The following is a 72089-nucleotide window of genomic DNA, read 5'->3' on the forward strand; positions in this document are numbered from 1 at the left end:
AGAGTTTATGATGATTAACTTACCCTGGAAGTGGTAATTGTTTTGGAGGATTTAAAAACAGAAATATAAAGAATGATCTCATAAAAGCAGGTATATTAACTCTTCTGTGAAAACATGTAAACAAAGTTGTAAAATTGGACTTTATGCAGAAAAGGTTAGTAAGCTTGCTTGCTTTGTTTGTTTATTTATTTATTTTGTAAATTAAAACCTGGAAATATTCCTTTAAGAGGTAAACAAGCTTTAGTCAAGACAAGTTTATTAATATAGCATACTGGTGTTTTAAAATATTAAATAATAATAATGATAAAACTTATAAAAATGTTCATAAGATATAACAAATAAAACACACAAGTAGATATGCAAAAGAAATCTCTCCTGTCTCTTGCTCTGGCTACTGTGTATAGACCGCCAGGGCCATATACAGATTTCCTAAAAGAATTTGCAGATTTCCTCTCAGATCTATTGGTTAATGTTGACAGTGCTAATTGTCTGAGATTTTAACATTCACGTTGATAATACAAATGATGCGTTAGGACTTGCATTTACTGACCTAATAAACTCTAGTCAAGCAAAACGTCACCGGGCCCACTCATCGTTTTAATCATACGCTAGATTTAATTATATCACATGGAATTGATCTTACCGATATAGATATCGTACCTCAAAGTGATGATGTTACTGATCATTTCCTTGTATCGTGCATGCTGCGTATTACTGATATTAATGATATGGCTCTGCGTTATCGTCCAGGCAGAACTATTGTTCCAGCCACCAAAGACAGATTCACAAATAACCTGCCTGATTTATCTCAACTGCTCTGTGTACCCATAAATACACATGAACTAGACGAAATGACTAGCAACATGGGCACTATCTTCTCTAATACATTAGAAGCTGTTGCCCCCCTCAAACTGAAAAAGGTTAGAGAAAAACGTACTGCGCCATGGTACAACAGTTATACCCATTCTCTCAAGAAAGAAACTCGTAATCTTGAGCGCAAATTGAGAAAAACTAACTTGGAAGTTTGTAGAATTGCGTGGTATGTCCAGCTATAGACAGGCTCTAAAAGCTGCCAGGGCAGAGCATATCCGCAAACTCATAGATAATAACCAAAACAATCCAAGGTTCTTATTTAGCACAGTGGCTAGATTAACAAATAAACAGACACCACCCGATCTAAATATTCCCTCACAGTTTAATAGTAATGACTTTATGAATTTCTTTACTGATAAAATAGATAACATCAGAAATACAATATCAAATGTAGATTCTACAGCGTCTAGTATTTCAGCTTCATTCATCGCACCCAAAGAAAAACTGCAGTGCTTTACAACTAACTATAGGACAGGAAGAGCTAAATAAACTTATCAGTGCATCTAAACCAACAACATGTTTATTAGATCCTGTACCCACTAAACTACTGAAAGAGTTGTTACCCGTAGCAGAAGAACCGCTTCTCAATATTATTAACTCATCGTTATCTTTAGGTCACGTCCCAAAACCATTCAAGCTGGCGGTTATTAAGCCTCTTATTAAGAAACCACAACTAGATTCTAATGAGCTGGCAAATTACAGACCCATTTCAAATCTTCTGTTTATGTCTAAAATTTTAGAAAAAGTTGTGTCTGCTCAATTGTGCTCCTTCTTGCAAAAAAACTGATCTCTATGAAGAATTTCAGTCAGGTCTCAGGCCTCACCATAGCACAGAAACTGCACTTATTAAAATTACAAATGACTTGCTTCTTCAGACCAAGGTCGCAAAACTCTGGACTTTTGGTAGTACCTAGGATAGCAAAGTCCACTAAAGGAGGTAGAGCTTTTTCACATTTGGCTCCCAAACTCTGAAATAGCCTTCCTGATAACGTTCGGGGTTCAGAAACACTCTCTCTGTTTAAATCTAGACTAAAGACATCTCTTTAGCCAAGCATTCACATAATGCATTTTATAATCTTGTACTGCAGTTATATCTGATCAAATGTACATTATTATTATTATTCTTTAGCTTGGGTTGAACAAATAATTTTTGCTTAGATGGAACAGCAGCTACGCTAATTATGTCTCTATTTGTTTCTCTGTTTCTGATTAACATCCCGTGGTAACTAAGAATGACAGAAGCTTCAGTCTGGATCCAACCCTTAAATGATCTGAGATGACCGAACACCTGAGAAAAGATAACGCCAACCCCTCAGAGGACCTCAGAGGATGCCAACGCTCAGACAACATACAGAATTACCAAATTTTGCCATAACTTAAATATATTAAGGTTCTGCAATATATAAATATATTGTGGAAACTTAATTTCCTGTAGAGCTGCTTTGCAACGATTTGTATCGTAAAAAGCGCTATACAAATAAACTTGAACTTGAACAAGTAAAATTTGGAAAAAAAAAAAAAAAGAGTTATAATAAAATAAGATTCTACATTAAAATTAATATGAACATTTATTGAGGCATTAATTAGCTTCCCAGTGTTGATTACACACATCTTTGATCAGTCCCATTGAATGGGAAGCTGAATTTGTTGGCAGTCGAATTTTTTTAGTAATTTTTCAATTGGAAATCAAAATTCTGTTCATTTATCAGACGGTTTTATCCAAGGTGACTTAAAATAATTAACTGTACAAATTGATTTACACAATGATATGGCTCTGTTAATAATAGAAAGTCTTTTTAGTAACAACAAACTGGCTATATGATTATTTATTTTTGAGTATAGAAATTATTCTAAAAACTGAATATCATTGAAGAAGTAAAAAGACAGCGCATCAACGAATTGCACGCGCAGGCTGTCATATGCGAGAGCGGTGCCAGTGTTGTTTATGCTGGGTGGCACTCTGCACTCTAGGGGTCCTTGTCACAGAGAGTTTAGGCGTCCGCAGCAGTGCCTGCACTGGCAGTATGACTGGTGGGCAGACACCAGGGCAGATGGGCCTTTCACAAGACATCCTCGTCTCACACACACAGAGGGGGAGAGAGAGTTTCTCACAAACACTTACACACACACACACACACATGCTGTCCACACTGCTGAGCATCTTGTTCCATGAAGCAATGTCTCAACCAATCAGTGTTCAGGACCACCGTCGCCAAAGATATACATCTGCTGGACATCAGCACTGCTGAGAACCACACACACACACACACACATTACAGTACAATTACAGTTCTACTTCCTCACTACTCATTAAAAATCACAATTCCAGTGACCATATTTTATTAACATGTTAAATACATAGCTGTTGAAATGAGCACTTTTGAAAGAAGTCTCTTCTGCTCACCAAGGCTGAGTTTATTTGATTAAAAATACAGTAAAAATAGCACTATTGTGAAATATTACAATTCAAAATAACTTTTTTATATTTGAATATATGTTAAAATGTAATTTATTCCTGTGATGAAAAGCTCCTCAAAGTCTTCAGTGTCACATGATCCTTCAGAAATCATTCTAAAATGCTGATTTACTGCTCAAGAAACATTTATGATTATTATCAATGTTGAAAACCATTGAGCGGCTTCATTTCTTGAGGAAACTTTTTTTTTCCATGATTTGTTGAGTAGAAAGTTCAAAAGAAATTTTTTTTTTTTTTTAAGTAATCTTTTGTAACATTATAAATGTGTATACTGGCACCTTTGATCAATTTAATGCATCCTTGCTGAATAAAAGTATGAAGTGATTTCTTTATAATAAAAAAAACCTATACATTATAAATGATAATGCATTATATTGAGTAAATCCTTTATTTTATTTATTTTTTTAAAGATGTTCACAGATGTCCGGAAGGATTTTTGTCAGATTTAACTAATTTTGGGAGACAGTTTTGTATATGGTTAAGTAAACTAGTAAACAATAAATAAAATAAATAAATACAAATTTGTATTGTCATTTGTGTATGTGTATATATATAATTGGCAACTATAAAGAAACATTTTGATAGATTTATTTAACTTTTGGAGACATTTTTGTACATACAGCTCTTGACCCAAGACGCACACACACACACACACACACCAGTATCTTTTGATCATTATAGTTTGTGTGTCAAATGGCCGTTCTACCTGCATATGTGCATTCACACATAACAGCACATATTCAACCAACCAGACTTCCAAAAAGTGCCTTGGTTTGTGTGTGTATGTGTGCGTTCGTCCATGTGTAAATAACAGTAGCCAAGGGCATGGATTTAGTCAGCATACAAGGTCACAGTAGCAAAGCCAAAAGAAAGAGAGAGAGAGAAAGAGAGAGAGGTTTGCTCCTCTCATCAGAGTTTATAATTGTAATTGTATGTTCAACAGACTGTTCCAGACAAACACTGTAAAGCTCATCATAAGCACAAGGATAATATTTTACTTATTCAAACAGTGGCCTACATTATATTGTGAGCTATTTCCCCCCCACCACCCACAGAGGCCATTAAATCCTGAGCAGAATGTGTGTGTGTGGGACATTATAGAGAGAGATCACCAATGCATTAGCTAGTTAGACCTGGAGGCACTCGCACACAATACAACACACACACACACACACACACACACAGAGAGAGAGCAGTCTATGTTTCAGAGGATGGAGAAAGTCCAATGGTACAGTGTGGGAAATGAAGTACTACATGCCTGAAGAGAAATGAAGCAAACTCAGAGACAGCTGAAGCAAAGGTGGGACATGAAACACACTGGTGCATTTTCCGCACACAAATGTTTCTCTTTTGGTTTCAAGATTAAGAGAAAAATTCACCTGACACTGTAAAAAATGTTACCAACAAAAAGCTGTAAAAATCCTAAAAACATTAGTAACAGTAAAAGTAGTGAAAACAGTGAAAAATTGACATCCCAGAATTTCTTGTATGACACATTTCTCGTTTCTTATCACATTAGTTTTTTTTTTTTTTCTTTTTTTTTTTTTTTTTACATCTCATGTCGTTTATTGCATTTTTCAATTTAAAATCAATCTGTAAAACTTGTAGCTAACATTTTTTTTTATGGTAAAGTTTTTGTTTGTTTGTGTTTTTTACCATAAATTTCACGGAATTTCAATCTACCAACAGTTAATTCAGTAAACTTATTCAGTAAATTCATAATGTTTCATTATTATGCTATTATGCTCTGAATGAAAGCATAAAGTGACCAATTGTGTCAAACTCAAAAGAGGGGAAAATGTATAAAAAAATAAATATATAACACTATAAAAATAGTTCATACGACTTATGCACTATACTGTTTTCCAAGTCTTCTGGAGTTATATGATAGTTGTGCATGACAAGCAGACAGAAAAGTCATTATTCATTGATTATCTTTTAGTGTTTTTATCCTTTTGAAAGCTTGACAGCCCCTGGTGACACATTTCTCTGTATTTTTGTATGGTATTATATTTGCTGTGTAATTTATGTCTTCTGTAACGCCTCAGTTTTTCTTCAGGGATTAAATAAAGAACCATTCTATCTGATCCTATATGCCTTCTTTGTATGGAACAGAGCGGGAGTTTGGAGGATGCCATGAAAGTGAGTAAATGATGACAGAATTTTCATTGTTCCCAAATTAATCCTTTGTGATGCGGTAGAATGTCTCTGTGTGTTACTGAAGAATGGATTCTGGATTCATAACCTTGACCTGTTTTTCTCTTGTCTCAACATCACCAGCAGCTGCTAACTCACAAACTTACACATAAGTACACACACACACCTGATTCACTGTACATTTAGTCAAATCAGCAGCATCCTTTACGGTCATTTAATTACTAAAGATGTTAGAGCATTGCAGAAGTTCATTTGAGAAATAAAATCAAGTGGAGATGTGTATTTCTCTCAATTATTCTTTATGCACAATATTTCAAAAATAATTCAAAGGCCTATATTGGAAATTCGGTGCCATGAGTGTTTCAGGATCCATAACTGCAAAAAGAAAAAAGAAAAAAAAGGACACCTTAAGGGTTCAGGGTAATATGATCATATTTTCTTGACCTGGTAAGAACTCTAGCCGCTGCATTTTGGACTATCTGTAGCTTGTTTATTGAAGATGCAGGACAACCACCTAGCAGTGCATTACAATAGTCCAGTCTAGAGGTCATGAATGCATTAAGCTTTTCTGCATCAGAAACAGGTAGCATGTTTCGAAGCTTGGCAATGTTTCTAAGATGGAAGAATGCTGTTTTTGTAACATGGGAAATATGATTTTCAAAGGATAAGTTGCGGTCTAATATAACACCCAGATTTTTTACTTTAGAGGACGTAACAGTACATCCGTCTAGTTGCAAATTGTAATCCAAGAGATTCTGTGTACTGTTTTTTGGTCCACTAAGTAATATCTCTGTCTTATCTGAATTTAATAGGAGGAAATTATTGGTCATCCAATCTTTTACATTTTTTACACAATCTATTAGCTTAGATAGTTGAGAAGTTTCATCTGGTCTTGTTGAGATATATAGTTGAGTGTCATCAGCATAACAATGAAAACTAATCCTGTATTTAATAATATCACCAAGAGGCAACATGTATATTGAAAATAGCAGAGGACCTAGGACAGATCCTTGTGGTACTCCATACTTTACTGGTGATAATTGAGATGACTCCCCATTTAAATGAACAAAGTGGTAGCGATCGGACAGGTAGGATCTAAACCATCTTAAAGCCTGCCCTTGAATACCAGTATAGTTTTGTAATCGATCTATAAGTATGTTATGGTCTATAATGTCAAACGCAGCACTAAGATCAAGTAAAACTAGCAATGAGATGCAGCCTTGGTCTGAAGAAGCAAGAAGCAAGTCATTTGTAATTTTAACAAGTGCAGTTTCTGTGCTATGGTGAGGCCTGAGACCTGACTGAAATTCTTCATAAAGATAATTTTTTTGCAAGAAGGAGCACAATTGAGCAGACACAACTTTTTCTAAATTTTTAGACATAAACAGAAGATTTGAAATGGGTCTGTAATTTGCCAGCTCATTAGAATCTAGTTGTGGTTTCTTAATAAGAGGCTTAATAACCGCCAGCTTGAATGGTTTTGGGACGTGACCTAAAGATAACGATGAGTTAATAATATTGAGAAGCGGTTCTTCTGCAACAGGTAACAACTCTTTCAGTAGTTTAGTGGATACAGGATCTAATAAACATGTTGTTGGTTTAGATGCACTGATAAGTTTATTTAGCTCTTCCTGTCCTATAGTTAGTTGTAAAGCACTGCAGTTTTTCTTTGGGTGCGATGAATGAAGCTGAGATACTAGACGCAGTAGAATCTACATTTGATATTGTATTTCTGATGTTATCTATTTTATCAATGAAGAAATTAAAAATAAGAATAATAAAAAAGACCATCAACTCTACCGTGCGACTCCTAACTAACCCTAACATAGAAGTATCGCTTTTTATTTTAGTTTTTTTCATTGATATGTTTATTATTGAAATGTTGTTATATGCATGTGTCAATTTGATTTAATTTCTTTATTTTCTTAAATATGTGGGTATATAGTATTTATAGAGTTGTAACTTTTAGTTTTAGTTACTTTTTCTTATTTGTAAGTCGCTTTGGACAAAAGCGTCTGCTAAATGACAAAAGTAAAAGTAAGTAAAGTAAGAAATTCATAAATTAATTACTATTAAACTGTGAGAGAATACTTAGATCGGGTGGCGTTAATCTAGCACTGTACTAAATAATAACCTTGGATTGTTTTGTTATTATCTATGATTTTGCGGATATGCTCTGCCCTGGCAGCTTTTAGATTCAAGATTTTTTCAAGATTTTTATTTGTCACATACACAATTATTTTAGAGCCTGTCTATAGCTGGACATACTGTTTTTCCACGCAGTTCTACAAACTTCCAAGTTAGTTTTTCTCAATTTGCGCTCAAGATTACGAGTTTCTTTCTTGAGAGAATGGGTATAACTGTTGTACCATAGCGCAGTACATTTTTCTCTAACCTTTTTCAATTTGAGGGGGACAACAGCTTCTAATGTATTAGAGAAGATAGTGCCCATGTTGCTAGTCATTTCGTCTAGTTCATGTGTATTTATGGGTACACAGAGCAGTTGAGATAAATCAGGCAGGTTATTTGTAAATCTGTCTTTGGTGGCTGGAACAATAGTTCTGCCCGGACGATAACGCGGAGCCATATAGTTAATATCAATAAATGCACAAAGTTATGACAATAAAGAGAGGAACATTTGTTGACTGTGTGTGTATTTTTCAGTTGAGATGCTGAATAGGATGACAAGTGAAAGAAAGAGTCAGAGCAAGTTCGAGGTGAAAAAGACTGTAAGCTTGTTTTTGTGTTTGTGTGTGTGTGTGTGTGTGTGTGTGTATTAGAGGAAACATCAAAGCCAAACATAATCAATCATTTACTCGCACAAACCCAATGAGCCAAAACCACAAGCACACATCAAATAAAATCAGTCCTGCTTTGGTAGGCATTATACCGTGTGTATATTTATGAGTGTTTGCTACCTGGAGAGGAGCTGAAATCTTGTACATTTATAGCCTGTTCTCTCTTTCTGCTTACAGACAAACTTTAATGCAAAACAAAGAAAAACAAAGGTAAGTAACGCTTGAAGAATCTTAAATCAAATACATTACCTGGAGTGATCACTTCAGTATGTTCATGTTCTTTGTTTTGAAACTCTCAGTGAACCTCAGTGTGGAAGGAGGCGCTCCAGTGCAGAGCTGAGGTAAAAGCAGCAGTGAATGAGGAGGTCATGGGAGGTGTTTTGATTCAGTGAAGCATTAAACAGAACTGAAGTTATGCATACAGAGACTGTGCGCTACCACCAGTAACGACAGCATGCTCAGTTAATGAAAGATGACAATGATTAACCATTCACTACTGTAAGAGGTCTGCGTTTACATTTAATCATTTAGTAGATGTTGTTATCCAAAGCGACTTACAAATGAGGAAACTCACAAGCAATTTTTCATTCAGGAGCCACTGCAATATTTCAAAAGTAAATCAGTGCAGTGCAAAAGCTAGAGTAAAAAATTGCTGGCAAGGAGAGAAAAAATAGTCTGTTTTATTGTTATGGATATTATTAAGTGTTTGCAAATGAAGTATGTTTTCAACCATTTCTTAAGGGCTGTTATGGGCATTATTCGCTTATTAGTGTGATTCTTTGACATTTTGTAAATAATTTTATAAATACTTAATTTGTAGAAAGTTCATTTTATATTTTATTATGCTATGAACATTTAAATTTAAATAAATTACTATTAATTTTAATAATAAGAACATACAATCACAAGAACAAGTGTTCATTGCAAGAACGCTTGCAAAACTATTAACTGTATTGATGATCCAAACAAATTTACTGGTTTTCTTTTTTTTTTAGTTAGGCTATTTTTTACCTATTTTCTGTAATTTTGACAAGTTTACACAAGTATTTAATGTAACGCCCAGGCCATAAAAAGAGTTGGAAACTGAAAAGTAACTGAAACCAGTTTAGAGATTTTCAGTTTAGACCTGTTTGTGTCACATTAGACACTAAAGAGAAAATGTTAGCAAAAAGAAAGATGTCAAAACCTAACATTGTTTTTTACATTTACATTTAGTTATTTAGCAGACACTTTTATCCAAAGCGACTTAAAAATGAGGACAATAGAAGCAATCAAAACCAACAAAAGAGCAACAATATGCAAGCTTTTTTGTTGATAACTTACACCAGAAATCAACCAAACTCCCTCTCCTTAAATAACTACGTTCTCCAAATCAACTGAACTGAAGCAAACGGATTGATTGGCTACAGAAAGGCCTGGCCGAGTTTTAGTCGATTACAGAGCCTAGAGCTGTCGCACAGGTAGGCCTAGGTGTGATATCTCAGGACACTTATTTCGGTGCTATCTGTCAGGTAGCTGTTGCATATGTTTGGTATTGCAAACTAATCGCTTACACAACCTTTAAGCTGTCTGATGAGACACTTGTCCTTTCGTCCACTGCGGATGCGTGTCATTGCCGTAGTAATCGCATATTTCCGTTTGTTTATCAGCGTGTTTTGTCTTTTCCAAATAGTGACTGAAGTGAGGGGGTTATATTAAAATCGCCTCGATATTTCCACGGGCTGTGTCACGCTCAACGGGCTTTGACAAGCTCGCGCGCTGCTTATTATTCATGACGATCTCGAGCTGTTTCGGGATGTTGAATAGCCTGTAATAATAATAATAATACACACAGAGAGAAAAAAACAGCTCAGGATCAAATGGGCCAATTCTCCACGCCTGACACCGACCGAACGGTCGGATCCTGCCAGCCGCTCCCGCGATAATGAGCGTGATTTGTTAAACAGTAAATTAATGAATAATGAAATATCCAGGTTGATCAGTTAGGCTCGCGCTGCCTGCGGTCATCCCGCCTCGAGCAGGAATTACGCACGCCTGGCGCGTGTCTGGATGAACCATTTTTACAGTCCATTGCGTGACTGAGCTCAGACAAAGCTCTTCTCCGTCCTCTCATCCCAGAAAATAAATAAGATGATGGAAAAGAGACTTTCCACCAAAAGGGTTTAAATCTTTAGTCTTAGGACAAACCGGTTCAGCTGAAAGTCAGTCATGAAGCCGATCAAACCGATTTTTATTTGATATTTTAGTCCTTGTTTTTATATGGCCTTTGAGTTTTACTCCTCCCTCTTTTGATCATGAATTGACTGAATAAAATGGATTTTTAATGACCGATACTTAAACTTTTAGCTATGGGCCTATGTCCTAGGCTACTCCCGACCAATCATGGATGTTTGGTTACATCTTTGGATAAAAGAACTCAAAATGGTTTCAGTTGTTTGATAAAATCAGGGATTTGGGACTAATTAGCAGTATAGGCCATGGGGCTTTTTGTTGGTGCACATTTTATATTTATGCTTGGAAAAAAATAAAAATTGTCTACTTATTTTAGATCCTTACGATTTAATAAATAACAGTCAATAATTATCGAGTATAAAAGCAGGGATATTATTGGTTTGGTCTTATGGGTTTTTATTGTATCGTTAGAGGTAATGAGAACCGAGTTCGAGGGAAGGATGAAAGATCTCGGCTTGTGTTGTTTCAAGTCCCGTGGGTGAGAGCGAGGCTAGTCTTTTTTTCTGCTGAAGAGAAATCTCTGAATCTCGTAGAGATCCACGTCGCTCGCGGACATGCGGGTGCTGCACCTGGGTCACAATACTTCACGCATGACGAGTCACGCGACGGAACCCGCAGGCCACGCGCTCCTCCGCATTAAATACACCAGCGCGAGCGGATGCGCGCGGGGGTCTGACCTGCGGCCGGGATATGAGTTCACTTTACTGCCTCGACCGCGAATGCACGCCTTCAAGGGATTGTTTTCGATACATTTGGGCATTCTTTGCTTGCCTTAAAATGAGACAGAAAGATGCAGAATCACAATTCTCATTTCCGTTTTTTATTTCCGAGTTTTGTTGATTTCCGTTCTGCTGATTGCATTGTGATAATGAAAACATTACGAGATGTTTATATGGGCTAACACTGATAATATTCAGAACAATGTTAGATAAACATCGGTCTTTCAATTAAAGATTTTCACATTTTGACATTAGCTTAAATCATAATCTAGTCCTTGATGCTAATAAACGACGCTTTAATGCCTTGCTGGTCTACAAGTCTATATTGTTGTCAAATATTTTAATACTAACACCATTGACATAATTGACTGCAATTTATTATTATTTTTTTATATTATGGTTGCCTCTCTTGGTTCTGTCACAGCTGGATTTACAATGTTAACAAAAGAAATAGGCCATCAAAGGAACAAGATAGTCGTAGGCTATAAATGTGTTTTTATTTGGGGTAAAAACCTGTATTTTGGAGATTATGATTAAATTTATTTTCTAAAGTGAGTAATTATTGATTATTTAAAAACTAATGATATTAGGCTATTGTCTTTCTGAAGTAAAATATCTTTAGCAATTCCAATGTTAGCCTGTAAAAATAAACTTTTAATGCAAATGAAATAATTACATGGACTACTAGTAGGCTATATGATTACATAAACATTTTATTTATCTGATCATTTATTTTAGGTATTCGGAATTTAGGCACTTTTTAATTAAAACTGCTTTTTGAAACGTTGAAATGTTTCGTGCGTAAACCACGTTAATATGACACAGCAACAACTACAATAAAACACACTATTTATTCTTATTTCGAGATAAATGAAAATCACCAGACAAGAACCAACTTCTAGCCTTCACCACACAACACCGTATCTATGAAACAAAAAATACAAGATGCTATCTAAAACAAGCGTTCACCCACGCACAGAGACAGTCACAGATAGACGACCCAGTCTATTCCTATGTACAAACGCCCATTAAATTAAGCATAAATAAATATATACAAACATAAATAAAAGAACCTTCCTCACACAGTTAACCAAATATTAACCTTGACAGACAGGCTATAATCCAGCTTGCGGAACTGAGAGTGTGCGCACTCACGAGCGCGCAAAGGCTGCGCGTGGCCGTGTTCCAGCGCGCGCGGTCATCTCAGTTCTATGCAGCCTATAAGAAAGCGCACAAATCTGGGACCCTTTTTATGTCTATTTTCAAAAGTCTTTTTTTCGGTCAAAGCAAGCTTCCATTCAGCTGAAGTAGGGTTGTAAAACCAATGAACAATATTTAGGCCATAAAATGTGTTTTCTTTGTGTAAATGTTAGCATATATTAAAAAAAAACAAAACAAAAACAGAGGAGTTATCAGTGAAATAGTTGATTCAGTCGGTCAGCTAAGATGATTGCTATGTCAAAAGTAACTTAACTGAAAATGTCCTCACATTTTCACAACCAAATGGCCAAGACAGCACAAGCAATAGCAGTTTCAAATACAAAGAAATACAACCAAAAATACAAAAGAGTATACAAGCTATTCTGAATATTGCCAAAGGTGTTTTAAAGAATATGTTAGATCTCAGTGTTTTAAATCTTGGCTTGTAATGAATTGCTGTGTTTATGTAAAGTATATGTGTATTTTATGGGCTGTCAGATGGTGAATCTTTGTCATAAATCATACTGGATGTAACATCTATGATGACTGTAATGTAAATAGTATGATGCTTGTTGCAGCACAAATAGTTGCACATTTACAGCCTCTTTTTGGCAGACACTCAATTTCATTGTATTACTAAATGCAATAAAATGTCTTATATTTGAATATTCTGTCTCTTTCAAATCTATATGGAGCCAATTTTGTATTGACAACCACTTTTATGGACAGAAGATGATTGTTTTACTGTAGGTGTAGTTTTGGCGAAAGTTGCAAGGAATGTACTTAACATTGCAGAACTGTCCACCTATATTTTAATAAGTATTATTAAATATAGTAGTTAAAAATGTATCCACCAGTATCCCAAGCAAACCTGTCCTCCTGTATGCTGGCCATTACACTGATGAACACTCAAATATTAGGCATCAGATTCATGAGCATGTGTGTAAAGGACAGCCTGTGTCTAACATCATGTATGTCATACGTTGATACACAAAAACACACTCACAAACACTCCTCGAATATTTTCACACTCGCACACGAATGAGATGAAGATGGTGAGCGTGTCACAGCAGACTCGTGTCCTCCAGTCTCTTTTATCGTATCGTTCCTTTCGTTTTCCCATGATCTGTTGTCCACTCGCCACCTTCAACCCAGAATGTAAAACGCAATGTCATAAAACTAGAGTTTATAGAATCTCTGAACATCTCCAATGACTTGACTTCCTTGATATCGTATTTCCACAGTTCATTTCCTGTGTTTTTCCTCTTTCTCTCCAGCTCCTTTGGAGCCGTCTGCAGGTGTGTGTCGGTTGGGGGTGGGGTTGTTCAGGAACATCTTGTCGAGGCCTTTAAGGGCTTCAGTCAGGTAATTCTGTAAAGCCGTGAGGGCGGCGCAGATGGCTGGAGAACCAAAACCGTGTGTGATGAAGCTGAAGTGTGACAGGCAGCTCTGGATTCCTGGCTCCAGGATGTGTGTAGGCCGAGAGTTTCCTAATGGAGTGCGATCTTGAGCCAACAGGTCTGTGAACTCCTTACACAATTGCCTGAGAAGAGAAGAGAGACAGAGATGAAACCCAGAATTTTCCATTATCAATCCAAAAATTGCAAATGTGTTCTTTACTGGCATTGAGGGTTCCACAAAGAACATTTAAAATCCATGGAACCTTTCCATTGCACAAAAACATTGGCTCTCAGAAGCAGTCAAACTGACGTCATCAGAGAAGGAATGGCATTCCAGAGCAGAAGCAAATTATCAGATTTTAGATTAAAGATTTTCAGTGGATTAACTTGCATGGATTAATTGTTTACATTAAGACTAGTAATGTGCACTACCAAAATAAATATAGTAAATTTTTATTTCATGTGGACTTTAAATTCCGAATTAGAGGTTACCCAGCAGGCACAGGATGTCAATATAACTTAAAGTTGAGAATATAATTTCGATTGAGAATAAAAATCGGGTTGATGTCAGTATTTGACACTAATTTGACAATCACTTAACGTTGGATTTTTGGTTACACAACCTAAAAACAACAAATATCATTGGACATCAAATTAACATTGACATTAGACGTTGCATTGACATTGAATTTTGGTCACTCGACGTTGCAGCCGAGATTTAACCATGCATCTTATGATGATGTGTGCCTGCTGAGTAATTTAAAGCTAAATGTATATTCCTAACACTCAAGAACAAAAATGACATATGTCTCACAATTAATAATGATGTAAAAGTTAATGCTCCTTTCAACAATGTAATTTTGCACTAAATTTAATGTATGCTGTGTGATAAAAATTTGTACTATATACTGTTAATATTTTCTGTATGTATTGTGTTTATTGCTGCTGGTCTCAAGATGAGTGTTTGCACAAGGGGAATGAGGGAACTATATTTTATTACTTATTCTGTAGGAAACAACTTCGACTTAACATGCCAATAAATGCACAACATTCTGCTAATGGGACAGTGTGGGGTCCAGACATGCTCTGCCTACAGCAAGACTAGTCAAGTGGGTTTTAGGATCAATCCCACTAACTGTGTCCTATCCAATTCCTTTACCATCTACACAACTGTGATCCAATCAGAGAATGTCGTGACATTTTTTCATGGCGCATCAAGCATGACAAATTCTTCATTCACATTTATCCAGGGTTTCTGCAGGATTTTTAAGCTCAAATTTAAGACTTTTTAAGACCTGCACAAATAAAATTAATATGAGCGGGGTAGTGCAATGGCTATAGTACCATATTAAACTGTAAAATGACCGTAAAAAGCATAATTTACAATTCAGATACAAGTTTTCACAAAAACAAAAAGTTTTGTAAAATGATCAACTTTACATTTCAGCCTTTAAACCATTTTTAAGAAAATGGATAAGTCAAAAGTATTAATAATATTGATTTTAACAATTATTATCAATAATTTATTATATAAATTGGATAACATGAATTAGGGGTGTGCGAAATTGGCAAAAAATTATATTTTGATATTTTCTGGGATTTTATCGATAACGATAATTAGACGATATTTTGCTCAGTGTGTTATTGTGCTGGTATCTTAAAGATTACCATGGACAACTGACTCCTGGATTTTTTTGATATTCTTCATATTCTGTGTTCACAGCAGTAATAGAAAACGTTTTATGGGCATTTTTACCTTTAAGCCACTTTTTTGTAAAAGTGTGCATCATCTTTTGAGTCAAAAAAATTCTTGCATTTGGGCTTTTACCAAGCAAATTAAATCAGTATCAAGAAAATGTATCTTTGCAATGCATCTGAAGTGGCATTTAGATATATTTACACACTGTTTAATGCAGCTCAGAAGGACATAGAATGCTAACCTGCAGTTACAGATGCATAAATAATGTTTTGATCTTTGAAACAAAACGTTGAAAACTGATGTTTGAAATTATTTAAAATAAATTAAATTAAAACGGCCAGCAGGTGACAGTAAGTCAGCTTTAATAAGTGAGTCATTGCGATTGAACCGAATCATTTAAACGTTTGATTCATTCAGGAACGAAACCCATGTTGATCAGAGACGCAAAACAGTGCTGTGGTTGTGTTTGGAATCATTTTTGTTGTAGAAATAGAGCAAAAGCAGGAAATATGGTGTCTAAAACGTAAGTCTAATTAATATTAACTTCTCGTTTATTGAACTGTTGAATAAAATCAATATCACATTTGTAATCATGCTGATTTTTGGAGAAAAAAATGGCACTCTTTGTGTGATATTAACTATGAAATGATATAAATAGGCTATACATTTGCTGCGCACATATCTTAAATTATGTGATCATTCTAGATGTATTTTAATAGACAGAATCGTGCAGTGAAATAGTTTAACCTCTGTTAGATTCATTCATGTTTATTTAATGAAATCATAGCCTTTTGAAGTTTAATCGTCACATTCAGCCATATCGCCATTCTGGTCTTTCCGTCTCCAAATTTAAGACCACTTGAAATCATAATTAAGACTTTCTTGTACAATTTAAGACTTTTTAAGAATCCCTGTCATCAGAACATATATCAGAAGTGACGTGCTTGATCTTCTGTATCAGTTAAAGAAACGCGACCTGATCGCATCATACATTTTTCAAGAAATGAATTTAAGTCATAAGTTGAATTAAACAATCAAATGGAAAATACATCAAACATGATTCCATTAAAAAGGCCTTTCTGCCTCCCAAAGAAGCAGAAAAGAACTGTCATCTTACTGCCATGGATATTCCTACTTATTTCTTTATACATAAATCTACATATTCTTTTAACTGAGTGTGAAATATTGATTATAAAGGAGAACTCATACATAATATCAAAGCCACTGCATAGCAACACTGAAAACCCTCATCCATAAATTACAAACACTGTGACTTCAGCATTTGGACATTTATGATGAAATTGATCAAATTAAAAAATATGAAATAAAAACGTTGGCTATGTTAGGCTCACAGAGATCAAACAGTAAAACAATTACAGAATCCTTAGTTCATATCAGACCCATGTTTGTCGATCTCAATATCTCACATAATGGTGAGGTGATTGCTTGATGCTCATAATTATGTTGAGTAATAGAAAACACTTAGATAACAGGTGCTCTGACAGGTTCAAGCTTGCAATGGTTCAGTCGCTTTGTGGTGTCCCTGAGAATCATGGGTAAAAGGCATGTTTCTTATCCCCCTATCACACCGCGAGCAAATGGTCTCCAAAAATATTTTTTTTAAAGGATGACATCTACTTTAAATGAAACTCTCCAGTGTTCACTGTCCATAGATATGAAGAAAAGAGAGAACTTGAAATCCTCAGAGCAAAGCATGCATATTTCTGCTTCTGAGAGCAAAGCCCATCAATTAGAATAAAGCCATCAGTTTAACTTTCAGTCTACTGGGAGAGTGTCTTTATCTGTCATTACAGGGGAATATTCCGTCCTCAGCATATTTCACTTCCTGAAAGAGGCAGTGCTCTCAATATTCATGCTTTTCTTGCTTTGGGGAATCATATAGAAAAATACATTTTAGCCATGTGCCCAGATGGCCTGATACTAATGTCCTCCATGCTTCTCTGAAACTGCATGCTTGTGACCAATAAACATCCAATAATGATATGGCAAGCAATGTAATTCATATAATTATGATGTCTGAAATTTGTAAGGTTAATTTAAAATCAATTAAATTGATTATTTTCCAAATGAAGAAAAAAAAAATTATTGTCTTTTAAAAACTACTTGTGTCCTGTTCATAATAACAATGCTTTGAGGTGCAATGTAATCTCAAATAAGAATCTGAGCAAACGACCACACTTCAATCTTTAAAAGGTCATTTGTGACAAACAGTTCAAATGCCTCCAACTGGCAGCGTTGCAGAGCCCTGCTGCGGCATCTGCAGTTGTCTGGACTTGTCAGATTTTGACCCACATTCGCTTTCGCGTCTCAGAACCACAAACAGTCTTGTTGTCCAGTCGGGAGAGCGCAGCGCGCCTCTCTCTCTCATTCCAGAGCGACAGAACGCGAGTGCCCGAGGCGCGTGCAGGGGCGGGGGCGCGGGCTGACTGACGGGACTTTGACAGACAGACTGTGAAAGGAGAGGCGAGGGAGGAGGGATGACCTTAGGCAAAACTTCAAGGGGAAAGCTGGCACTTTAAGACTTGAAACATTTCACTTAAATATAATGAGTTTCTAGCTCTGTGCCAGGCTGAGATGGATAAGAGACGCGTGTTTCTGCTGGACCTGAACTGCCTCGTTAGAAACCAGCTAAACGTGTCAAAACGCACGGCGGACAGCTATCAAAGCGACAGTCCGTGATGGATTCAGCATTCACCTCGAAATGTGGCTACACATTTGTTCAGATGAGGGCGGTCATGTACCAGCTTCCAAAGAAAGCAACAAATGCATAAATCACAGTTAAACAATACACTGTGACACGTTATGTACATACTTTGTGGCGAGCAGCATGTTCTTTCGCGAGTGCAGTTCGTTTGGATCTGTGTGCTGTCTGTTCAGATATTCAGACACGGCCTTTGTGGGAAATTCAGTTTCACAAATATAGCCAAAGTCCCGAGCCAAATGAACAGCTTCTCCTGGAAATGAAAAATAAACACAGTATGGTGAAATGGAATTACTCCACATCTTCGCTTAAAATATTTTTATACTAAACTACAGCTGTAGCTGCAACTGAAAGATTGCGGTGCAGAAACAATCAGACAGTCACAACAATAATTATATGAAATTAAAATGACGTTTTACTGCTTCTGCATCTGTTAACTATTTGCACCGCCTAAGGAAAATAGCCTAAATCAGATTAGAGAAACTCCCAAGGCAATACAATTTAATTTAACATGTTCGTGGTTCGTTCGTAAATTCACATTTTCATTTTAGGCTTAAATTGTAAAATTATTCCAGATCCACGACTGAAACTAAGTGCGTTACAAAAAAAATATCCGATCTTGTTTTCCATTTCAGTTGGCTATTTTGTTCCTCATTGAAGGGCCTAAATTCCCAAACAGGTGAAAATAAAAATCTAAATAAGAAATAAGAATCAGATGTCCTGCTTTACCTTCTACTAGAGACGTCAGTAAAGTGACATTCGCTGCTTTGCGTCTCCCCGCGGGCAAATTCAAGCCGATTTTCTCCAGCTTTTCCCTCAGTGATCTACCACCATTTTTCGACTTCGCTCTGAGGACAGCGAAGGCATAATTAGAGACGTGTTTTATCACGGATTGACAGCAAAGATACACCATGAAAATGTAAAATCAGACGTGTTATTGGCAGGAGTAGCCTAGGCTAATTTAATAATCTCTCAAAAACAAACAAACATTTTTGTTCAGGGTCCAACGTAGGCTGTTCAACGTCTCGTCAGAAACTGCAGATGTGGTCACAACCCAGATGTTTTTCAAAGATTTTTGTCTTTAATCCATTGACCTCTGCTCTGCTAATAATGTGGATTCTGGCTGATTTATCGATGCTCTCACCTCCGTAGAACCCCGCCAAGCAGAGAGGCGTTGAGGCACTCAGGCGGAGAGAGGCGCCGCTGGACCTCGCCGACCGTCACTTTATATTTGGATGTGGAGCTAAGAAGAGACAGGCGGCCGGGAACCGAGCAGAAGACCTCGTTGACGTTCACGGCGATCCCGCCGATCAGACCGTCTTTGTTCATCATCAGAGAAGCGATGCTCTTGTGTGGAACTGGAACTGTGCGAGAGAAACAGACAGAAAACTGAGCTCCGTCGTATAATATAGATAGACTCACATTTATGATGCACTAGCTGTGTCTTCTCAAAATGACTCCAGGTGTTATTATTTTAAGATAATGTCTAAGACTAGTTACAGCCAGCCCAGGTTTGTGGGAAGGTTATGTAATGTGAAATCTTGGCACATGAAAGCGCCGTGAGGTCAAGCCCTCGGCTGGCCCGGGTCACCCCGCACGCGCCCGGAGCTGCCAGCGCGTGCTGCTGCTTTCTTACCCTACATGTTAGGCTACCAACTTTAGGCTATATATATAACAACAACTGCGTTAAAAAAATAAAGGCCTGTGCATGGTTCAATTTGTTTCCAACGTGATGAAAATGCTAGCATTAGGCTAGACTTGGAAATGTTGCCAGGCACTGAGGTTTAGTCCTTTCCTTTCGTTTATTCAGTTACACTTTCCTGTCAGCTTTTGTTTCCACAATGATATTTCAACACTATTTACTTCGCTCAATTATTATATTATCGATTGGCGATGGACACGTGCTAATAACATTAACTACCTACTTTTCAAATCACCCCCTCACCTCCACACACAAACTCACAAGCTGACCGTCAAACGACGTCTACTAACTTAAGCGCTAATGGAGTAACGAGCGCTCGAGCCCGCGGAGATCTCTGCAGGGGATAATAGAGGAAACGAGCTCACGAGATCCCCGCTCAGAAAACCATCCATCACAGCGGCCACTTAAAGGCCGTCTCTTCTGGGAGGCCCGTGCTCCGTTAACTAAATTACCGGCAAATGTCCCTCATAACGGACCAATATTAACACGAGCCCAGGGATTGTTGCTTGAGCTCTTACTGACTGCATGAAGGCCTTATCTCGGAGTAAACCTCCGTGGAGAAATTATATCAACAAAGTGGTGCTTAAATGTCGATTTTACACAGTCATGTTCCCAAATAAAATAGATAGGCATGCATAAATCTGGAATTTGCGCTACTGTTTTAATGAATAAAAGGAAAGAGAATAACTTAAGTCAATAATAAACGATAAATTGGTCGATTACTAGCTAAAACGACACTAAATTCTTTGTAGTGACACAAATAAAGAGTTCGATTATAACGGTGACGATATGATTCTAGAAATATGCAATGGCCTCCAATTCCTCTTGCTTTGGCTGGGCGTCCAAGGTTAAGAAAATAGGCAGGTGACATCATTTAAATACCAGATGTGGTTCAGCGCATGCGTAAAAAGGTGTGCCAAGGTGTATTCACCTGAAATGCTTTTTCCCCCTAAATCCATAGAACAGTGATTCCTTTTATCAGCACTTTTCCCCCAAAACCCAGTGATCGTTGAAAACTATGAAATTATCAAATAATTAAATACAGCACTGGCATAATTCTTCCAGCCATTTTCTAATTTACCTTTTTTAATGACTGACTGATCCAGGATGCTCATCCCGTTGTTTGCGTCCTCCATAGCCTAAAAAGGCAGAATAATAAGAAAACATTTAACTTTTGAACAAACGCTGCAGCAATTATAAAAATTCAGATAACTACAGAACAATGACCTTCTGTTTAGAATGAAAATACCAGTAGATTCATAATTTATTTATTTTTTATTTAATAAAATAAAATAACCTTTAGTTAGGTTATGTTTTATAATAATTTTGGGTAGAAAGGCAAATAATCATTGTCCAGTCAGCTGAACGCATAAACTTGTCAAATGACGAAAATTAGATATGATGTGTGCAGAGATATATTGATCAAAAAACAGATGGTTAGAAACGTGAACCGAGCAGACGATGTCTAAACAGATTTATGGTTGGTGAAGTTTTCATTTTTAGTCATGCAACAATCATTTTAAGTTAAACAGCAGTTTTCCTCAACAGAGGCCTAACGTTATTGCTTTTAAATATTATTGATAACGTACAAATATAGTTTCAAAAACCAAAATGTGTTTACAACCACAACAGAACATTGTTTTTGATAACAAGCAAGCCAGGGTATTTCTAATATCAAGCTCTACTACTATTAGCCTACTAAATACTTGTGCTAAAGATAGTTTGGATTCTGTTTATTGATAAAAATTCATTTAATAAAAATTTTTGTAACTTGTCACAGAAAATGTCAACAGATCAGAAAACACCCTGAAAATATACAGAATTATAGCACAAAGAGCTACTGCAATTATTTAAAATACAAGATAAAAAAAAAAATCAATGAAATCGTTAAACGTTGCTCATACACTAAAAAAAAAATGCTGGGCTGTTTAAACCTAATGTTGGGTCAAATATGGACCAGCCGTTGGGTTAAATTTTTAGGCTACATTAATGTTTTAACACAAAAGTTTGGTTAGTCCATATTTGACCCAAAGCTGGGTTGATACAACCCACCATTTTTTAAAATAGACATTCTAAATGATTTATTACACGTCTTTGTGCAATTTCTATCCGACAAAAGAGGTTATTTTCAAAGCCCCCCCACAAAAAAAAAAAAATCAAACCAACCTGCACATCCTCCATGCCGTGCGCCAGGCCATGAAGGGATAGACCATCTCCCATCCCCGCCTCGAGCCCGTGATGCGCGGAGTGGAGCAGCACGTCTGGTCGGCGCACGGTGGAGTAGTCCCGCCGGGGGTCCAGACCCGAGAGCTGCGGTAAAGAGGCTCGAGGCTGCGGCAGTAAACCTCCGCTCTCCGTGCCCACGTCCTGCCGCTGCCGGGAGCCCCACGGATGCTGCTGGGACTGGTGAAGAGCGTTCAGAGAGTAGGGGTCACTGACGTGTGAGTACGGGTCCTGACTCTGGTGATACGGCAGCGGCTGGTACGGCGGCGGAAAGTACGGTGGTTGGAAGTCCGAGGAAGGTGTGTGAGAGAGCGGCGGAGCGCTGGAGTATGGCCCCTGAGAGACCGATCCCAGCTGGGACAGTCTGGAACTGTGGCTCGGTACCCCATCGTGGCGGTCCTTCAAACGAAGAAAAGAATATAAATACTATTACAAACCAACCATTTGTTTTAATGTTCTAATAAAATTAAAAAAAAAACTTTTTGGATGTTTTGAATGGCTACTGGAACGAATCCAGCGACACTGAAAGAGTATTTACTAGAAGCTATAGGCTGTACCCTATATCGGCGCCCGCGGTGATCCGAGAAAGTACAAAAGCTTTCAAAATATTTGCATTTTCGGACTGATTCATGTGTAACTTAACAAAATATTTCTAAAACGAGGCATAAACGCAGGTTTTAAGTTACCACCCTTACGAAAATTAACCATGGGTTTACCACAAATAAAGCCAAAAAACGATGGTTTACTAATTAAACCACGGTAACCACAAAGTAACCATGGTTTTCCCACACTAACCATAGTTTAACCATGGTATTTGTAGTAAAACTGTGATTAGCTATACAAATGGTAATCGATACGCCAAAAAAAAAAACTATACTGCACTTTAACTACAATAAAACCATGGTTAGTTTTCGTAAGGGTAAGCTCGCAACATCATAAGCAAAACCCGCATGCTACCTTTTTACCACGCAGCTACAAAAAAGTATTTTCTTGGTGTTCTCAGACTCACCGTGGAGGAATACGCGTGCACTAACATCTGGACGAAAAAACGCGAGCTCGTTCAGAGCAGAAGGACACGCGACAACGCGACACAAGCTCGCCTGAAGAAAAACGCGCTCCTTTCTCAACTCCTCATGACCACACGGAGCAAAAACTTGATTTGTTTATTTCAGCTCAAATGGCTTCTCCTACACAGCCCCGTTCCTCCAGGTATCGGTTCTGTTCTTCCCGATCCGGTGCTCTGATCCAGAGTGCGGTGCTCCGTCCGTTCGCCTCGCTACACCTCCTCAGAATAATTGTTATTCATGCCTCCTCTAATATTGCAGGAATACTTAAAGCAGTGGGGAGCAGCGGAGCGTGAAGGCGCTGCTGCTGTAAGTGACGTTCATTCAGGAGGAGGAAACACTCGCGCGCTGTTTTATTCCCCTCTCTGTTTGAGGTCCTGCATGCACGGGTCTGGACCTCTTTCTTTTGCCATTGTTGTCTTTTATGTTATTGTTGTCTGTGCACAGTCCATTTATCTCCAGCCAGAACAAACGAATAGCCGGAATCAGCTGCTTTGAACAGGCAGATGGACAGAGGCCTTATTCACAAGCACTATATACTCACATACTTTAATACGCATTATAACCACTAAATCACACTCACCATAGCTATTCAGACTCACAATAGCAAAATTGGATTCCACCATATATTAATGTTAGATACTTCAGTTAGGCTCAATTATAAAAAGAAGCCATATTTCCACAGCTTATATATCTGATACAAAGCGTTATTTGGAGCTTATGTACCACAACTACGCCATTCCTATTCCAGACTCACCATAGTTTCACATGCACGTGTGTTTAACCAGGCCCAGGTCTCTGATAAACAAAAACATGAACTTCATAATAACAATATGATGACACTAATATGATAAAACACTCATCGCGGTTTAAACCTTCCCTAATAATACATTTTTGGTTTCTGCACCGGGTGACAGTTTAAAGTCCTCCACTAATGGTGCCCCATTAAACAGCTCGTATAATGGTCGATTTCACGGACTGGGGTCGAAGTGTTTAATTACACGCGTGACGGTGACTGTGAGAGAAAAGCCATGTGTGACTCTCTGGGTCGGCATCCCGCGAGGTTTTTCCAAAAACCACCACGAGTTTCTCCCACGAGCTCGAGCTCATTCAGGGGAATCCACGGGACTCCCGCGCGTGACACTGCGTCCTCTCCTCAGATGCGATTCTCTTATTAATGCATCGATGGCAGGCTCTCAAGAAAATAATGCGAGAAGTTTTTCAGTGCATATAAACATTTTCTTATATTTACGCTAACTCTTTTAGACTTTATAAAATATCACCTTACATAAATACAAACAATAGCTATTAACGTAAAAATAGAGAATTTAAACGTGCCTCTTTTTGACAATTAAAGCAATTACAGATTATTATTTTTTTTACAAATTTCAGAATTTGTAAAGTTATAATATTAAAAACTCTTCTGTAAACAAATGCAAAAATAACTACATTTACAGTAGTTATCACTACATTGTTAATACAAAAACAAACAAAAAGCAATTGGGTAAAAAATGAATAGGCCTATGACAAAATGCTTCTAAGTCAAACGTTTATCATTTGATTTTTTTCCTTATTTAAATAACCAGAATAACCCCCCTATATCAACAAGAGACCAAACATATTAGAAAAATATAAAAACACGACCAAATGCAATGTAATTTTTGTCGTTATATAAATAATACAGTGAAAAAGCAGATGCAGATACAGTTTGTCTTCTCGTTACCTCGTATATATCTTCATACTTGACATTTTCCACCAGTTTCCACAGCATGTTCGCGAGCTGATCCCTGTATAACGAGTGCATTCATGTGAAGAGTGAAGATCTCAACTCTCTCTCTCTCTCTCTCTCTCTCTCACTCACTCCCAGAAAACGTAAAGCTCACAGAAAAATCCACGATTCCCCTTTACGGTGTTTGTCTGCGTGTGTGCTGTACCGGCGTTGATACAGTGAATGTCTAATGTTAAGTGTGTTGACTTTGAGCTGCTGCGGGGGGATGCGCTCAGACTCCAGCTCCATCATCAACTGCAGATGAAGTGAACCTCGGTCTGCCATTTTACACGACAGAGTCAACGTGTGAGCACGGAATTCAAAGGAAACAGAATAAAAGTATTAAACCAAAACCACATAACCTAAAATAATCAATAGCTTTGATATATAATTTCAAAAGTCATTCTTGCAAAGTCCATAAACAGTTGGAAAAGGTGATGATGGGTTGATAAAAATTATAGGTGCATTTGTTTATTCACCGAGTAAGTGAAAAGACAGGGGTTTTGATAGCTACAAATCTGTCATTGCTGTAAGCAAACATTACCTCAAAGACACGCAAGAAAGCGAGGTGAGATGTCCACAGCTGCAGCGATGAGAGGCAGTCCAGTGCGCCCCCTGCTGGTCAGTCAAACATACACTTAAACACTGAAAAGAGAACAAGAGGCTCGTTTCAGGTTGACTGGAAATAGAATAACAAAACGTTTCAGCTTGTTTTGAGACGAGGTCAAACACTCACAGTTTCTGACATCCACATGAACCGCGGTGCTCAACCCAGCTCCTGCAGAGTTAGTCCCCAGCCCTGCTCGAACACACCTGTTTGCACCTGACCCTTCTCTAAGCTCCGCCCCTTGGTTACTATTGCTGCCTCAGAGAAGCTGTAAAGAAAGTTTCATAGGAACAAACTGTTTTCGAATTAAACGTGATCAGGTGGTAAAATGGAATGAATTGTGACGCTAAACATTTTTAATCTCTCGTTTTCGTAAAGGAATTATTAACTGAGAATCAGAACTGAGGCAAACACTATTCACAGTTATATAAAATAAAATAAAAATGAAAAATCAAGTGGTCACAGTGAAAGGCGATACTGTGAACTTAGTTTTATCAGCACCGCAGTGACCTGAATCAAAATGAAAACTAACAAACAGACATGAATTTACCTTAAAGCAAATGAAGGATATTTTTAAAAATTATTTTGAAGATGTATTTGGGAATGAGACCTGACGCATAGTTTAAAACGCAAGTTTATCAATTATTTCCACAAAAATGAGTTTAAAATTGTGCAAAAACACACAAATCCTCCAAAGACTGACATTTTAGGCAACAGAAAAGGCTTATCTAAAAACTAAAAGTCCTTGGAAAAAATACAGTTAAATAAATAAACAAACAAATGGAAACAATAAACTAAAATATGAATGAAGTAAAGTTATAAGCAGGGGATTATTATTACAGTTTTTACTCCAGCAAATATGTATTTCTTAAGGTAGGTTTATTTCTGAAGACACAAATCTTTAAAAAAAAAGAAAAAAGGCTACCAAACATTATTAATTGCTCAGGAAAAATAGGCCACAGGTCAGTGAGCACAAGTTGATCTTTTGTGACAACATGCCCCAGTAGCAGACACTTATAAGTTGTCACAAAAGGAGCCTGCCTACTGTCTGCAACATGTAAATAATAAAGCAATTATTCAAGGTAACAAACAAAAATATATTGTAATTAACTGTCATTAATAAATCAAATAAAATGTCAAACTAAAACATAAATCCAAAACTGAAATTTAGGCACACTGAATAATTATTAATAATTTAAGTTATTGTATTCCATTTAATGTAATTCATTTCAGTGGTTAAGTAAAAAAATTAACACAAGTACTTACAGTTTATCTTATAATCTTGCATCTAAAAATCGGAGACCAATATATTTAAATAGATAACATAAGTTGTTGCAGTATGACAGACAGTTGCAGTGATCCAGTGTTTCTGTTCATGTAGAGCTGTAACAATTCCCCCTTCCTGCACAAGAGGTCACTAGGTCACTAGAAATACACAGTTTTCCAATTTTGTTACTGAAATATGATTTGTATTGTCAACATTTTGCTGCATGCCCTAATATTTTCCAGAATGATTTAAATCATGTACTGAGGGACATTCTTGTTTGAGACTAACTGAGCTCACTGATCATGACCCAGTTTCATGCCAGTTTCTCAGATCTGTTTCATTGGCCATTAAGATGCTGCCTGACGTATGGAAGAGTGAAAATAATCTCTGATTAATGTTTCAGCAGCCCCGCTGCCACAGAGAAAGTGCCAGAGCCAAACACACACAAACACACACACGCTCACTCTGGGCATGTCTAGAGGCCGTGACAGATGTCCAAACAGTTTGAGAGAAAGTAGGCTCATTCTGCACAGACTTTGATTAGAATTCAACACAATCACATATTAAAATTCTCACAGAACACAAAAAACAGGAGCACACAGAGATTCTGACGCATACACGCATGCATGTGTGCATAAACACATCTCTGGCATTGCAAAAACATGTTTTGACACATTTTCATAAAAGCTTAGAATATTAAAAAAAGACAAAATAATTATTACATTGTTATAAGTGTGCACATTTTGTTAATTAAATAATTAAAATGTGCATAATAAAAAATATTTGAATACTTATTTGTACACTAAATTTATTATATAATTTTAACGTGTGTGTGCATGTTTATGTGGTTTATGAGGACACAAATTTGTATAATGACATGGGTATGACAGAATATTACAATATGAAGGTGGTTTATGAGGACACTGCCTATGTCCCTGTAATTCAAAAGGCTTCTAAAACATACTAAATGGTGTTTTTTTTGAAAATCTAAAAATGCACAAAGTCTCCTGTGAGGGCTAAGTTTAGGTGTAGGGTTGGTGTAGGGCAATAGCACACACAGTTTGTTCAGTATAAAAACCATTACGCCTATGGAGAGTCCCCATAAACCACAAAAACCAACGTGTGTGTGTGTGTGTGTGTGTGTGTGTGTGGGTTCAAGCATCGACTGCCATTGCACAAGATGGCCACAAGATGGCGCGCGAGTAACGTGATAAATATCCATTGAGTTCATGTCGAAGGCTTTCAGAAGAGGGAAGAAGTCTTCAGCTATGATAAACCAAGTCCAGATGCTTCAGATTCATCCAGATTGTATGATGACTTGTACAAATAATAATCTTTACAAACACGTTTCCCATTGGACTTTCAAAGTAGCCTACCCAGTAAAATCTGAGTGGCCTAAATCAAAAAGAAAATCCGGTGACATCCGGGCAAATCCTTATTTGTTTATATTTTAATGTGAATAGTTTTACTAATTATCGTTGTTGAAATACAATGAAAAATCGATGGCGTGGTCACTATAGGGAGCAAAGTAGGCCTAAATGTGCTTGGACTCATTTTGGTACTACAAAAGCAATTATTACAGCCTATAATATTAACATCCAGTGTAGCCTATGCGTGTAAGAATACATTTAGACCTTCGTTTTATCTGAATACAGTTGTTGTGTCTGTTATTTATGATCATTTAACTCAGAACCGCTGGGTTGAACAGTCTGACTTGATCGATTGAGAAATAATTTACTCTGAAAATGATTGTTTGTTAACAGAATAAGTGCCAATTGTTTGGTTGTGAGTAGCCTGGCTTTTCTGTATTTTCCTTTTCATTTGCATTTTACTTTATAAACTTGCAATTAATTACTCACCTCGTAAACTAGGTCGAGTCCACGTCGTAGCGTATTATATTAAAGCTGAACTTTATGCATTGAACATCACACATGCATTAGAACTGCCCAAGCTGATAAAACACACTCGTGATCAATAAATGCGCTAATTATGCGTCAAGGCTGTTTGGGTTTTCCTAAGATGGTGTTATTGGGATAGGCTATTTAGGCTACGTTCGTTAACGTTGACTAGTCGCTGATTATTGAAAGTACTGAGATCAGACAGCGGTTTCCTCCCAAAAAATATTTGAATATGAATGCGAATCGCTTTTATCTTGAGCAAAGCTTCGCATCGATCTGTCAGTCGGTTATTGACTTTGTAAAGCCTTCCGGTGCTGCATCGTGTTGGTCTTTCTGCAGTTAATGATCTGTTCTGCTTGGGTGTTTATTTATTCTACATCAACCTTTTTTTTCTCGTAATGTATTCAATAATAGTCCAAACAATCAAGTTTAGCTGCATTGTGATTGCTTTTAGAATGAATAAAATGCATGTATAAATAAGGCTGCTTTTTTGCTCTTCAGTGTTTTGTTGAATGAGGGTATTTTCATTCTTTGTGAATGAAATAAAAGTGTAAATGAGTGAGGTAAAGCAACTTTCCTGCAGCGTTTATTTACAAATCTATTAAACCTAAACCAGCTGATGAAGGTAAAAGCTGAAAAGCTGCTCTGGGAAGGTACTATAGATGTCCTGAAGCAGGATGGTGAAAAGCCAAAGAGTCTGGGTAAAAAACATTTCTTTAACATGTAGGACAGACCCAGGTGAGTGAGATTTTTTGGCTGCAGCAGTTTGTTAGGTTGAAGTATGTTTCTGATAAGGTGTTGTCTGTCGAATCCATTGCAAATGCACATAAAATATGATTCGTATTCAAGAAGAAGCACAAGAATTCAAGTCCTATCAGGTGAGTTAATATAAGACTTTGAGCAATATGCTTTATTGAACACCAGTAGTTTGCATGTAGGGTTATTTCATATATGTAGTTCAAAGCCTACAAGAAAAGATTGAATTTATATATTTATATATAACTTTTTTACAAATGCAGTCAAGAGTTCGTGTTCTGGAACAACAGTGGGGAAAGTCAGTTTCAGATGGTGTACAAAGTTTAACATGCACAATATACAGTAACTAACAGGGAAAGTTAGCTGTAATAATTTACAGTCTCAAACTGACCTCAAATGAGGTCTTGCCAGATATGGAATGTGAGTCTTTTAATAAAAGATATTGCATTTTTAAAATCATTATTTAAACTAATTACATACAGACAAACTTTAAGCAAAATAACTTCAATAACTTAGAAAACAAGGAAAATGGTTCACGTTCGTCAGGCAGTGAGAATGACGTGACTGGTTTGTACATACAGACAGACTCTTGTACAGGGAAAGCTGAGGTCATAGGAAGTTATGCCATTTATATAAATAAAATGCATATGGAATAAAAACCCTGTAACCCCGCCCCCAGTTGCCACGCCCTGAACGAGGCCCGCCCATCAGGGCTCGGATCAGGAAGTGGGAAAGCGGTCAATCCTGTGTCAGAGTCATTCCGTTTTCTCGATTTTACCGTCTTTCGTCTGTGCCTCGGTGGTTTTGCGCAGTGTTTTGTCCGAGTTGGAGTTGATCTGGTTGGTGTCTGGCGTTCCCGTGCTCTTATTGGCTGAGTGTTTCTCCAGGTAATTAAGCATTTCACTGAGAATCGTTTGAAAGGTGCTAAGAGCCGCACAAATCGCCGGCGTACCGAATCCATGCGTGATCAGACTAAAAAAGATAATAAAATGGTGATTACTAACAATACTTGCATTAGCATATTCACCTCATTAATAGTATTTTTTTCTGCTTGATATAGCAAACATATATAGTTTATAATTGTAATTATAAATGCAAATAGTTTTACAGTTTACTGCATTTTTGTTACCTGTACCGGCTCATGAATCTAAAGTCTTATGGTTATTTTTACACAAGACGGAAGTTTGCTCTATTTTTGCATGGATGTTTCGACTATATACCTGAAGTGTGTTAGATGTCTCTGAATGTCCAAGTCCAGAATAGGTGTTGGTCTAGAGGAACCGAGTGGAGATCGATCCTGACTTAACAAATCCTGAAATTCCTTACAGATTTGCCTGCAGAGACACACAGCCATTCGAACAGTTACAAGGACGCATTTCCAAAATGCAAAGCAAAGCAGCGTTTCTCATAATTAATGCATAGAGCAGATTTAATGAGATTTTAGTTTTCATATGTTACACGCATGCAAACACATATCCTTTCCTCCGATCCTCAATAATAAAAGCTCATTCTCTAAGGTGCATCTGTTTTTGAAGATGAGTCCTTATGTAGACAGACTGCACTAGATCATTCAGATTTGGTGCATATGAAGGTCTCCTTTACAAATGTATTATTTCATGTCTATCCAATTAAGTGGTATCTATAAACACATTTGGCTAAAAGTAGTAAAGAACTGCCGTCTTACTTGGTGGCCAGCACCATTTTCTTGCGTGCGTTCTGTTCCTTTGGTTCCGTATGCTGGCGGGCAAGATGCTCCCCGACCGCTTTGGTGGGAAACTCTGTCTCACAGGTGTAACCAAAGTCCCGAGCCAGATGTAGCGCTTCCCCTACACACACAGAGGAGGAAGATGAGGGATGAATGGAGCAGGGAAATCAGTTCAATCTCTAAATGCTGCCTAAAAAAATTGCATAGATGTTGCATCAATCTGTCTCGCACCATTCTAATTCTTAAACTCTTCCCTTGAGTAATAGAGATTTTGTCTGTAGACTAAAAATATTTCAGACTTTTTTTCTTATATGCCAGAATAGATTTGTTTCAATCTTAATAAGAGCTCATCCACAACCAATATATAGAGACTAAACCAGATGCATAAATATCACTCTTACAACCTGTTGAATTACAAAAATGCATTCAACAGGTCCTAAAAACTAAATAAAATAGAATGAAAATATAAACAAGTTGCTCACATTTTGCATCATATTTTATCTCTGCTTCCTTTAAACAACTTCAACAAACCAAATTCATTAAATCAGTCATTGCACAAGCATCCAGCATCAAATCAAATCAAGACAGTATTCAATATCAGAAACAAAAGCATGCATATGAAAACAACCATGAACTTGATAAACAAGAGTCGGCATTATTTAAAAAAAAAAAAAGCACAAATGACTCCATACCTTCCACTAAAGAGGTCAACAGCGTGACGTTCGCTGCTTTCCTACGGCCTGCTGGGAGATTGAGTCCCAACCTGTCCAGTTTCTCCCTGAGGCACCGACCGCCGTTCTTTGACTTGGCCCTGACCCACACAGATGGAGAAAGTCCATCAGCAACACGCTTACATGCAGCTAACATGTTACATTTCATATCCACTGTAATATCTTTTTTTTTTTTCAAAAATGCTTTTAAATTAATAAACCTAAACTAACTAAAATGAGTCCTTACATTTTTTCAAAGATGTAATTTTAAAAATAGTTAGGACTAAGGATCACAATGCCTATTTCGCCCATTCATCGGCTACATTCAGGGTATAATGTGTATAAAGAGTAATCAAATATTTATTCAACAACCAATATTCCATTTTTCCTTTACATAGACTAAATTTCTGAATGTTTCTCTATCGATTTTTTTGTTTCTGCAGGCGTTAATGAACCTGAGCCATACCAGCATGTGTTGTCCTGTGTTTAAAATGAGTGTGAGAGTGGAATGTGTGTGTGTGTTTCTCCTCTCTTCTCGTCACTGGCCTCATTTCTGCTCTCCAGTCTGTGTCCCTCATCAATAATGGAACCTCAGCTTCACTGTTCTCATTCCCTCTCCATCTCTCTCTCTCACACATCCAGCCACATTCTCTTCTTTATCTCTGGATTAAGTGTCCAGGACTCCATGTCCCATCTCTTTTTCCTCTTTCTGTCTTGTTTTTTGTTTTGCCAATGAACTAAATTTAAAGAGGGAATTTCCTTCATTTTCATTACTCATATTTCAATGCCTTGAGAAATTATTTTGAAGTACTAATTGTAAAAATGTGCTTCTCTTAGACGTGGTTTCCTAAAGTCAGAATTGGATGCTTCCAGGTGTATTTCAAAATTCCAAACATGTGCATGGGTTTCATTTGTCTAAAGTTCATCTCTTACCTTCTTAAAATCCCACCGAGTAGTGAGGCATTGAGACACTCTGGAGGAGACAGGCGACGTTTGACTTCAGCGATGGTGACTTTGTACTTTGAGGTAGAGCTGAGTAGAGAAAGTCTCCCCGGTACAGAGCAGAACAGGTCTGTAGGGTTCACTACACACGTGCCACCTGTGCACCGCAAATGAGAAAATCATCCATATGCAAGCTTTGGAAACTGAATAAAACTGCAAAGAAATCAATTTACTATGATGCATAATCATTCATAATGCTTTTTTAATTTGCAACTATTTCTAAAACCATGCATTGAAGCTGTGCAGTTGTATATGAGTTGTCGAAACAGAACGTGTCCATGAGCTTGAAATGCATATGAATGTACAAACAAGCTTATGTGTTGCAGGTAGTTTAAGTGTTGAAACATTTTTTGCTTTTTATAATTCATTTCAATAGATCATGTGCTGTGAAAAACAGTAGAAATATGCCATGTAGTTAAATATGAACAAGCATGCATACAATTCAAATAATGTTAAGTATTTTATGTCAGCCACCTGTGTGAATAATTATGTTTTGTACATTAGTTTTCTGCACATCTAATTGCATATTAAATAGTATGCATTTATTTACTAAGCTCTGCACATGTTAGATCAGATTGAGCTGCAATCAATGACTTGCTACCTTATTTAGCCACGTGTGTGTATTTGTGTTTGAGTGAGTGAAGGTGTGTGTTCCTGAAGGAGTTTTCTGGCTAGCGGGCCTCTAACCTGCTCCTCATCAGTCACCCTAAAGCGCTCTGACAAACCCAAGATCTCTGCTAGCATGCAAGTTCACTTCACATTAATTCCACCCAAAATGTTTTGATTCAAAGTAGTTTGTATTTTATGTTGCCAAGGGCAATTGAAAAAGAGCTATTGCCGGTAGTCTGGTCGCGCGCGCCGGGCCCAGAGGCGATAGCGGGTATTTAAGCGCGAGGGAGAGTAGCCCGAGGCAGAGCGCGAGCGATCACAAAGCGAATCAAGCGCTTTTTGCGAGTTTGCCACGAAAATTAAAGAAAAAAAAGACATAGGCCAAATGTCATTCTGTTTCTATTTCAACTGTAGCGGTGGTGTGTGTTTACGGCGCGCGCCTCACGCTCATCACCCGAAACACACACACACAGGCGCGTGCACCCGTGAGCGTGCACGCGCACAGCGAGAGATCGGTGCGGTGTGCGCGCGTGTAAAGGCGGGGTGAAGCTTGATCAAATTCCTGAAAGCTAAGAGGGATAATCATGATTAAAACACAGACGATTTTTCTAAGTAGGATCCTCATTTCTTGACTGATTTCTTTTGAAAAAGGTTATCTGAATATTCAACGAAGCCAAAGCTGCAGTCAGTGTGAACAACATTAATATGATCTCCACTGAATTTGGAGCCGCGCCGCATTAACATATCAAAGCGTGCGCCCGAGGCGCGAGAAGCTATCGATACCGGAGCGCGAGGTAAAGCAATGATTATTGGTTGTGATGGTTGGAGCGGCGGAGCTCGCGGCTAAATCCTGCACACCATTAACTGGAAGTGATGGCGAGCCCAACACCTAGACAGAGTTTATTAAAAATTAAGCGCCCGAGACACCGCTCGCTTCATGGCAAACTCCACACGTGTGTCGATCCGCTGCTGCTTTGAAGAGACAGACAAAGATGCGACTGATATTAAGAAAATATTAAGAAACGTGGAACACGATTCGATTCATCCGCGCAAGGTTTTACAAAATACCGCGTCTGGCAGACAGACACAGAATACTGAAATTCTTCTGAGATTGTCTTGAACGCCTCTCAGTGGAGAGAATGACCTTGAGAAATGTATGTTTTATCGGGGTTTGAACTTCTGAAAATATATAATTTGCAGTCTGTGACTAATTAATTCATATTCTTAATTACGACGTGAGCTATAGCCTAGTGAACATGCTTTGAGACAATAGATAACATTAATTTCAATGCAAGTAATACACATTTTTTAAAGAAACACGAACGTATAGGACAACAAAAACACCAATAATAATAATAATAATAATAATAATAAACATCCGAGATTTGCCTCTTCAGATATAATACGTTAAAAGATTGAGGAAATAAAAAAAATGGTTCCATCAAATATGTAAATACAATATGCATTTTATTAAGCTTAATTCATTGATTTTTTTTCCCTGACGATACTGAAATTATTACTTATTTGTTGCATTTTTTAATGGCCTGTTGATTGACATTCACATTAATGCAATTCCTTTAGAAAGGAAAGACAAAATGTTAAAATATTCCAAATAAATGATTTCCTTATAAAATATTACTATTACAGTTTTCGGTATAAAAACAGTATTTTTGGATTCATAAATGAATAAAACAAATGCTGATTTTTAGTATCTTTAAATGATAGAAGGCTAAAATGCTTATGCTAAAATATTAAAACCTTGTGCTTGTCACTGGAAAGCAGTACGTAGGCTATTAAATATACCAAAAAAAGTAAACGGTGATCATTTTTTCGTATTTATTTTAGTCTCCTGTAATTATACAATGAGAATTCAAATCATAGTTAACAATCAAGACTGACCTAGGCGAAAATATAATTAGAAAAAAATAAAAATAATAAAAACACCATATAAAATAAATGAAATGAGTGTGTGCTTCACTTTATAATGTGGGTTTGTTGTGATCTTACCTCTCCGAATCACTCCACCTTGTCCATTTAACACGAGTCCGCATTGCGCGTCTACAGAGCCCTAGACACACACACATACACATGACCTTCATTATCAATAATAAACTAATCTTATACATGGTGATGATCAGCATTTAGGTTTTGACGAGGCATGTGACATATTAAACAGACCACGTGGTTACAGGTAGCTAAATTGCAGTGGTAACGGAATCTGTTACATTATGATGTCAAACCAACAGATTATTATTTTGCTTTCTCTTATCAGTGATGTCATCAGCCAAAGGAACACTGGATGGCATCAAAAGAAAAGAGTTAATCCGCCTCACGAGCCACGACCAGTCTGGAGGCCAAGTCAGACACAGTCTCAAAAAAAAAAAAAAAAAGCACACATATTCACCCACACACGCTCACATCCATACTGACACCATACTGGCTTGCTCTTACAACCCTTTAACAAACTCATGCTCTATTTTTCTTTTCCCCGCAGTTAAAGTGATTATAAAATCAATATACAAACCCGTCGGATCAGGCATAAATTACGCGTGTGCGTGTTAAAGGTGCGGCAGCTTCTATTGTTCCGCGTGCCAAATCTGTTTAGCGGCTCAAAGATGCGCTTGTGCGCACGAGACTGACCGCATCTGTTCCGCGGCCTTCACCGAGTGCATGGTTTCATTCAGCACCAAAGAAAGGTCCAAAACCTTTTCACGGGACGTATGTGTTGCTTTCTGTGTTTTTGTGTCCGTTCTCCTGTGGGCCTTTTGTGTATGTGTGTGTGTGTGTGTGTGCACGCGACAGCAATAATAAAATTAATCGTCACGATTTTTTTGTAGAAAACACGTCTAAACTTTGTACTATTGTGCTACTTTATAAGTTTTTGTGAAGCTATTATTCCAAAAAATACAATATGATAAAAATCACGTGATAAAATAATGTACTACACAATTGCATCTCTGTTAAAAGAGCTTAAAACCGTTTGTTTTCTCACAAATTATTCTATTGCAAAATGAAATAAAAATAGAAAACGTATTGGTGATGTTATTTTTTTCATATTATTTAAATAGGCCCTGTAAAACATGACGGGCAAATAAAAAAATATTTTGTTAAATTAAATGTATTATTAGTCAAAGCAATAAAAATGTTGACATTTACTACACTTTTTATATTGGTCAGCCTATTGGTAGCTATACCGTATTTTACTATTATCTAATCTTTATAAGAAAATTAATTCTATAAATTAGATTATGTCGATGTTATCATTTAAATACTCCATCAGAATTTTATTTCAGTAAAAAAAATAAAAAACTGAAAAAATCAAAAATATAATCTGCTTGCTAAAATATGTTCTCTCAAAAGCAATATGTTTTATCCGATCATTTTCACTGTCTCACTGAAGGATTAAAAGAATTGCATAGCCTAATTATTTCAATTTTAACATATTTTTGACTCACCGGTTAAACTTGAGCTGTTTCAGATGTCTGTGCATAAATAACCAGTTGATTGACATTAAGTCCTAAATTGGATAAACTACGGTGCTCTACTGTGGAGGATTTGCCTTTTGTTCGCACTTTTTCAAGCCCTTAATCCGCCTTTTAACGGAGGAAAAAGAAACAGCGGCTTTACAGCAGCGAGCCCCGACATACGCGCAGCCGAATTCAGACTTCTCAATATTCACTATATTAAATATGTAAAATCCACCAGCTAAATCAACTGAAAAAAATGTGCTTTCAAACGTTTCGAAATATAGGTTTAAAAAGTCTTATTTGACATTTTAGGAAATAACGCATTTCTGCAAATCAGACCATTTTTTTTCGTTGCGATTTTTTCCCCGTGCGTATCAGTTTATTATAATTCGCGATTTCGAAATACTAATGCATTGTTCGTTATTAAATTAATTTGTTGTGCGAACCCGAAGAGGCCGAAAAGAAGTGATCGCTTGGCCTCGATTTTTCTCTTTCAGTCTCTCCTGACGTCTAAGGTTTTTTGTCGAAGCCCTCGGGCAATCATTTCTTCTGTTCGGGCAGTGAAAGTGACTATACAACATCCCTGAAGGCGTCAACTTCTCTGCAGCCTGCGTGCGTGTGAGACGGTGGTGACACGCTGAGTGTGTGTATTTTGTGCTTGAACGGTAGAAATGCCGTGAGGTGTACCTGTAGGTCATCGGCCCCCGGTGGCGGCAGCCCCAGCCCCGCCCCGGGCAGCAGTCTTTGCTCGGGGTGCATGCCGTACTGAGAGCCGTGGCTCATGATTGACAGGTCATGCCTGCGGTACGCGTCCAGACAGCCCAGTTCCCGTCGCTGCTCGTCCAGGCACGAGGACTTGAGCGCGCGGGCGTTGTGAAGGTTGATGAAGTCCGCCGATTCGCCGTGATGGAGCTGCTGGTAATACTGCTGCGAGTGATGGAGAGAGTTTAACGAGTACGCATCCGGGTTCACGGCCGGGTGGCTGTGCTGGAACTCGTAGTGGAAGGACTGGTGGTGTAAGGGCGTGTACTGGTGGTTCGTGGGAAAATATGGGGAGGCAAATTCGGTTCCGGTAGCTGGGTATGTAAGCGGAGACGATGAAGAGTAAGCAACAGACGAGTTGGCCACAGATTCCAAGCATCCGAGTTGCATCAAACGGTAGCTGTTTGATCCGTCGTGACGTATCTGTGCGGGGAAAAAAGAGAAAAATATGAGGGATGTCATTTACACGCGCTCGCAGCGATCCGTGCGCATTTCTCACGCGGCGGAAACTCAAACCTTCCCCAAACACACAAACACACACAGCAGCTCAAAGTGTCTTTAGAGAAGTACCTGACGGCGATGTCATCTCTCCGTGCCTGGGAGGGAGTGCGTGAAACGCACTGCAAACTGCTCCATGAGCTCACAGCGTTTTTTCCTCCCTCACTTGTCTATCATTTGCCGCAGAGTGTGTTATTTAACTATATTATTATTATTATTACAGCATCCGTGCAAACGCTATTAAAAGCCGTTTTGTACCAACAGTCTACGGCCCGTTTCACCACAGGTAAGCACAAGACACGAGAGTCTGCATTACTAATAATTATTATGACATATAAAAAGAACGAGCAAAGGTTCCAATCACGGTGGAGACTTTTACATTAACTCTAGAGAGCCATATTCGCCACGAAATAAAAAAGTAACAGTAAAAGCCATTTTCACTAGAAACTAACACATTTCTCCTCGCCATGCTGCAAACTCCCCTCAGAAGTCTTAACTCCCATTCCGCTGTGCTAAGTGATCGTAATTTCCCTCCATGCCATGCGCTACGCTAAAGGAAATGAAATTAAACGATTTTTGTGAGATAAGAAATTAATTTAAATACCTCCGCATCGTGCACCAGTCCCGGAAATGTGGCTGACATTCTCGCGATCCAATAACCCGATTTCCTCGCGCTGTTGGACGAATGAAAGAAAAAAATCCCCAAAATAGCGCGTGAAAATGAAATGTCGCCTCGCGCAGTCGGTAAAAGCGGCTGAAATGCCTCCCCTCTGCACAAAGCGCTCCCTGGCTCGGATTTTGTACTTGCTGGGTATTTCTCCGGCTGATGTCGTAGGTCCCTTGGTAATATAGAAGTTTTGAAAATTAAGCATCAGCATTGAGGAAAGGGAGGACAATAGAGAGAGCAGCCTCATCCCTGGAGACACGGAATAAATATTGTATCTTCGCCTAATAAGGAACCAAGTGCGCTTTCAACATTTTTGATTATTTTTGTGGACATTTCTTTAAGGTCGTTTGTGCTTTCTTTAGCAGGGCCAGATTTATTTGTCTCTGTTTTCCTCGCGGCTTTACCATTTACCTGCTTTTTGGATTTTTTTCAGCAACACGTAAGTTTAACTCGGTGTATTGTGTCACTGTAATTTGGATTGCACGATTAAACGTTTTGTTTTGTTATTTCACTGCTTCATAGTGTGGTCAATCAAATATTTTAATTTATCTTTAACTGAATGCGAGACACTTGCATGGAAGCAAAATTAACTGCAGATATGGTAGAACGAATATTTCCCTTTTTACGTTTTCTTATTTATCATCACACAATGCATTTCTTAAATAATTATAATCGAACAATTCGTGTAGAAATAATGTTGCACAAAAACATTAAACAGCAGAAGAATAGCCTTTTAAATCTACGAATTATTTAAAGATAACACCATGGACTACAAACAGCCTATTTATACCACTTTGTCGTCAGCTGTATACAATAATTCAAACACATTATTATTTAATTAATTTAGTAGCCTATTTTAGATGCTTTAATAGGGAGTTTAGTAATGGCTTTTGACCAAATCGGTGCTGCACGGTCAATTTTGATTCAGTTTAATTATCTTGCAGCCAATCCAATCAACATTTATTGTTTCTGTTGTGTTCACCGCTAACCGAACCGGGACAGTAACGGTCTGACCCACGCTGGAAGTGTTTTGTGCAAGTTTAGGATGATGCGTGGGGGGTCATCGCTCAAATCAGCCCAGCGCTTTAAGAGCCACACAGGTGCATGAAAAGACTTGGACACCGGTTTTACCAATAGCTTGTTAAAAATAATAGCTATGCATACATACATGCATATATATATATGCATTGTCCCTAGGAAAATAAAACCCCTAATGATGTTTAACACTTTATCAGTAAGACTTTCTGCTCATGTGCAAATGTGTGTGTTTAAGTCAGTCCCAGTCATTCGCCTCATTCTCAGTGTTTCTGAATGTCCCCTCCCTCCCCAGCAGCAAAATATACTCGAGTCTTTATGTTTTTGTGTCTACGAGAGCTTTGGCAGTTTTAAGTGTTTAAAAAGCTGACTCTCCCCTTATTTAACCCAAATTACAGCCATTACCGCGGGCTCGCGCCCTCGTGCATGAGAAGGGCGGACGGAGACGCCTCGAGCGCCCGGTGTCTCGCGCAAAGGGAGGATCCTCTCACAAACATACACATATACTACTGACGTATTCCGCTTCATAAATGTTTTACCCGTAAAACAACGTGAGAGAAGGGAAGCCTCATTTCATTTAATGGGCGAGCTAAAACGGCTGATGTTATTTTAAGTAGACATTATTGAGCAGGCCTACATCATTGGCTCTGTTTCTCTAGCAAACAAAACAGAAAGGAAAGGAACGGAAATATATGATCCTTGAAGACCCAACACCAGGATCAATTCAGATTAACATTGCACAATGTAGGCAAGCTAATAAAATCATAACGAACAGCCAAATATAGCAAATTGTTCGTAAACTCAATGCTGAATAACAAAAACATGACAATGGAATAAAATGAGTTGGTTGTTGTGGTGTAAATGCACTTTAAAGGTCTCGAGGTGACTGTGGAAATGAACCGCCCAGCAGGATAACACGGTCTGGTTTCAGATATATATCTCAGGCCTCCAGGCAGACTGTAAATTACGCGACGTGAGCGCGAGAGAACCCGTCCTCTCACGTGAGGGATTAGAAGCTTTCGCTTGTGTAGTCTGCAAGAGCTCGCGGGATTGAGCGAAGCACCAGTTGCACGGTAGACGGTCTTAATAGGGCTTAACGCGCAAAGCAGCGGATGCACATATGCACGCTATACCGGTCAGGGCTCGAGTCCATCTGTTCGGTCTGGATGCTCCTCGAGATGGTTCCACCGCGTAAATCCGCCACCAATCCATGGAAAATTAGAAATAAAAATAACAGATGCAAAATGAAACTTTAGAGGAGGTGTCCATCCCAGTGTAGATTGACCCAGAGTTGACTGTAATTGATTTAACATTGGATTAAAAGCGTCGCAAACTGTGACTGGCAGCTGGCTGCCACCAGATCATAAGAACTGTCATTTGGAGCAGCAACAATCATAAACTAAGGCAAATATGCTGGTGACTCTTAAAACCTGAATTTGGAACCATATCAACAAGATCGAAATGTTTTGGCCGACACTCAAACGTTTAAAGAAAGTTAGCTACAATAACCAATAACGTTTGAAAGACGAAAACACTAGTAGAAATATCAGCTGTGTGTAAACATGCTAAATTTACCCAACTGTAGAGTTAGTAATTTTGCAATTTTACGATGGCTAATTTATGAGCTGTTCAGCAGGTCTTATTATCAAAAACTGATCGTTCAAACGTTATGTTTAATCTCTTAATAACCACCATTGGTGACTAAAAACAGACTTTCTTAAAGAAAAAAAATCGATGCTCTCAAAAAGTTTGCCAGAGCGTTGCTCTTTAATTTCTAAACTAAGTTTGACACCAGTTATCAAACCTTTAAAATTTTGACTGCTATAAATATAGAGAGAATGTAAAATATAGGATAGTGATAGAGAAAATAAAAACGTTTTAATTTAACAAGTTCATACACTATGTATATAAAATATAGTTTGTTTTACATTGTGTAGTAGTAGTGTATTTGACAGGATAAATGAAGCTCATGTAGTTGAGGATGTGAGTGAAGCTCAATATGGTGTCGGCGTCCGTTAACTAACGGCTCTCTTAAACAAGAAATAAGGTGTTTACGAGATAATTATAATTACAAAGTATGCAGTTCTCATCGATGTGACCTACATTTACCACACACACACACACACACACACACACACACACACACAGAGAGAGAGAGACAGTTTTATATGCTAATAGATTTGGAGGGGGAGGGGCGCAGCGTCAGTTTCAGCGCGTGGTGTGTTTGTCGTATTTAATGAAGTGCACTAAATTAATTTTCTCTGCTCGTAAAATTTTTGGTTAATTTCAGTCGATGTTTAAGTAGATGCAACATACATTTCACACAGTTTATGCCATGAAAATTGATCTGTAAAAAGACAATATGATTAGATATTTACCTCAAAAAATCCACGATGGACTTGTTCGGTCCTTTTCGTTACCTTCTAAAGGACAATCAATAAATGGTCGGTGAAAGACTGCAATCCCAGAAACTGTTTATTAAAAACGTACGAGAGGATTTACTTGCACTCAACAGTTTCTCTCCCTTCTCTTGATCTGCCAAATACTCTTGACAAATGACTAATTGCACATTCATTTCGCCCAGTAAACAAACCCCACTGACCGCCAGTGTATTATTTTTCCTTGAGTGAACTAAGCTGAATCTTAAAAATTAATTTAAATCTATACACGTGCCAGATGCGCGCAAAATGAGCGTTAATTAAAAGAGCAATCTGCCAAAATAACGGTAGAGAGCTGAAACACACACACACACACAAACCGTAATGAAGGCCTCAAAATAGTTTTCACAGCCTAATGTAAAATTATAAAAAAATAATAATAATAATTCACATAGCCTAGCTAATGTATAGGGAACATAAAGTTCGTTAAAAATTGGTCTACTAATATTCAGTCAGGCTACAATCAATCAATCAATCAATCAAACTTTATTACAGACTCAAAGTCCAAATTTAAAAAAGACAATGAACAACATATACAACCCATATAATCCATCATAAACATATAGAGTTACAAAATACACCAGTGACTCCACAGCTTTGACTGATACCGTGTAGCTACAGAAAAGCCCTGTCTATAGAAGTATTATTCACTTGGAATTTCTGTCAAATTAAAGGAATAAATTCTAGGCCTACAGCATCTGCTCGTTGACACAGCCTTTAACTTCTGTCATCGTTTGTTTCCGTCTCATTTCTTCATTAGTTCCAAGTCAAAGGTCCATTACGGTCCGGTGAACTCACCAAACTCCCGAACGCCATGCTCCAGTCGGTTTTATAGCAATGCAAAGCTTCTACATCATTCCAACACTGTACAATAACCTCAACAGTTCTCGGATAATTCTTCATTTAAAAGCACTTCATGTGTTCAAATGGGATTAATCTCAAAATTTAAAAAAAAATCCCTCAACCTGTAGAAGGCATCTTGTGGAGCACACCATCAAAAGTCATATTAAACTCCATTTTGGCCATGACAATGGATCTATACTTCATTATGTTCACCAGAGGCAGAACTTCACAGTGAGGAAAACTCACTTATATTAAATTAACAGCCTGCTTTCATGTTCAGTAGGCTTTTCAGTGACTGAACGTGTAGTTTGATTTTTAATCCAGTCCAGTTTAATCCAATTTCACCTAATCTAGATTATCTGTCAGTACTCATCCTTTTTAGCAGAGGTTATTCAACAAGATGACAAACTCTATCAATTAAACAGTTAGTTGTTGTTGGATAGCTAAATGTATAATCCATCCTACAGTTATCAATGGAGTTACTTTGTTTCCCATGCCTTGACTGACAGCTCTCATGTTGCCATGTTGCGTGAAATCGGGAGTAAGTGCACAGGCGTTGTGTGAACATGATGTTACTCTAGTTATAGATTAAATATAAACATGCATTTACTCATCTTACCTGCACAAAAACATTCAGTACTCCTCAAAATGAATAAAAACAGTCAAAGGCAAAGTCTGAATATTATACAAACCTGCAATAATTAAAGATGCTAAATAAAACAAATATAATTTATGTATTAATCCCATTTTGTTAACCAATGTCTTTGTTACTGATCTTCGATGATCCAATTCAACCATACTAAGCAAAAATGACACATTTGGGTTTAATTTTTGTTACTGCTGAATAGTGTTGAACTTTCTTCTCCTGCAACATATTCTTCATGCAATTTGTTTGAGCTCCGCCCTCTACTGTACAGACATCAATTTACGTCTGAGGCATATTCTCATTTCATTTTTGTTGTGAAAAGGGCTTTTACATTTGTAAAATAACTTCTTTTAATATTCAAAACAAACAAGAAAGCCCTGCCTTGATTTTAAAAATCAAGTACGTAATGCATTACTTTCCATAAAAAGTAACTAAGTAATGTAATTATTTACTTTTTAGGGAGTAACGCAATACTGTAATGCATTACTTTTAAAAGTAAATTTCCCCAACACTGTTCACTACTAATCATGATAGTACAGCCAAACTGCAAAGCAGTAGATGACCATTAACATATATATAGGCAAACCCCTTAAGGTTAAAGATCTTCTCTCTACTCATTTGTAAGTCGCTTTGGATAAAAGCGTCTGCTAAATGACTAAATGTTCTACTTTCTATGTGTTTAGCTTCTATCTGTCCAAAAACCGCTGAAAACATGCTGGAACGTAACAAAATGTTGGTTCTTTGAATGCATGTTAATGCATAGTGTGTCTGCTGTGTGTGTGTGTGTGTGTGTGTGTGTGTGTGTGTGTGTGTGTGTGTCAAAGACCCTGAGGCCTGTACTAGAGGGCGGGATTAGCTGTTACGTTCATTCAGCACAAAATGGATTCCGATATCAGATAGAGCAGGGCAAGAAGTGCATCTCTTTCTCTCTTCCTCACACACAAACAATCTCCTTCTCACTGACACACTCGCTCTCTCTCTCCCACTCTCTTATACATCTCGACTTTTGCTCTTTGATCGTGTAATTCCTTTGTAATCTGTTAAACGAGGTCGTTTTGTTTATGGATATGAGCTTAATCAGCAGGCAAAACAAGAGAAAATCACTTATACGACTGCACAAAAATACTCAGAGAAGTAGATAGGCTCGGATATTGTAAATATTGGTAACTATGGCATCTTCTAAGCAGGAAAACTCTAAGAAGAGCGAGTTAGATGGTCAAAGACTCTAACAAACGTTTTACTCAAGATGATTTGGGTTTTGAACAATCACCCGAAGTTTATTTGTGATTGGCACTGAGCTACAATCACTTATTTAAAATCCTTCCTGAAACATGTGGACACACGGTCAGGAATGGAAAGAAAGATGCAACGAAAAGGCAGATAAACAGACTGATGGCCAAGGAACGTTGTGTAAATACTAAGTAGTTCTGAAGAAAGAGAGAAAAGAAAAAGCAGAGAGGAAAGAGAAGTGATGCTATTGACTTCCTGGAGCTGAAGTAAATGAGGTTCAGCAGCAGTTCTGAGAAACGCCGGCTTGAATAAAACCTTCACTGGAAAAAACGCAGCTGCCCGGAGAGGATGGAAAGTTTGAGCCGCAGTAGTATCAGCTCACTAATGGTCCAGCATGGAAATTACACATTTACTTCATTTTACAGTTATTCATTCATCCAAAACAAGCAAAAGCAATGAATCCGAGGAAGAAATAGTAATGTTTAACTTAAAATGTGGTGCTTAACCTCATTAAGTAAGAAGACTGAATGTGTTTTCAAACATACAGGTTCTACAACTATTTACAACTATTTAAAATTGTAGTTTAAATCTAAATAAATTCCACATATCCCGACCAATGTTCTATAAAACTCAGAAAACAACAAAATAATGCAGGAAAAACATCTCAGATTCAAAAATATCACTAAGCCCCACCACATGGTCACACCCACCCGTTTGATTGACTGACTAAGAGTTCGTCCAATCAGAGCGTCCGTTTTATCATCATGAGGAGCACTGAACAGCTGGAGCAACAGCACCAGGGAAGACGTGCTCAGAAATTAATCGCGCTTTTGATCTATCAGTCATAATGAGAACAACACTCGTTTCAAAACACACACTCCGAGCTGCACACATACTCAAAAATACACCAAATACACTACCTGCACTCCCAAAAACACACACACTGAGAACCTGTTGAAAGGAAAGCAAAGAAATAAACAAAGGAGAGAAGGCAACCCCTCCTCTCCTCCGGGAATTTTACTATTCTGCACTTCTCGGCTTCTCTCATCCCTCTCTTCCCACAATCCTTTGTGCTCGGAATAAAGCTGCTGATTATGAAGCCCAGAGCACTGAGACTCTGCTCACCTGTCAATCAAATGGTAACCTACACACACACAAGCACACACTCAATGTCAGATACTCTGTAATACTACCCGTCTCGTATAGACATTATCAGATGGTTGAAAAGGCTTTAAATGACAAAGTCCATCTTCAAAAAAAAAAAAAAAATCTGTTCTCATTACTGCCAAAAGAAATGAACCAATATGCTCTTGGTATAATTTTACATTATATTATGGTGTCCCTGCTAATGCAATAAACTACAGTATGAAACGGTATCATTACAAGCAGAATAATTAAAGGAACTCTGTAATTAAGCATGTGAATGTGTCTTGTAATATTCTGTGTAATCTGCTGAATTGCAATTTATATATTTAAAATAACATCGTCTAATTGCATGATTCTAAATGGTCTGATTAGTATTCTAGATAGTACTGTATACTATGTAAATGCAATGTAACATCAACTCATTCATGAGGAAAATCTCTTCTCAATATAAGTTTGAAAAGTTTAAATTGTTGTTTACTGTAAAAAAAAATTGGCTCATGCCCCATTTTTGTTAAAAAAGTAAAAATAAGCCAAAAATGTTATGCTAGGGCACTTACATTGGAAGTAAATGGAACTCATTTATGAAGGGATTAAAAGCAGAAATGTGAAAAATGTAAAATTTAAAAAATGCACTTATTTATTTTTTGTTAAAATGTGTGCATTATTTGAGGTGTTATACAGTTATTTTAGGGTTTATGGTGTTGTCCTGAGATGGAGTTGTAAAGTTCTCGAAACTCAAAATAGTAAAGGTTAGGAAATTATTTTTTTTCTACTAAAATAATAATCACACTCATATTGTTTACATCTTGTGGCTTTAGTATTGAAACAGTGAGTATGTTAGCGTTTATGGAGAGCCAGTCTTTTCCCTTTCCATTGTAAGAGACTGTCTTTAAGCTTTTTTAAAATAGAAAATGAGAGAAAAGAGACCAACATAATCAGTCTCTCAACATTTCTTTCTTTAAATCAGAGAAACACTTTTGTTGTAGATTCTGTTCACCGCCAGGAGTTTACCCAACTATGACGACTTCCTTTTCCTCTTTCCTCTTCTTTTCCCTTTCCAGGAAAAAGTGACCATAATTTTAGTTTTTATTAGAGAATTTAATGCTGTTATTCAGCAGGGATGCATTAAATTGATCAAAAGTGACCGTAAAGACGTTACTAAAGTCTTCGGTTTCAAATAAATGCTTTTCTTTTGAACTTTCTATTCATCAAAGAATTCTGAAAAAATGTATCACGCTTTCCACAGAAATAATGCGACTGTTTTACACGTTGATAATAACTTTAAATGTTTCTTGGCAGCAAATCAGTATATTAGAATGATTTCTGAAGGATCATGTGACATTGAAGACTGGAGTAATGATGCTGAAAATACATCTTTGATGACAGTGATATATTATTTTTTTTATTATATTCAAATAGAATCTAAATTGTAATATTTCACAATATTACTATTTTTGATCAAATAAATGCAGCCTTAGTGAGCAGAAGAGTCTTCTTTTAAAAGCTTTTGAATAAACTGCTTCTGTATGACTCTGCTTAATGCGTTTCAAATGAGTAAAAAGTTTGCATGTGTAACAGGATCATCTGTTACAGATAAGCTTTACCCCAAAACAGCCAGGAATATAACTTATTCAGGAAAAGAATGCAAGACTTTCTGTCCTTCATTAAAGAAGACAGTAATTACCTGAGTGACAGGTCGGTGTGCAGTTCACCCAGTGCTGTGTGCTTCACACACACACACACACACACACACACACTCCTGGAGGAGAGACTTTACAAGAGGTGTATGGTTAACTCATGCGGCCTGCTATGAGGTTTCCATAGAAACGGCTCTGTCCTGCGGCCTAGGTAATCCACAGGAGCTGTGTGTGAGAGTGTGTGCTGCGGTGCAGATGGGTAAATGTCGAGAGGAGAGGGACCCTGACCTGCCAAGAGAGCTGAATTAGTATTCACACAGTATGTGAACCCTACTGTGCTCCCTACCTCTCAGTCTCTCTATCTATCTCTATTGCTCACACACACACACACACACACACACATTTGGCATACACTTTCATATGTTTGATGATGTGGAAACACTAATAGACTTCAGAGTGCTGGAGCAGGAGAGATCAATACTGCTCTTCTGCAGCCAAACATTTAATTCCAGCAAATATGAAATCTCATTTCTGTACCACAGAGATAAACATTGATAAAGACATTTTCACCTACCTTGCATTGTTCTCTATCAAACAATACAGCAAAAATCTCTTCGACTTGATTTGGCTGCTTTATAATGAAAGCTGAATGAACGAATGAAAATAGTGAGAAAATGTCAAGTCAACATGAATAAGCATTTGCAATCAATTTTACTTATTATATTTTCAAGTGAAACAATGTTCAATGAGGAAAAAAGTTGGGAAGGACTTGATTTTATCTACTGGGAACTGATTGGATGATGAAAAGTGGGTGTTCCCTTCCCTTGATGCCACTGCTGGTTATTCTAACATGAGACGTTTTATTACAGATTTTAGCCTCTATAAATGTTGTTTTTTTGTGTGGGTTTTGAGAAATGAAGCAACATGTGTCATCACATTTAAAGCAAGATAACACAACAAGAGTCTGCTATTATATATAATATTATTTACCAAACATATTTTACTCACTCTTGTGATGTGGAACAAAAAAGGAAGAAATATGAAGAATTGTGCTGGTCAATCTTTTCCATGCATTTGTAATTAATGGCAACTATAGCCAAAAAAGGATGCAACATCAGCATAAAAGTTCAGTCTGAATAATATATCACACATTCTAACTTTGATATTGGAATATATTGCAAGAGTCATATGGATCACTTTTATGATACTTTTTAATCAGCATATAAGAATGATTTCTGAAGGATCATGTGACACTGGAGTAATGATGCTGAAAATTCAGCTTTGCATCAAATAAATAAATTTTTTAAATATATTATATATTTTAAATAAATAGAAATCTGACAATTTAAACAGTAAAATATTTTACAATATTACTGTTTTTACTGTATTTTTGATCAAACAAATGCAACCTTAGTGGATATAAGAGACGTCTTTCAAAAAATTATTCTTTCAAAACTTTAAAAAAATCTTGCTAACCCAAATTGTTTGAACGGTAGCATACACTGAAATGCAATTAAAGTGATTCTATCATGTTTTTGTAGTTCAGCACTAGACATTTCTTCTGGCACTAATGAATCTGAGATGTCAACAACAGGTAGAATTACATGTTGAAAGAAACTGAAGATACATCAGAGAGCACACAGTGTTAGTTTTAGACACTTAGAGAGCAAACTTCTAAACTAAATAGAAGCTAATCAGCAAAACCACCGTAAAAATGTCCCTCTCATTGCGATGCAAAAGGAGATTTGCTTCCTCCCCCATGAGCTAATGCTAAGCCCATGCTAAACGCTAGCCCTTTACTGCCCTGCCCCGACACACCCTGATGCCCTTCTGCCCGCCTGCGCTTTGATGGACAGCTGTGGAGTTCTGGACCAACTCCAGCCAGCGGGATTACTCATGCAAGTAATCTCCCATGATGCCCTGCGGCCAAGCTAGGGCGTGCTGCGCCTCTGCTCCTTATTAATATGCATGAGAATGCTAATGAGCAGGAAGCACACAGGTGAGCTCGCTCAAAGAAGCCAGTCACAACACAGGAGCCCATATTCTAATTACGCGCCGCAGACCTTCCCACTCGACACAGAGACAATATCACATTCTCACACGCACAGCGTGAAAGCTCTCTGCCTCTCGATGTGAGCCAGATAACCTAAACACCCAACTGTCTGACGAGACGCACGTCTGGCTTTTGCAGAAACACTCTGCAAACTCATTCCTGAAATGCAGTGTCATAGGTGTTAGCGAGACGTTTCAAATCAAAACCTGGTTTTGTATAAAGGTTACAGGCAAAAGCCACGAGCAAATTCCCTGAAGCCTCTATCAGTCAATCTGAGTTTAAACACACACACAGTGAATACTATGACAACATTACTGCAGTAACAACCTGACAAGGTGATATGAAGAACTCCTAAGCATAAGAAACGTAAAATACTACTATTATCAATTCTGATCAGACAATCTTGGTATATAATACCAGTGTGGGGAGAGTTTTTGTTGAAAAAAATTCATTTTACATGCATTTAATTCATCAAAAGTGAAAGCAGACATTTACATTGTTCATTTGAACTTTCAATTAATCAGAGAATCCTGAAAAAAAGTCAAAATTGTGGAAAAATCACAATTATCACAAAAATATGAAGCAGCACAACTGTTTTCAACAATAATAAAAAATAAAAAAACATTTCTTGAGCTTATTAGAATGATTGACCATGTGACACTGAAGACTTGATGCTGAAAATCCAGCTTTGCATCACAGAAATAAATTACATCTTGAAAATATATTACAATAGAAAAAAGTTAAATTGTAAAAATTTCACAATATTACCGTTTTACTGTATTTTTGGTCAAATAAATGCAGCCTTGGTGAGCACAAGAGACTTACTACTATTGTCACTAATGTAAAACCCATAATACGTTTTTTATGGGTTCTGCTTTTAAAAGTGTAAAATGCATTTAATTAGTTGACAGTGTTGCCTAATAACAAGTTTGTTTTACGATATGGCATTTTAGCAGAAACCATGGTTACCATGGTGAATGTTTGTAAGAGCTGTCTGGTTCCTACAAATGAGCTGTAGAGTTTATTCTAAACAGCATTTCTGGTCAATGTTGACGGGCATTAAAATGTGTTTTACCTGGCTGTTTTGGGACTGAAATGAACATGCAAACAAGTTCAAGCTTTAAATACCTGCTTCAAGAAGAGCAGAAATGATTGAATCAGTGGTTCTCAACCAGGTGGCCGAGGCTTCAGACAACTTTCAGTGGGGCCACAGCATGACTTAAAATTGATTATGTCAAAAAAAAAAAAAAAAAACTTTAAAAGCCAGTAAAGTTGCCATAATTACAACAGAAATACAGTACCAGAGGATGTAATTTGATTGTTGTGTTGGACAATGAGGGGTTGAGATCCACTGGATTAAAGTCAACATGACATTCACAACAACTTTTATTTCCATTTAAGGATGAATTTCAACAATAAAAGAACAGGTGAAGGTTGGCATTTTATGCCAGACAGAGCCTGAATGAGAGTTAGAAAAATTATGATTTTATAAGTTTCTTTCCCAGGAATCAGGCTATATTTATTTTTTGCCTCAACACGGAGATGGTGACCAGGAGGTGGACGCCGAAGTTCAAGTTCACCTCATGAGCATCTGCATGTACTCTAATGTAATGGTTCTATATAAAATCTACCTTTATTGCTAGTTACTAGGGCTAAATTGATTTATCACTAATCTTCATTAAATTACTGTGACAACTAAAGACTTCAGGAAGACCCATAGCAGTTGCCTAAAAGCTATCAAACAGCTGTGTGATTTAGATACCTTCAGCTAAAGTGGGAAATTTGTTCAAAGAAAGTTATTATAACATGCACTTATAAATCATTCACAAAAGGACCGAACTTATTAAAGAGTGAACAGGGACTGAAAAAAAACAACTTTGAAAAGTAGGCTATTAATGGTCTCCCAAAACGTGAGATTGGTGGACAAACTAGCAATCTCTAAATATGTTTATCCACCTTACTTTTAACGTAACAGCGGGTACCGGCATTTGTAACTCGATTGTGCGAAGCTTCCGGTGTTATTCGCTTCGTTATTTTCAAAGCCACTAGAAGGCAAGCCTGCAACTTTAGCAAAAAACTATTGTAATGGCTAATGCTAACGCTTCTGCTCTGACAGTACATGGGGAAGAAGACCAGAGGCTGTTTTCTTTTTTTTTTTTTTATGGATGTCAATGGAGAAGAGGCTTCACTACGAAAATAAACAGCTTTTTAGAGGAAACCGCTTATCATTTAGTGAATCGACAGCATATCGGCTAATCTTCAACAAGTTTTACACTAAACAATACTTTTGGGTTGAACTAGCATATTTTTAGATTTTACAATGAAAAAAAAAGCAGTTTTATAAGAGAAGTCACACATTTTTTGTGATGTGGATTTCAGCTTATGGCACTTCTCGTTCGTTCGGTTGTGGCTAGAAGGGATACAGCTAAAACCGGAAGCTAACAACAAATTAAATTTTCTACCTATTACATTGTGTTTTATTAATGTCTACACCTACCCCGACCCTAAATCTACACTGTAACAACAAAAAAAGTTGAGAAAACTTAAAAGTTTAAGGCAACCAGCTTCAGCAGATTTTTGAGTTTTCAGTGCGTTTAACGTTTAATTCAGTGAAGTCAAGGCTGTAATGTGATTAGTTATTTAGGCACATGTGATCCAAGTTGACTGTTATCATCCCTCTCATCTTCCAGTAGGAAGACATTCTTATTTTATCTGCACAAAAGCAGTCCGTTATACTGCTTGAAATTGCAAACTGATATTTTATTATCATATCGTTTAATGTATTATTGTAATCATAAACACACTGGTTCGTAGCATAAATAGTTTTATCGTTTACTGCACTTGTTATTCTTCTTGTTGTTTAGTGACTAACGAAACGGAAGTCTCACACATTCACAGACAAGAGCTTACTTCCGCGTTGCAAAATAAGGTAGCCCCCTGTTTGACCCTTACCAGAATCATGTTTCTCACCATTACGAAAGACTCTCCGAATCAGCCGCACCTGCAGGATAAAACCCATTCTGCCAATCTAACCAGCTCCAGGTCAAACACAGTAACACAATGTCTTTCTTAACAAGCCACGGTGTTAGTCTGAAATGAGTTTATGAGCGGTGACGTGCCGTCCCCTTCTGCCCGCACAAGAGCACAGTGCAGTCACACTTCAAACACACACTTGTTGTATTATTGCATGGTAAACAGCAGCCGTAGAAAGCTACACACGCGGCGTACTAGAGAGAGAATCACATTAAACAGAACACTTGACACCGCAGACGCCTCGCATTACTCCTGCTGCGTGTGCGCACATGATACGCTTCATGATGCCTGACAGCTCTGAACTCCTTCCCATAATGCATTGTGCGCAGAGACACTCTAATTGATGACACAGGTGAGACTGCGCGAAGTGATCGAAAGTGTCGTCGCGGGTGAGACAAAGTGTGTGCGTGCGTTTGATGTTGATTACATATGGAGGAGGAAATGAAATCTTCAGTTCTCTCCGGATTTAAGGAGATATCAAGAGGCAGAGAAGGAGAGAGAGGGAACAGGGTGGAAGACAAGGTGATGCAATCGTTTAAAGAGGAGGAGTTCTCCTCATTTCTCTCGCTATCAAACGCTCCCTGAGATTTTATTCTGTTCTGAGGAGATCTGTCTGTGTGGTTTTGGGAATGTCTTCATCTAAATAAACCAAAAGGTTTTGCGTGCGCTTTAATATAGTATAACAAACGCAAACTTACGTGGTGCACGCGAGACGCATGCGGCCTACTGAGACACGCGCAAGCTGAAAAGGTGTTTTTGTACATGCATGAAAAAAATGTGAATGAGTGATGTGGCCTGTCGTGCTCTTTAGTTGTGCGTTGTTGTGTGTTTTGTGGGAGGGTGAGGCATTCACATGATATTCTGGAGTTAAAATATTGTTCTCTTCTGATTTTAGAGATTTAAAATGAGATGAGAATAAATGAGACGAGATTAGGCAAGAAGACAATGAAATCAGAGGAGATGAGAAGAAAATAGAAGAAAGAAAATAGTGAGAAAAGATGAAATGCGTTTCATGTGGGCGAAATGGGAAGAGGCAAGAAAATAAGCAGAGAAGGAAAGAATATGAGACGAGACAAAAATGAGACTGAATAGAAGAGATTAGAAAATATAAATTGATAAAATAGACAAAATGAGAAGAAATGAAACAAAAATAAATACATATAGAAATAAGTAAATGAATAAGAGATTAAAATAAGAGGAGAAGAGAAATGAGACAAGAGGAGACAACAAATGAATAAATTAATATATGAACAACTGAGAAAAAACAAAAACAGAGGAAATAGAAGAGAAGAGACCAAGTGAGAAGAGTTTAAGTTAAACGAAAAATGATGGGAGGCGAGAAAAGGAAGGAAGAGAAGAAATGAGCTGAGAAGAGTCAAGGCAAGATGAAAAAAAGAGAAGAGGAAAGGAGTGATGAGAGAAAATGAAACAAGAAGACAAAGGAAGAGATGAAATGAAAAGAGATGAGAAGAAATTAAGAGGGAACAAGAAAATGATTAGACAAAGTAAGAAGAAATGAGATGAAAGATACAAGAAGAGCAGAGGTGAGAAAAGAAGAAAATGAGAGAAGAGACTAAACGTGACCCTGGAGCACAAACCAGTCTTAAGTCACTGGGGTATATTTGTAGCAATAGCTAAAAATATATTGTATGGGTCAAAATTATTGATTTTTCTTTTATGCCAAAAATCATTAGGATATTAAGTAGAGATCATGTTCCATGAAGATATTTTGTAAATTTCTTACCGCAAATATACCATAACTTAATTTTTGATTAGTAATATGCATTGCTAAGAATTTCTTTTGGACAACTTTAAAGGAGATTTTCTCAATATTTAGATTTTTTTTTTGCACCCTCAGATTCCAGATTTTTAAATAGTTGTATCTTGGCCAAATAATGTCCGATCCTAACAAACCATACATCAATGGAAAGCGTATTTATTCAGCTTTCAGATGATGTATAAAACTCAATTTCGAAAAAATGGACACTTAAGACTGGTTTTGTGGTCCAGGGTCACAAATGAGAAGAGAATAAGAAGATATGAGGGGGAAAAACAGTGAAGTGTTGAGAAAAGATAAAAAAATTAGAGAAGAGATAAAATAATAGATGAAAGAAGAAGAGATGAAAAAAACGAGAATGAAATAAGAAGAGAAGAGATAAAAAGCTGAAAATGACAGATGACACAAAATGTGAAGAAACCGAAGAGAAGAGAAGAGAAGAGAAGAGAAGAGAAGAGAAGAAAAGAGAAGAGAAGAGAAGAGAAGAGAAGAGAAGAGAAGAGAAGAGAAGAGAAGAGAAGAGAAGAGAAGAGAGGGGGATGGAGGGAAGAGGAGAGGAAGGTTTAATGTAAAAGAGGGAGACTGAAGCTCCCATGAGACTCTCTCCATTAATTGTGAAGTGAAGGTGCCCTCAGGCCAACACAGGGGAACAGACTCTCTCTCTCTCTCTCTCTCTCTCACACACACACACAGACAAACAAACACACACACACACAAACAAACACAGACAAACACACACTCACAGCTACACATACTATAACACTATACACAAATACACAACACATCTATTACACTACAAGCACAGACACATCACATATAAGGTATAACAATAACGTGTGTGTGTGTATTTAGCTCTTTGGGCTCAAAATTATCCCAAGAGTAACAACTCATCCCTAGAAAACTGACAAAAACATCCCTAATTTGGAGATGCTAAAAATGACTCAAAGTAAAAAATTCATAAAGAATTATATATTTTTATTCTACAAGAAAATTCAAACGTTTATAATGACTTTATAGTCAAAAATAGCCTTCATTCAAATATCCGAATGAACTTGTGCTCTGGCATATGAGAGTCTGTGAGTGACACTGGGATTGAGTGAGCTGTAAAACAATCAGTCCACTAGAGGGAGCACTGGGAATACAGTATGACTGACCCTCTCTCTCTCTCTCACACACACACACACACACACTCAGCTTGGGCCTATTAAACACTTCAAGAATTTCCTCATCATATTCTACAGAGACGTGCACAAAACCTCTGACAAATTACCCAAAAAACACATCTCATACTAAAGGAGTGTTCTGTATTCAATACGAGTTTACTGACACGACCACAGACTCATTTCTCATTTCTAAAAACAAAAAGGCTGAGCGTGTTCATCTCATTCTGTGAATCGCAATGCACGTGTTTATATTCTTATATCAATCCTCCACTACTCTAACTTCACTACATTAAGTAATTAAATAGCCCAATTTAGAGGTCAGATCTTGGGCTTGAGTCCTCTATCTCAGACAGAAAGCTAAATGTGTTTATCTCAGTCAAAAATGATATCTTGAGCAAGAAACCACACTGTTATAATAAACCCAGAATGTCAATTTAAACAAATATGGCCAACAATCTCCTGGATATATTTTAGATAAATCTCAGACAGATTCAGATCCACTAAACAGCAGAGGAACGATCAACAGGCCTAACCAACCAGCACACATCTGTAAAGATGAAGACATAAAGAGATGCGGCTGATTTCACAAACACTGTCATTTACCTCATCATGAACAGAGACACTACAGGACTTTCTAGGTCACAGGTTTGTTCTGACAAACTCAAAGACAGTGAATGCAAAATATTAAAATGCTCAAATTAATCAATCATATAACTGTGCAAAGTTAGGACAGTAAAATAATCTAGCTTGTGAACTGACCTATTGATGATGTTAATAGTCATGCATCCAATCAAATGTTATAATATTTTGGTGCAAACTGTCCTGTATCTGGTTAATTTCTCTAATACTAATATTATATTTAAACCCATGTTTGTTTTGTTTATTTTGCTGGTAAATCAATCGTATGCTGTTGCATGAATTATACACTTCATGTTGCTAATTTGACATATTTTTGGGTAATGTTAAAGCATTTCAATATTTGATTCCACGCACAGTTTTGTTTACTTTTTGTACGCAGGCATTTAAAAAATACCACACAGTACACCTCCAAAAATGCTGGTAGGCTACTTTTTGTTAGTGCTGTTTAAGTGCTAACGCTTTCCCAGATTTCAGTGTGAATTCAGTCCTGAGGAAAGAGAGCGTGTTTGACTCAAAGTTTCACCCTGACATACTGAGGAAGAGGAGGACATTGAGAGGAAGATAACAGGAAACACACACAGAGAGACAGCCATACCCGGATGGAGCTGTTCTCTCCTGTTTCCCTCTCCGTCCGATCTCTCCATCCTGACAGGAGAGGCTTCAGGCATCTGCTGAGCTTCAGGCCACACACACACACACACACACACGGTGATGTCTAACCACATTACACACTCATAACAACAAACTCACGCTGTACTCTGCTGTCACGCGCGAGCATGATGAATTCAGCGGTGTGATTGTGTGACTGTGAGCGTTTCCGCAAACCACAAAATTCACTGATGACAGTAACTTATGTGTGTGTGTGTGTGTGTATGGCCTGACGGCGGTCTGAAGTTTTGCCGAGCTCCCAGGGATGGCAAGTGTAAAGTGGGTTGCCGGGGGCGACGGCGATATGAAAGGTGGCTAATGAAGCACTTAGCATTTGAAGGCTAGCAGCGGACCGCGCCCGAGTTCCGTCAGTCCTGATTGGCCGACGGGAGGGCTAACGCGAGCTGAGTGGTCTTTTGTTGCTTGGCGACGAGCCCTGAGGCGACGCCCCAACCCTGACCCCTCCCCACCATCAGCGCAGATGCAATGTGACAAGTTTAGCAGGAGGAGAGAGCCGCTCTTTTCTTTCTGTCTGTACAGCCGGAGAGGTCGCATGATCTGCTCTGAATGAATGAGAATGAGAGAATATCTGTCTCTCTCTACCTGCTCCCCGTCTGTCTCACCTCATGTTTCATTCGCTTGCTCTTTGCCAGCACCTGTCTCCCTGCATTTCACTTCTCCCACGCTTCCCCTCGTTCTCTCTTAAACGCAATAACCGTTTTAAGACAGACAACGCCAGCGCCTCTTATACCGAACCGATGCAAACACGCTCATCCGGATAATGAGGACTAACCATAGGCTTGCATTGTTATTAATGCAGGGGAACTGGGGCTTGCTGTCACGTGTGGATTTCCTAGAGTGGGTTTATTCAGAAAATCAGTTTCTGTGTAGATAGAAAACCCTTTTCATCGTTTTGCTCAAGAAAAACATACAGTTATTTTAACATGCCAAATTACTGTTAATAGTAGAACCATTCTGAAAAAAAATTCAAAGGAAAAACATAGAAAAAAATATTGTTTTGGCCAACATTAATATATATATAAATATTTAGAGAAAATATATGGGGGAAAAAGACAAAACACATTAATACTTATTATTCAGGAAGGATGCATTAAATTGATCAAAAGTGACATATATAGAAATATATTCAAATAGAAGACAGTAATGTAAAATTTTAATAATATTTCACAATATTACCGTTTTTACTGTTTGCTTGTTTTTTATAAAATAAATGCAGCTTTGAGACGTCTTTCAGAAACATCTTACCAACCCCAAACTTGAATGGCAGTTGACTTTTGTCTGAATATATATATGCCAGTGTGGTTTTACTATGTTCATTTCTTAGTTAGCAAAAATATTAATATTTTGAATTCTGAATTCAAAAACAAAAAAATTCAGCTTACACTAACAAAGCATGGATTTGAAATACTGACTTCTGACTCAAAACAGACACTGTGACAGCTTCCTAGCCCCAGTCTCTCATAAAGCGAGTTATAATGACAACTGACTGACCCTAGACTAACCCTATGCAAAAATACAAATGTTATTATTTTACATTTTTGCCTTTAAGGGCAGTTTTGTGAGATTTAATATAGCTAAGTAAGCCCAAAGTCACATTTTATGTCCAGTTGCATGTGTTTGTTTGTTTTTTCAGACAGGCAGTGACAGTGAAGCCCAGTGCAGGTCCTTTACTGTGTGTCAGGGCAGAGGAGTGGAAAATTAAAGCCATTGACAGGAGTAATGAACCACGATAAAAAAACGAGTGTGATGGACAAACGACAGTAAAAATAAAGAGAATGGCCCATTCCTCCCGCGTGAGGCACTTATTTATCTGAAGACTTTCTGTTTTATTGTTATTGAGCTGAAAAAGAGAGCATTCACAATGTCTTGAGACATTGCAGACTAGCAAAGAGCAATCAATTTCTGCACACACACACACACACACACACACACACACACACACGGACATAGAGTTGTGTTGTTTTTTGGTTACGTCCCTTACCCTAAAACACTTTCTCTGTCTTTTATGTTTATTTGTTTCTCTTGTACTCGTGTTTTATTGAGTTTGTTATCGTCGCGTCTTTATTTCCACGACAGAGCAGAGCGCCGTCCCAGCAGAGTCAACTTCATTTGAATGTCACAGTGAATTTGTGTGCATGTGTGTCTGAGCCACTCTGATGTCTGTTTCCATTTGAAATCAGTTTCACTCTCATTTCACTTTAGGTCTGAGATTTTGAACGTCCCAGGGTTTAAAAATATATATATTTTATCGATCAAGATCCCGCTCGAGCCTTGATTTCGGTCTAATTTGTAGTCTAATTGGTCAGCTACACATTTCAGGCGTTGCACAAACACACACATGCTGAAGAGGCACTTTTGTGAAGTTTGCTGCTCCTCCCGTTTGTTTAGATTTGTGGATATTGATGTCGTCAGCCAGTTCTGTTTATACTTAAGGGCAAAAATCATCAGTGCTTTCATCTTTATGATTACAAAAAATTACAGGCATTGAGAAGAGAGCAAGAGGATGAGAGAAGTGATAAATTAAACATAAAGATCTCTCCTCATCTATAAATCTATACATCTGCATTAGAATAGACAGTGACAGGAGTCAAAGTAAGGACATGTCGATCCGATGGTAAAACAAACACATTCATTGACCTAAATGACCTTCAAACTCTAAATATGATAAACTACAACTACAGTGATTTTAGCATGTTTAAAGATTATCTTAATGATGATGGAAAGTAAATTAAGGTGCCTTTAACTTATATTTAACCCTCATGTTGTGTTTTGACCATTTTGATCTGGAGAGGATTTTATTTTTCCTAAAAATGCTAATTAATGTTATGACATTGAACTTACTGACCCCCCCCCCCCCCCCCCCCACTGGCCAACTAAAAAAAAAAAAAAAAAAAAAGAAATTCACTTAAAAACTGAGGTGCATGAGGCCTACAATCAATCAGTTCCAAAAAAAAAAGCATTGCAAGCATTTCTTTTTAAAATGCTGGGAATGCAAGCACAGCACAAGGGTTAAAAGTTTTTTATACAAATTTACTTTTTGTGCACAAATTGTTGAATAAACTGTTAAATGCATTATTAATAAAACTCAAAATAAATCATTTTCACTAATATAGTTTTTAACATGCATGGTGTATCAATACAGAATAATCTAACAACTCACTAAACTCTCATTCATCTAATTTTTCTGGTTTTATTAAAGTGTTTTTAAGATTCTGTGTGTGTTCGGCATGATGCATGTGCTGAGAATAATTTGTGCGAGCGTGTCTGAACGTATTTGTGAGTGTGTGTGTTTGTGTTTACTGAGGAGCGATGGCACAGCGAAGTCTCCTCAGCAGATGAGATCGGAGATGACAGGCCAACACTGCTCTTTGTCAGAACATGAGAGGGAGAGAGTGTGTAAAATTTTAATCTGTAGTTATTTAGGGTATGGAGGCGTAGTGAGTTTGTCTCTGGGGTCACGGGGGCTTATGGAAGAAAGTTGTTGCAGCAAACGGCACGAAAGTAAACGTCTGTGACAGCTTCCTGTAGCAAAACGAGTCTTAAAACTCTTGCTCGCTCGCTCCTTCTCATTTGGGGCATTCTGGATTAATAGTCCCTGTTTTATCCATCCCATCATGCTTTGCTGTGTGCAACGCAACTCTCTCCACAGAAATCATAGGCTGCAGCGTCTCTCAAGAGCAAGTTTAATCATATTACAATGATACTGATTAGAGTACATGAGTATATTAACGTCTACGGATTTATGCTGTAAAACAAGGTACAGCAATAGGGTTTAAATGAACTTCAGTCAGTATGTAAAAATGTATTTTTAAGAAAAGATTTAAAAATAAAAATGAAAAAAATGAAAAAACAAATCGGACCTCACTGAAAAAAAGATAAATTTTTCAAAACATCTGTGAAAAGAGAATTAAAAGACAAAAAATGATAAATTATAATTATAAATGTAATTATATAGAAACAATAAAATTGTGTAAATTATAAAACATACCCAATGTTTATCGCATCCATGTTAAAAGGGATTGCACCCCCCCCCCCCCCCCCCCAAAAAAAAATATATATACAAAAAATATAAAAAAAATAATATAATCACTTTTATTGTTTTATTAATTTGATTTTATATATATATTATTTTGTGTTTTATTTTGTTCTAATACTTCCATTATTTGAATGGCTAATTGACTTTGGATGATTTTGGAATTTAAGGAACTTTAAAGGAACCCATTAGAAAACAACAACGATTGGAACGATGACAATTATGTGATATATTTTAGCAAGTAAATGGCGAGTTAAACTAATTTTTTTAGTACTAATGGGTGAGTTAAAGGTGATGAACGAAATGCTTTGATGATACAATACTTTTTCCTACACGCAGATAGGGACTGAGACACAAACAAACACACACACATATCAGTGATGGATTATTTTACGGGTCGGGGAACAAACCTATCAAACAACGCTGAGGTTTATGGGTAATCACTAATTAGATTCACCCAATTAGCAGCTGTTCAGAGCGGGAAACAGGTGCAAAGCGAGAGGAGAGAGAGAGACCAGAAAATATGGAGGAGGGAGAGAAAAAGAGAGTTACAGACTATAAAGGGAGGAGAAGAACAGAATCTGGGAGCATTTCAAATACAAACTCCAGAGGGAGTGGACGGAAACAATTCAAAGAAACCTGAGATAACAGACATGCAAATTAGGAAATGCACACGCATACACACACACACACACACACAACAAAGATATACACACATGCTTTTATGGACATTTTTCAGTGTCTAATTAATAATTGTGATTTTAATCTAGAAATAGTGTAAATTATACCAGTGTGAGTGCTCTGAAAATCGCAAGTTACTACATAAATGGTCATATGTCCACATAATTCAGTCTCACAGTAATCCTTAGTATCCATATTCACAGCAATCATCAACATGTTGAGTGATAAACAACACCCGTGGTTACACATATATATGTACAATATATATAATTGCCTCTTGTACAAAAATATTTTTCAAAGCTGTAAATAAAACGTTAAGTGGACTACACTTACAAAAAGATATTATTTAATTTTTTTACTTCAATAATTCACATTTAATTGAATGCATTACTTGTCATTTCTTTGTAATTGCTAAATTTGTGAAAATCATTTATACATCTTTTTTCTTTTTTCAATACTGTATTACTTTATTATATTTAATATTTTTGTTTATATATATATATTATATGAATATGTATGAATATATATATATATATATATATATATATATATATATATGTGTGTGTGTGTGTGTAAATATAACAATGTTTTAATAATATTATTGCCAATAATACTATAACTCCAATCGAGAAGACAGACTGACAGACAGACAGTAAAAGGGTAAAGAGGGGTAAAGCAAGAATGTAAAAGAAAGAGAAAAGGCAGAAAAACAGAAAAAGGACAGCGCAGGTTGACAGCAGGTATCAGGTGGGGGGAATTATCCTCCATCCTCTAATTGAGGCCCCCTGAGTGTGTCCATCCCAGTGTGTGTGTGTGTGTGTGTGTGTATGTGTGTGTGTGTGTGTGTGACCCTCTGCTCTTTGCCTGAGGCAGTGGCTGACCCCACCCACCCTGGCCACACCCCCTCATTAAAACACTAATCCCTCTATAACACCACATGCTCTCCTCACAACACACACACACACACACACACACACACTCATTCATACTCCAGTGAGTGTGAGTTATGAAAGTTAATAGCAGCATATACCTCAATCTATCAGATCAAAATACACACAGCCATTCAATCATTGTCTGTTTAACACAATAAGCAAATAAATACATAAACTCTGTTTTTCAAAAGTGAATTTCAAAAGATTGAATTACTTTTGTTATTACTGGTTAATGCATTTTGTTTTACTATATATATAAATATAGTATTGGTATAATATAGTATAGTATTATATATATATATACACACACACACTGTATATTTATAGTAGTTTTTCAGCCTTTTTACAATATTCTATAATATTGTATAAAAGGACTGAAAAAGATCAATATTTATCAATCTCATTTTTCTAGTTATATTGTCTTAAAATATTGATTTCGTTTTTTATATATTTATATATATATATATATATATATATATATCTATCTACAGTGTCCTCCATAAGTATTGTAACAGTAAAGACAAAATTGCTCTGTTGGCTGTGGAGTCAAGACATTTACAAATATGATTAAAAGATGAATATGAGACAAAACTACAGAATGTCACATTTTATTATTGGGTGATTCAACACATAGATGTTTTACCAGCTAAGAAGTTCAGCACTTTTAGAGTTCATCCCTCATCTGATGTGAGCATAAGTATTGGAGCAGTTGCCTCTCAGGTCTTTCTAAGTGATCAGCTGTGTCCTGTTGCATTAATTCTTCAGATATTAAAAGCAGGGAATGTGTCGTATCAGTTATATCCATTACTTCTGTATTCTGAATCTTGCATTCGATGATGACACACACAAACCAGGATAAAGATGAGGGAGCTGACTTTGAGAGAAAAGCAAGCAATTTGGATGCTAAAAGAAAAGAGGAAGTCAATTAGAGCTCTAGCAAAAACAAAGGGCATGGAGAAATCAAGAGTTTGGAAACCACCAGCAACCAACAACAACTACCTGATCGGCTGAGAAAACAACAGTAGTTGATGACAGACAAATCATAAAAGCTGTGAAAATGAATCCTAAAAGACGTGTCTGTAAAATCACCAACAACTTCCAGAAAGCTGGGGTGATGCTCTGACAATCTACTGTCCTCAGGAGACTTTGACACAGAATTACAGATGCTACACAGCAAGATGCAAACCTCTGACCAGCACCAAAAATAGAAAGACAAGATTAGAGTTTGCAAGAAAGCACAAAGGTGGGCCAGAAGAGTTTTGGACCTGTGTTTATGGACCGATGAGACAAAGATGAACCTTTATCTAAGTGATGGGAAAGCAAACATGTGGAGAAAAAAGGGAACTGCAAATGATCCCAAGCATACAGCCTCATCTGTAAAGCATGGTGGAGGTGGTGTCATGGCATGGGCATGCATGGCTGTCTCTGGAACAGGCCCTCTCAACTTTACTGATGACTTAATGTATGATGACAGTAGCAGAATGAATTAGGAAGGGTACAAAACCATCTTGCCTACCAATATTCAAGAAAATGCCACCAGATTCATTGGGAAGTGCTTCATATTGCATCAGGACAATGACCCAAAACACCCTGCCAGTTCAGTCAAGGAGTTTATAAGAGCAAAGAAATGGGAAGTCTTAGATTGCCCAAGTCAATCTCCAGATTTAAATCTGATTGAACATGAATTTCACCAGCTGAAGAGGAGAGTAAAGGTAGAAACTCCACAAAACAAGCAACAATTGGAATTGGCTGCATTAAAGGCTGGGAAAAGTATTTCAGAGGATGAGAGCAAGAGTCTGGTGATGTCTATGGGTCACAGACTCACTGCTGTGATTGTGTGCAAGAGATCTGCAACTAAATAATAGCTTTTAATCTTTTATATCTGCCTTATGTTCAACTGTCCCAATACTTATGCTCACATCAATGAGTGGGATGAACTCTAAAAGTGCTGTTCTTTTTATTTGGTAAAACATGTATGTGTTGAAACGGCTAATAATAAAACGTGACATTCTGTAGTTTTGTCTCATATTCATCTTTTAATCATATTATTTTGTCTTTACTGTTCCAATACAAGGGCACTGTATATATGTGCATATATATATATATATATATATATATTATATACACACACACACACACACACACGCATTTATACATTATATATATATATACATTTGGTTTTCTGATTCTGATTTATATATACATTTATATATAAATTTATAAATGTTTATGCCTGTTGCACTGTATTATTTATTATATTTATCATTCTTCTTATTAAATGTATTTATTTTTTAATTACTATTATTTATTAATAATTACTATTATAACACCAAAATAAGAAAACAATAGATTTAATAATACGGAATATACATTAATACATCCATTTATCATTAATAATAATAATCATCATCACCATCAGTCATCATAGATTTGCATGAATTTACAATAAACAAATATACTTTTATGCATCTATTTATTTAAAATAAATACATAAAATTAATAATTTATGTATTTAGCAGAAACTTTTATCCAAAATGACTTATTATAGAGGAACATATATTTATTTATATTTTTAATACTTTGTAATATAATTATAACAAATTTGTAATAGAATTATAAATAACACATGCAACAGACATAAAATTCTTTTAAATTTATATAAATAGTGAATCATAAATTAGATTTTAAATGTTTGTATATAATGTAATTATTTGCCAGTGTACAGTTTTTTTTGCCATGTCAATAAAGGTACTTTTATCTTGAGAGAGATAGAGAGACAGAGTCAGATCATGTGAGACCGATGAAAAACTCAGATCTAAGATGGCGAGCAAATCGATTACACACGACAATAACCAGCACCAGATTGTCCGGGTCTCCTAAATGACTCGTGTGTGTGTGTGTGTGTGCGTACACTCCTGGGCTGGATATCACTATAGTTCTCTTAGTTTTAATATTCTTGCTCGCAGGCATATGCCACAGCCTCTCTCCTCTCATCGCCATATATATTAATAGCTTTATCTCCCCAACCGAAGAGCGCAAATAAAACACAAATGAAAGAATCCTCATGCATATAAAACACATGCACACACACACAGGAGCAAATGCCAGTCAAGGTTATTGGTCTCATTTCCTAGTTGCTGCTTCAGATGGAAATTCAAATTTCTGTGTGCAATATTCAAATTCAATCCAAACTCCTGCAAACTCAATCAGTGTGTGTTCATGTGTGTTTGTTACAGCCGAAACCTGCGACAATTTCACATGGAGATGGTAATCCATTCACAAGCTCAAACACTGCTGTATTACCAAGTTTGTGTTTGCAACATTGTTATGATGGTTGTTTTATTAGTGCTGTTTGCTAGGTTGTGATCAGATGCACAGTTTTTGCTAGGTGGGTGATAAAATGCAAAAAGAAATTCCTTGAGGGAAAAAGACTCACGGGTGGACTCTTTTGGGCCAGTAAACAACGACATAGCAACACCCTAACAACCACTCAGAACACCTCAGAAACTGCAAAGCAACGCCCTTGCAGTGATTCAGAAAATACATAGCAACACCCTAGCAACCACTCAGAACACCTCAGAAACTACATAGCAACACCCATGTGATGACTCACATAGCAACACCCTAGCAACCACTCATAACACCTCAGAAACTAGTAACACCCAGGTAAAGATTCAGATAGCAACACCCTAGCAACCACTCAGAACACCTCAGAAACGACATAGCAACACCCATGTGATGACTCACATAGCAACACCCTAGCAACCACGCAGAACACCTCAGAAACTAGTAACACCCAGGTAAAGATTCAGATAGCAACACCCTAGCAACCACTCAGAACACCTCCGAAACTACATAGCAACACCCTGACAACTGCTCAGAACACCTCAGAAACTACATAGTAGATAGAACCAATTGGTTACACTTTACCTGAAGGGGTGTGCATAAGACTGACATGACACCTTCATAATCATGACATATGTCATGAAAATGAAGTAGGTTTTACGCATGTTTATGACAACTGTCATTAAGTGTCATTTGCTCAGTTATGTCATTTTTAATGCAAAGATGACATTGTTTGAGATGTCTTTGTTATGGGCTAGGGTTAGGGGAAATGGTAGGGGTAGGGGTAGGGTTCGGTTAGGGTTAAGTCATCTTTGCATTAAAAATGACATAACTGAGTGAACGACACTTAATGACAGTTGTCATAAACATGCATAAAACCTACTTCATATTCATGACATGTGTCATGTCATTATTATGAAGGTGTCATGTCAGTCTTATGCACACCCCTTCAAGTAAAGTGTTACCGAACAATTCAGATAGCAACACCCTAGCAACCATTCAGAACACCTCAGAAACTACATAGCAACAACACCCTGACAACCACCCATAAGCATCATTGCAGTGAAATTTGCATGCAAACACCATTCATGTTTTTTTGTTTTTTCAGAAAATAAAGTTATAGTCCTACTTTAGGAGTTACAGAGAAATACACATTTATGTTCCAAATCTCTCTCTCTCTCTCTCACACACACACACACACACACACACACCTAAGCACACAGAGAAGAAAAACAGCCTCATTCTCTTTGGTGCAGAGATACACACACGTTCCATGTTTATTTGAGCACGGTGTGTGTGTTGAGTATTTGGTATCCCACAGTGCATCTGTCTTTGTTCTGTTGCCCTACTGCAGTGCTGCCCAGAACAGCAGCCCAGCTAATTGAGAATCTGCACAACAAACCTTCACAACACCTGATCTACAGCTTTCACAGGGTCTGCTAAGAAAGAACAGTCACACAAGAGCTTTATATCTCAAGTACCTCAATTGTTGCTCCTCAGCAGCAATATTTAATGGAGAACAATTTAAATGTCCTGATTTTCCTCCGGAGAAACTGAAGATCTCTTGAAGAGTTTCACAAGAGATCTCAACAATGTCTCAAACCGTGATCGGATTTGCTCGGATACCAATGCCTGCAATTTCAATATGAATTCAAAGACTTCTCCTCGCATTCTCTAATGATGAAATGAGCTATTTAAATCAAATTCATTTTTATGCCTCTATAATCTTACTGCATGTTATACTGTATCATGTTTATTAAATTATGAGAAACATCTGAGACAAAATTGACACTTAAATGAAACATAATGGAGATAAAGCACAAACTCACTGAGTCTACATAGTTATCCAAGAGCAACTTCTGAGCAATAGATATGTTATGTGGAAAAGACTGCAGCCAAATAGTTTCTCATCAAAATCTACCAAGACCAAATTCACATTCATTCCATTTTTTTGGAAAATGTGATGCATCCCTGCAAAAACACATTGTTTTAAGAACAGTTTGCTATATATGACCCTGGACAACAAAACCAGTCTTAAGTCGCTGGGGTATATTTGTAGCAATAGCCAGAAATACATTGTATGGGTCAAAATTATTGATTTTTCTTTTATGACAAAATCATTAGGACATTAAGATCATGTTCCATGAAGATATTTTGTAAATTTCCTACCGTAAATATATCAACATTTAATTTTTGATTAGTAACATGCATTGCTAAGAACTTCATTTGGACAACTTTAAAGGTGATTTTCTCAATATTTTGATTTTTTTTGCACCCTCAGATTCTAGATTTTCAAATAGTTGTATTTCGGCCAAATATTGTCCTATCATAACAAACCATACATCAATGGAAAGCTTATTTATTCAGCTTTCAGATGTATGTATTTGGAAAAATTGACCCTTAAGACTGGTTTTGCGGTCCAGGGTCACATAAGTTATGGAAACATATGGAAATATTCCATCTAATCATTTTGCAAACATTTGGGGAATGTTATTTTTGAATGTTCTCTGCACATGCTGGGAAAAATAGTAACATTTAAAAAGCATTAAACAGACAATTTAAATGTCCAATGAACAATATACAGATAATTCTTTTCTGCTAATGTTTTAAGAACATTGAACAAAGGGTCTATTAACGTTACTGGAAGAATGTTTCTTCATAACTTGGAGAGAACCTTGCCAGGATGTTCTGAAAACGATCCCTGTTGCTGGGATTTTTATTCAGGATTCTTAAATTAATAGAAAGTTTACAGACAGCACTTATTTGAAACAGAAATCTTATGACATTAAAGACAATATAAATGTCTTTACTGTCACTTTTGATCAATTTAATGCATCCTTTCAGGATAGAAGTATTAATTTCTTTAAAAAAAAAAGACAGATCCCAAACTTTTAAAAGGTAGAGCATGTCAACTTTTGACTAATTTGTATTTATCTTAAGTAATTTTAAGCAAACAATCTGAGACTAAATTTGATTCTTAAGAACTCCATTACATCTCCAAATCAATAAAAACAGAACCGCTACTCAGTTCCACAGCACAACGAATTACTGATTCACACATTTAATTAAAGGGTCAACCATGTTGGACTCATTATGGAGTTAAATATTTCTGCTCCGCTCCTCTCCTCTCCTCTCCTCTCCTCTCCTCTCGCTGGCCGGTTCTCTCTGAAGTGTTAGATGAAGGCATTTGTCTGGAGGGTGGGTGAGGTACAGCCCGGCGCGTGTGTGTATGAGTCAGTCACAGAGATCTTTTCTCAGGCATTCTGACAGGTACAGACGCTCCGTCCGGCTTTAAAGGGAATTCCAAACGAGCCTCTGACAGGAGGCCTATTCCGTCTGTGAGCGTGTGTGTGAGGTTTGCACACTACTGTGAGGGAGGGGGGACCTGCAGGGCAACACAAATACTGACAGCCAGATCAACCAATCAAATCAGACCCCCCGAATCCACCCAGCCAACCCACCAGCATGATGCAAAGGCCCGCCTCCACTGCTGATTTATGCAAATGAGAACACTGATTAATCCACCGATGCATGCTGGGTAACTGCGGCATAAATTGGCCGTCTGTCAGCACAAACCAGGGAGGAATCCACACACACACACACACACACACACACACACACACAGTCTATCCGTGACACTCCATCAAGGCCTAGCCGATCGACAAAAACAATGGAGGAAGCAGTAATTGGAGACCAGCGCTGTGTGTGTGTGTGTGTGTGTATGTGTGAGTGAGAGACTAACTGTAACAGCGAGGATGTAACCCGGACCGCGTGTGTGTGTGTCTCTTCAAAGCTCAGGCGTGTTGTTGAGCAGCATTAGCTGCCTCTCAGAGCGCTTTTAACACGGAGCGAGGGATGACAGGCCTGCCACAGGAGGAGGGAGAGGAAAACGAGTAAACATGCGTATGCAGCAAAACAACAGTTACCTGAACAGCGAGATCTGAGCGAGCGCACACACACACACACAAACACAGAGCGGCAGAGGAACATGTCGCTTACTGCCAGGTGTGTGTGTGTGTGTGTGTGTAGTTTGGTGGCGGGTTTTAAACACAGACATTTAGTGCATTTCTGTTCTAGTGTGTGTGTTTTATCTGGTGTTTTTGATAACTAATCACACACAGAAGAGAGATAACATCATTTAATCAGGCCAAATCAAAGATCATACACGCAGTAATAGTGATCGTTATGGTTGGGTTAGTTTTATAACGATTTTTTATCATTGATTTAATTTTTATTTTCCTTTATAATTTTCAATGTAGTTAATGATTTAATAATTTAGTTTTGTCATTTTATAGTTTTTTGTATATGTCTGTATAGTTTTTATTAAATTTTTATTTGAGTTTTAGTTTGTTATTTTTAGTATAAAATATGATTGTTTTTTTTTTATATTTTGTTTTATTTCAGTTTTTTTTAAGGTTTAGATTTAAGTTTTAGGTTTAGTTAACTATAATAACCCTGGCTGGCAACTGAGATAATTAAAAAATTGTGTATAGTGCAATCAAATGATTCAAGTTAACAAATGATTCTTTTAAATCATTCAGTCAAAATGACTCTTTTCAAAACATTTACTTATTTATATCAGAGTAATAGTTCTATGAAAACATATGCATGCGCACACACACACCATTTTTATTCATATTTAGGAAAATATTTATATAGACAATATAATTTTTTTTTTTTTAAATGTAAACAAAAAATTTAAATGTCACAAAATAGATTTTTTTTTTACTTGTATTTTTGCCTGTGTAGTATCTAAATAAAATCTAGAATTATTTGGTATTATGTGCAATCAGATCTTGATCGCTTGTTCAGAATCAAGAGTAGGCCTATATCGTGCACTTGGATGTTACACATCATGTCCCAAATGATGATGTGCCTGCTGGATGTGGTTTGGGTCTAGTTTGTAAACATCTGATTTCATGTGGTTTATTGCTGTTCAAGCTACAACCAACTAAAGAGATTTTAATCAGATATGTCAGAAAAAAAGAATCTGCCTGTCTGAACAAGGGGCCTCAGACGAAACTTTCAAAGACTTGATGTCGTGAACCCCCCCAAACTTTGGCAAATCCAGCAAGTAGGTCTTCCTCAGAAGGCTCATTTTAGCAACCTGGGAACTTGCGCAGACAACTTTTCCAGACGGGCTGATGTAAACCAGCACACCCTGACTTGTGCAAATCAGCCAATCAGCTTAAAGCGTGTGATTGCGAAAAGCACTTGCCATTTTTACATGCAGCACACATCAGACGAAACATAGGCAACTCCGTACCATGTGACACAGCAGGTAGATCAGATATATGCCATCACTGTCCTCCCTTGAACATGCACACACAGAAGCACACACATACACACACACACACACTCTCCTGTGAGGCCGCTGGCAGTGCGCTTGGGTTGGATTAACCGCAGGATTTGTTCCCTGAAGCTGAAGTCAAACAGAGGAAACTCTCCTATATTACACTTTTAATTAGAATCATCATCTTACACGGCTCAGAGACAAACCGGCTCACACACTAATAACCCACACACAGACACAGAGCATTAAGTAATATCACACTAAACAGTTAAATGTTAATATTGACATTTTAGACACTCTTAAATACGGGGGCTTTCCCAGCGATTTCATAGAAGAACTATTTTCCCATAGAATCTTTCAGTGAACAGTTCTTAAAAAGAACCATTTTTTTCTCAGTGTGAAGAACATTTAAAAATTTTAAGAACCTTTTTATCACTTCGATGCAATAGAAGAACATTTTGGGTTCCTCATAGAACATTTCAGTGAACAGTTCTTAAAATAACTTTTTTTTTCTT

At 37.3% G+C, this 72089-nt stretch overlaps 2 protein-coding genes across 3 annotated transcripts; both read right to left on the bottom strand.

Annotated features, from left to right (window-relative positions):
* Positions 1 to 11951: 11951 nt before the first annotated feature.
* LOC306843693 (transcription factor AP-2-beta) lies at positions 11952 to 25306 on the bottom strand. Of its 2 annotated transcripts, none has more exons than XM_079375315.1 (7): positions 24989 to 25306; positions 22145 to 22600; positions 21060 to 21117; positions 19421 to 19640; positions 19006 to 19124; positions 18388 to 18529; positions 11952 to 13998 (listed from the first exon to the last, which is right to left on the bottom strand). In XM_079375315.1, the coding sequence occupies exons 1-7, from the start codon at positions 25067 to 25069 to the stop codon at positions 13701 to 13703; spliced, it is 1374 nt and encodes a 457-aa protein (XP_079231441.1). In that variant the 5' UTR covers positions 25070 to 25306; the 3' UTR covers positions 11952 to 13700. The 2 variants fall into 2 exon arrangements, with proteins under 2 accessions (XP_079231441.1, XP_079231442.1); XM_079375316.1 differs by lacking the exon at positions 24989 to 25306 and adding an exon at positions 23211 to 23636 and having other exon boundaries at positions 12089 to 13998.
* Positions 25307 to 29690: 4384 nt separating this feature from the next.
* On the bottom strand, positions 29691 to 38966 carry LOC306844396 (transcription factor AP-2-delta). The gene is made up of 8 exons (XM_079376492.1): positions 38919 to 38966; positions 37742 to 38239; positions 35595 to 35655; positions 32910 to 33075; positions 31959 to 32077; positions 31246 to 31387; positions 30782 to 30895; positions 29691 to 30533 (listed from the first exon to the last, which is right to left on the bottom strand). Exons 1-8 carry the CDS (start codon positions 38955 to 38957, stop codon positions 30317 to 30319), a joined length of 1356 nt encoding a protein of 451 aa, XP_079232618.1. The 5' UTR covers positions 38958 to 38966; the 3' UTR covers positions 29691 to 30316.
* Positions 38967 to 72089: the final 33123 nt, after the last annotated feature.

Source organism: Barbus barbus (assembly GCF_936440315.1).
Source record: "Barbus barbus genome assembly, chromosome: 24".
Lineage (NCBI taxonomy): Eukaryota > Metazoa > Chordata > Actinopteri > Cypriniformes > Cyprinidae > Barbus > Barbus barbus.

Bases quoted from the DNA above. Each gene is read 5' to 3' on its own strand.
- LOC306843693 (XM_079375315.1), bottom strand. From the start codon at position 25,069: ATGCACTCGTTATACAGGGATCAGCTCGCGAACATGCTGTGGAAACTG. The intron at 19,125-19,420 runs GTGAGAGCATCG...CGCTGTCCTCAG, and splicing joins CTTGGCGGGGTTCTACGGAG to AGCGAAGTCGAAAAATGGTG. The intron at 13,999-18,387 runs GTATGTACATAA...TTCTCTTCTCAG, and splicing joins AACATGCTGCTCGCCACAAA to GCAATTGTGTAAGGAGTTCA.
- LOC306844396 (XM_079376492.1), bottom strand. From the start codon at position 38,957: ATGTCAGCCACATTTCCGGGACTGGTGCACGATGCGGAG. The intron at 35,656-37,741 runs GTACACCTCACG...GTGTGTGTCTAG, and splicing joins CGGGGGCCGATGACCTACAG to GGCTCTGTAGACGCGCAATG. The intron at 32,078-32,909 runs GTAAGAGATGAA...TGTGTGGGTCAG, and splicing joins CTCGGTGGGATTTTAAGAAG to GGCCAAGTCAAAGAACGGCG.